The sequence below is a fragment of the Ammospiza nelsoni genome, chromosome 32, assembly GCF_027579445.1.
Source record: "Ammospiza nelsoni isolate bAmmNel1 chromosome 32, bAmmNel1.pri, whole genome shotgun sequence".
Taxonomy (NCBI): domain Eukaryota; kingdom Metazoa; phylum Chordata; class Aves; order Passeriformes; family Passerellidae; genus Ammospiza; species Ammospiza nelsoni.
The window spans coordinates 215,128-287,216 of record NC_080664.1 but is presented as its reverse complement, the minus strand read 5'-3'; the positions used below and the strand labels follow the sequence as shown (position 1 = coordinate 287,216).

At 47.3% G+C, this 72,089-nt stretch overlaps 4 long non-coding RNA genes across 5 annotated transcripts; all 4 read right to left on the bottom strand.

Annotated features, from left to right (window-relative positions):
• Positions 1 to 5,862: 5,862 nt before the first annotated feature.
• On the bottom strand, positions 5,863 to 7,000 carry LOC132085858 (uncharacterized). The gene is made up of 2 exons (XR_009420291.1): positions 6,823 to 7,000; positions 5,863 to 6,226 (listed from the first exon to the last, which is right to left on the bottom strand). It is a non-coding gene; the product is annotated as an uncharacterized LOC132085858 (long non-coding RNA).
• A 20,708-nt stretch (positions 7,001 to 27,708) lies between these two features.
• LOC132085860 (uncharacterized) lies at positions 27,709 to 31,325 on the bottom strand. Its single transcript, XR_009420292.1, has 5 exons — positions 31,083 to 31,325; positions 30,395 to 30,458; positions 29,622 to 29,697; positions 28,737 to 29,504; positions 27,709 to 28,142 (listed from the first exon to the last, which is right to left on the bottom strand). It is a non-coding gene; the product is annotated as an uncharacterized LOC132085860 (long non-coding RNA).
• Positions 31,326 to 33,660: 2,335 nt separating this feature from the next.
• LOC132085843 (uncharacterized) lies at positions 33,661 to 34,732 on the bottom strand. Its single transcript, XR_009420280.1, has 2 exons — positions 34,377 to 34,732; positions 33,661 to 34,228 (listed from the first exon to the last, which is right to left on the bottom strand). It is a non-coding gene; the product is annotated as an uncharacterized LOC132085843 (long non-coding RNA).
• Positions 34,733 to 47,651: 12,919 nt separating this feature from the next.
• Positions 47,652 to 51,245, bottom strand: LOC132085850 (uncharacterized). 2 transcript variants are annotated; one of them, XR_009420284.1, is made up of 5 exons: positions 51,026 to 51,245; positions 50,338 to 50,401; positions 49,565 to 49,640; positions 48,680 to 49,447; positions 47,652 to 48,085 (listed from the first exon to the last, which is right to left on the bottom strand). It is a non-coding gene; the product is annotated as an uncharacterized LOC132085850 (long non-coding RNA). The 2 variants fall into 2 exon arrangements; XR_009420285.1 differs by having other exon boundaries at positions 48,680 to 48,797.
• Positions 51,246 to 72,089: the final 20,844 nt, after the last annotated feature.

Sequence of the window (72,089 nt, the reverse complement as noted above, 5' to 3'; positions counted from 1 at the left end):
AATTAACAGCCTTTCCTCTCTGTGTGCCCATGGCTGAAACTGCGATTCGGCCTCCAAAACTGCAGAGAACAATTTCTCACAGCCCGCAGCTGCCGACACCAAGAATTCTCGCTGCCCTTGCAGTGCCACGTGCCTCTGACGTGGACACGCAGCAGGTGTGAGTTTGGTTTTACAGGGAAGACGCCGGCACAGGATTTCTCCAGGAGCAAAGATGCCCCCACCGAGAACTCGGGCTGCCCTGGCAGTGGCAAGCACCTCCTAGTGCAAACTGGCATCAGGAAACTCAGGGGGTGAGTTTTTCTGTGCAGAAATTCTCCCGGACCAAACCTGAGACCATCTAACCCTAACCACAACAACTTAACTGGGTCTAAAACTTACAACCTTTGGACTGGCAGGGTGGGACCCGACCCACTGTGCCACCGCTGGCCCCTTTCTAAAGCATTCCACTGCAGTCCTAAAACTCTGCCTTTTCAGAGGGTGTTTCCTCTGACCCTGACCATAATCTTGAAAATATGCTAAAGAATCATAGAATGGGTTGGAAAAAGCCCCAACAATACCCTGAAAAGTCCCTTCCAAAATCTTCTAAATACCTTTAAAAGTCCTAGACAAAAAAACTCAAAAAGACGTGCTCGTCTCCGAATTCCACCTCTTGCTGTCTAGCCCACAGACGTCACCCCTACCTTTTTGCAGTGGGTCTGTTGGTCTCTGAGGGTTCTGTCATTGACCTGGTGTGTGAAGGCTGCTGTCTGGTCTCGCTGTTAGGGTTGCTGTGTTGTGCTGCTGCTCTTGGGGGAAAAGGCTGTTTTTAGGGGGGCTGGTTAGGCTGAGGTTAGGGCTGTCTCGGTCTGGCCGCCTGCCCCGCGGCCGCTCCGCCGGCCGTGCCGGGGGAGGGAGGGGGGGGGGGGGTCCTGCCGTGCGCACCGTGGTCACCGCACGGAGCGGGGTCCCGTCTGTTCTCACTCTGCTCGGCTCCCTCCGCTGCAGCCGGCGTCAGTCCCGGCTTTGTCTCTGCCGGATCAGCCGCCGTGAGCCACGCGGGAGCCATGCACGCTCCAGCTCGGTCTGCACCGGAACGGCCCCTCCGCCGATCCCGGCTGCAGATCCCGCCTCTGGAGGACCGAAACCTGAGCTGTGCCCAGCTCCCCCGTCCCGCCCTGAGCTCCGTTCCCTTGGTAACCACAGCTCCGGCTGCTCAGGGGAACTTTCTAAAGGAATCACCTTCTCAAAACACTACAAGTTCAGTTAAAAGAAAGCCCTCTCCTGCTTCTTCCTAAAAGTACGGGAAGAAAGCTATAGAGGATAAAAATCAAAAAAGAATGGGATAAAGGAATTGGTCTATTTCCATTAAAAGAAGCTCCCATAGGAGGGGGCGGACCAGGTAAGCAACACTCAGCCCCCCATGTTCCTTGCTGCGATTTCTGGAGCCATTTGGGACCCTAAAACCAGACTGACTTTACGGTGGTGGCAGCTTGGGTCAGCGAGGCATCCTGCGCAATGCAGAATTTTAGCAGGCTGATGGCCACAAAGGGCCCCCGGGGCCCTGAACGTGAACACCAGCCCTTTTCTAAGGTAAGCCTGACTCAGCAGCCCAGGTTCCTGATGGGAGATAGCAGGAGACACGTGCCGAGGCCAAAGCAGCTGGAGTTGGGATAGGTGCCAACTGGGTCTGGGAGGCAGATTGGGAAATGCAGAATTTCAGAAGGCAAACAACTGGCCGCTCCGGGCCACAGGCCCCTGAACGCTAGTGCTGACCCTTTTCCCAGGTAAAGAAAACTCAGCAACACCGGTTCCTGATTTCAAATTGCTGGAGGCGCTTGGGAGTCTGAAACCAGCTCAACTCGGCACAGGTGGCAACTTGGATGTGGGAGGCATCCGGCGCAATGGGGAATTTCAGGACCTAGCCGTCCACTAAGAGCCCCTTGCCCCTGAACATGAAGGCCAGCCCTTTTCTCAAGAAAGCGTACCTCGGACACCCTGGTTCCTGATGGCAGGTAGCAGGAGACACGTGGCGAGGCAAAAGCAGCTGGAGTTGGAACTAGTGCCAGCTTGGGTCTGGGAGGCACATTTGGCAATGCAGAAATATCACCAGGCAGCCAGCCAGTCCAGGCGAGGCCTCCTGAACACCAATGCCAGCCCTTTCCCAGAAGAAGAAAACTCAGCAGCCATGGCTCCTGATGGGAGATTGCTGGAGCCATTTGAGACCCTCAAACCTGCCTGACTTGGCGGTGGTGGCAGCTGGGGTCCGGGAGGCATCCTGTGCAATGCAGAATTTCAGGTGGCAGACAGTCGGCCCCTCTGGACCAGAGGCTCCTAAACACTGGTGCCGTCCCTTTTCCCAGGTAAGCAAAACTCAGCAGCCCAGGTTCCTAGTTTCAGATTGCTGGAGGTGCTTGGCAGTCTCAAACAAGATCAACTAGGCACAGGTCGCAGCTTGGGGCTGGGAGGGATCATGAGCAATGCAGAATTTCAGCAGACAGCAGGCCACTACAGGCCACTAAGGGCCCTGGACACCAATGCTGCCCTTTACACAGGTAAGTATAACTCACCAGCTCAGTTTCCTGAGAGCAGAGTGCTACAGCCACTTGAGACTCTCAAACCAGCCTGACTTTACGGTGGTGGCAGCTTGAGTCTGGGAGGCATCCTGCGCAATGTTAAATTTCAGCAGACAGCTGGCCCCAAGCTCCTGAACACTAGTGCTGACCCTTTTACCAGGTAAGCAAAACTCAGCCACCCAGATTCCTTGCTGCAGATTGCTCAACTCAGCTGAGGTGGCAGCTTGGTTCTGGGAGGCATCCTGCACAGTGCAGAATTTCAGATGGCAGACAGCCAGCCCCTCTTGCCCAGAGGCTCCTAAACACTAGTGCTGTCCCTTTTCCCAGGTAAGCAAAACTCAGCTGCCCAAGTTCCTGGTGGCATATTGCTCGAGTCGCGTGGGACTCTCAAACGAGCCCAGCTCGGCTGAGGTGCCAGCTTGGATTCGGGAGGCATCATGTGCAATGGAGAATTTCAGCAGGCGGCCGGCCACGAAGGGCCCCTGGGCTCTGAACAGAAATGCTGCCCTTGACACAGGTAAATGTAACTCACCAGCTCAGGTTCGTGATGGAAGATTGCTGGGGCCATTTGGGACCCAGCCAGACACTGCGGTGGTGGCAGCTTGGGTCGGGGAGGCATCCTGCGCAATGCAGAATTTGAGCAGGCGGCTGGCCAGTAAGGGCCCCTGGGCCCTGGACACCAGTGCTGCCCATTACACAGGGAAGTGTAACTCAGCAGCTGAGGTTCCTGATGGCAGATGGCAGGAGACACGTGCCGAGGCAAAAGCAGCTGGAGTTTTCACTGGTGCCAGCTTGGGTCTGGGAGGCACATTTGGCAATGCAGAAATATCAGCAGGCAGCCAGCCACTCCAGGCGAGGCCTCCTGAACACCAATGCCAGCCCTTTCCCAGAAGAAGAAAACTCAGCACCCCAGGCTCCTGATGGGAGATTGCTGGACACATTTGGGGACCCTCAAACCAGCCTGACTCTGCGGTGCTGGCAGCTTGGGTCTGGGAGGCATCCTGCGCAATGCAGAATTTCAGCAGGCAGATGGCCGGCCCCTCTTGGCCAGAGGCTCCTGAACACTAGTGCTGACGCTTTCTCCAGGTAAGCAAAACTCAGCCCCCCAGATTCCTTGTTGCAGATTGCTTGAGTCGGCTGAGGTGGCAGCTTGGGTCTGGGAGGCATCCTCTAACCCAGTAAGAACCAAAAAAAACCCCAACCCTTTCTTCTAAAAAATATTCAAATATATATATCCTTATGTTTTCATATTTACATTCACAATATGCATTATAAATATAAATGTATATTGCTTACTTATACATTTATCTTTATCAATGTCAATTTATAAATAAATTTTTATTCTATATCTACTCCAAGCACTTATTTATCTATTTTATACCTATTTTTACATATTGATTATATATTCCCCTGTCAAGATTTTTACTTCTGTAACACTTATGTTTTATTTTAAATAACATCTGCCTCTACTTAAATAAAAGCCAAAAAAAATCCTTTCCTTTGGAATATATTTACATAGTTTTATATTTTTATTCCTATTTATAATTTATAGTGCCCTATAATGTTATTTATATTCTATATTACAAATCTGCATTTTACTTACTTATGTTTATATTTAAATTTATATTCATAGTTTAGCAATTTCTCTTTATATAATTATTATACATTTCTAACTTACGATTCACATTTTTATAAGACTTATAGTATTTAAAATAAAACTCCTGCCTCTATAAAAACAGAGGACATCCCTTGATTTAAACAATAGTTAAAATTCTATTCACATCTACCTTTAAAATTTTTATTTATTATATTTATCGATATATATTAGAGAGAATACCTTTTATTATAATAATAGATGTATTATTTTTATATTATGTATTTCTTTTACTTATATTTATTCATATTAGATATTTATAGATATTGGTATATAAATTATATATTTGTATATCTGGATTTCTACTTTTATATTATTTCTATTTATATTATTTATTTAAAAAAACAGCCTACAACCTAAAAAAACCGAAAAAAATCTCCAATTTATTTTAACCTTTTTATATTTACATTCTATGTTTATATATCTTTCTTAATATATATAAATTATACTCCACTCTATATATAATGTTACAATTATATACCATATATTATACTTTTATGTATGTATCTGTTATCTATGTCTACCACTCTAATTTCATATTTATTTTTAAATTTATATTTATTTCTATTTTCATGTATATGTTAGACCATGTAAGTTCATTAACCCGACACATCAGAACCACAACAATACCGTACCTTTGTCAGCACCTGTACGCAGCCCGCGCTCATCCCATTGCAGCACATCAAAACAAAACCTATTTCTATTACTAAAGGAACAAACATCCCACAACATTGAACCCTAATAAAAACTCAAATAAACCTAACTGTAAATAAATTTTAAATCCCACTATAAGCAGCCCAAAGCCTCCACACATTCTCATCATAAACTTCCTCCTAAACCAATATCTCAAACACCCACAAACTCAAATACACCTTGAAAATGACACAACTACTAATAAAAACAAACACCCATTAAAAATTAAATCTAACCAACTCACTAGACTCAAAACTGTACAACTGACCCAAAACAGTACTAAGAAAAAAAAGCTCTACGTTTATGCACAAATAATAACCGATAATCTGGAAAAGTTATTTGAAAAAATTTTACAAATTAACTAAAAGCATAAAAATAAAAAAAAATCTAAACTATTAAAATACTACAAAATATCACTAACTAAATTTAAAAAATATTGCCTATAAAAACCCACCATATAAATGCCCCTCTCCCCAACAATAAAACTAAAAACACCTAACGAACCAGAAAGAAATCGGAACTTAGGAACACTAAAACCATAGCGTTCAAGAAGTCACACCACATCCCTTATCATACACCAACTACAAACAACATAAAACAATACAGTGAATTCTTAAAAACCACCTTAAAACCACTACATTGAAAAACATTTCAAAAATGAAAAACTGCATTTAACAAAAGCCATCTAATAAATTCACACCCAAAACTCCAGCAGCCCAGCTGGCCCTACCAAAGCTGTATGTTTATACATAAATTAAACAAAACCAAAATGCCAGTAATACCTATCAGAAGTCTATGAAAGAAACCTCTTGAAATTAATCCTAGCTCAAATACAAACCAACCCATCCAGAAAGTCAGCTTCACCCAAAAAACAACTTACACAGAGTTAATAATACCAAGAAATAAAACAACACACCATATACCACCAATGAATATAATAGTGTAGGAAAAAAAATACTCCACTTTTTTTTTTTTTTTTTTTTTTTTTTTTATTTAAACTAACTTATTTTATTAGCTAGAACAGAAGCTTTTGCCAAGACTGTAACAACAACTTCTTTTTCTTCTTCTCCTTCTGAAATATCCCTTCTCACTCCCAAATTCCTCACAACTTCTGAGTTTAAATCCAAGCCAAAAGCAAAATTCGTGCACTTGTGCGTTCGATGCTCCTGCCAGATTCTCTGTTTCCCTCCACATCTTCTTACACTTTCAGTCTTCAGGCTGTCCTGCCGTGAAGAATGGGTAAAGAGAGGATTTCCCTGCCTCCCCCCCAGAGCTGGTTTCCTCAGCCATTTCACTCAATCCCAAACCGGCAATGATGCACGCTCACCTGAAGCAGGGGAATAAATCTCTAAATGTCACTAAATACATAAAATGTACACAAAAATACATAAATGTCACTAAATACATAAAAGCGCATCCCCATTGTTCCAACACTCGGCAGCCCATGCGGCCAAGGTCAGAACTCTCTGCCCCCCGAGGACACGGCAACCAGCGGGGCCCTTTGTCCCTCTCTCCAGCACGGACCTATGAAGCCAGAGAGGAGTTTACAGAGACCGGGAGGCAGCGGGACGGGGCGGGCGCCCGGCCCGACCTTCCAAAGCTGGCGGCAGCGAAGGCGGGGAGCGCCACGGCCCCGCTCCGCCGCCTGCCCGCCGCCCCGGGGCCGCCCCGCCGGGATTGTCCGGCCCGCGGTCGCTCCCAGCGCCTGGAGCGGGGCGGGCGCGGGCTCGGGAGCTGCCGCCCTGTTCCGACGCCGCTCGCCCGCCCCCGCCCGCTGCCCCGGCCCGCGGAGCGCTGCGACCGCACCTCCGCCGCCCGCCGAAACCGGCCCCGCCCGGCCGCCCCCGCCGCGGCCGTTCTCCTCGGCCATCGCATCCCTTTGCATGACCGAATGTCCTTCACCCGCCCCCGCCATTTACAGACCCTGGCCCGACCGCCGCTGGCTCCAGCGCCCTTCCCTCGCTCGGCAGCCGCGTCCTTGCCCCGCCCCCGGCACTCAGCGGCGAGGGGCAGGGCGCTGGCTCGGGGGGGTGCGATCCCGCTCTGTGGCCACAGGGGGAGGAGATTTATGGGGGCGTGCGATTTCCCCGCCCATTTCGCCGCCATCTTGAGAAGGTCAAAGAACGCCCGCGACATTTGCGACGCGCCCCTCCCAAAATGGCGGCCGAGGAGGACCCTCGGAAGAAATAGGGTTTTACCCAGATGCCTCTCAGCAACCCGCCTAAATATGTTCGCCCACGGCGCCGCTGACCACATAGGCCGTGTCTTATACACTTAAAATGCCACATAAAAATCCATCGGGGCCGCCGTGGCGTCGGTGTTTCATGCAGGCAGCCGATTCGACCGACGCTGGCCCTCGACTTCCCCGCCCTTCTCGCTGCCATGTTAAGAAGGTCAAGGAAAAGTCCGTGACATCCGCGACTCGCCACTCCCAAGATGGCGGCCTCGCGGCTGCCGGTAGCGACAGAGCTGCAGTACCGCGCTCTGCCCACAAGGCGGCAGCACTGCCGCCCGCCCCAGCCGGGGGCGCAGCGCGCCCCGGGGCTGCGGGCAGGCAAGGTGGCAAAAAAGAACAGGGGCGACCCCCGCCAAAAACTGCTCTGAAATAAATGCCAAAAACCTGCCTCTTACCCCACCAGAATCAAACAAGGCCCCTTGCTTTAAAGCCATGTTTAAATAAATTTTTTATATCCATTTTTCGTATTTATATTCACATGCATAGCTATAGTGGACATTGATGTAGCATGTAATTTATATAACATTATTCTATTTCTATTATTTATATTTACTTATATTTTGTGCTTTTATAAATATCTTTCCACATTGGTTGTATATTTCTATGTCTAAAATTACATTTCTATCATGCTTTCACTATTTAAAATACAAATCCCATCCTAACTAAATAAATACAAAAAAGCTCTATTCTTTTAAACTACATTGAAATATTTTTATATTTATAGCGCTCATGACTACACTCACATTTATATTTGTAGTTTATACTTAAGTATTATATTAATCATTATGTGTAACATGTATCCTATTCAAATAAGAGATAAATTATTTTCCTAATTATGTACCATATCTACTGCTACAACTTATTTTTCCTTACATTTTTAATTTTTATATTAACCTTCAGCTATTTATGATCTATTTCTATTCTTAGATTTCTACCTTTATATTATTTGTATTTATAATGTTTATACTAAAACACCTGCTTTTGCCAAATAAAAAAAAAATCCCCTTTATTTTAAACTACTTAAAAAAACCTAGAGTATATCAATCTGGTATAACATATAACAAATGATAGATATGATAGATGTAAAATTGATATAAATATTGTAGTGTATTATAGGAAATAAATAAAAATCAATATGATCCATAACACAAGTAATACTGTATAAATGTTATATTTATGTTATTTTATATTTCAAATAATTTAACATTTCTTTATATATTTGCATATACTTGACAAACATTTCTATATTTATACTTGGGTTGCGATTTTTTTCTGGGTGTTTTCTGGGTCTTTTCTTGCCCTTCTTCGAATTTTTTTCTGGGTTATTTCTTGTCCATCTTGGGGGTTTTTTCTGGGTTTTTTCTTGCCCATCTTCAGACTTTTTTTCTGGTTTTCTTCTTGCCCATCTCAGAGTTTTTTTTTTGGGTTTTTTTCTGGGTTTTTTTCTTGTCCATCATGTGGTTTTTTTCTGGTTTTTTCCTGCTCATCTTCGTCTGGTTTTCTGGGTTTTAAGCCAAAATCGGTACATATCATGTCAGTTCATGCAATACAACCCGGCTGGGGATTTTTTATTCTAAATTTAACAAGGAGTCGCAAAACCTGGAAAGCAAAAGTCACACACACAAGGTTAAATCCAGTCAGCATGCACTCACACACGCAGAAACGAGCAGACACAGACAGACACAGCCACGTGCTCTCACACACGCTCACACAATCTTTCCACTTAAATGCTCACTGCGGCCCTTACTCGAGATGCTGAAGAACGTGCTGTGACACATCTTCTGGCTGCCGCTCCTTGAGGTAAAATGGCAGATCCTGGGGAAATCAGCAGCCTCGGGGACCTGTGAGACGACAGGAAGGGTCAACGAGTGGCTATCTGACAGCTAGGACTTGTCTCCTCTCTGGACTGATAAATTTTCTACCCAAAATCCAATAGAAGACAGATGTATAGGTACATAGAACATAAGCCACCATAGGCAGATACAATACAAGCCAGGACTTGCAAAAATTCTCTGGAAGATGAATTCTTGCGCCCTATTCCCTTTCAGAAGAAGGAACCTACACAACTACTGCAGTCATCTGAGGAGGTGCATCTGAAAAAAAAGTTAGGACAACAGTCAGACGGTTCAATGAGAACTGAAGAGCTCCAGATATCCTGTGTCCATCTACAAATCCCATCTAGAGTCCAACTACACCCCACACTGCACATTACAAATCCCCGGGCCCTCTCCTATTGCACCAGGCTATGCGGCAGGGCAGAGCAGCTCCGCTACCAATGTGTGCTGACAGCCGTGACACAGGATGGACAGGACAGGACAGACAACGGGGACACAACACAGACAGAAAATTCTAGGCAAGGAAAATGGCTGCAAGGACTGAGAGAATGCAAAAGGAGATGACCGAGTTCAAACTGATGGTGAGCTGATGAGGCTCAGAGAACCCCGAAGGAAGAAGATGATAACTGAATGATTTCTCCTAAGAACTGCAAAGATGGATGCCTAGGAATCCTACGGTCAGAATCCTCTACCTAACCTCATATTACGCCAAATCCTAATCCACCAAAATGGATCCAGGTGGGGGCATAGCTGTCCATACAGCCCAGACCGAGACCTGACAAGACATCAGATGCGATGCTTCCAAAGACAGAAGAGAGTCTGACGCCTGTCTGAGCTCCCCAGTCAAAAGTTCTGTGGCCTGGGTGCCAGGCCAGGGAATGCAGAGATCACAGATGCTAACAATGATGCCAAGATTAATGACAGGCACCCCTAAGGTAAAAGACATGGGATACACAAACAACACACAATTCACAACAGACAAGTGACACGAGACACACCGGGACTGCTCTGCCCTGCTGCACACCTCAGCACTGTGATCAAAAGTGAGACTTGGCTTCTATGGGGCCTAAGGGGCCACTTCATTAACACCCCCCCACCTCCAAACTGGACTCAAAACCCCCTCCCTGTAATCCCCAAACCAGCACCGTGCTTTCAGCCCCTCTGTGGGTCACGGCCCTCTACTTATCTCTCATACAGCTGGGGATGCTGGTCCCTGTCAGGTGCAAAGAAAGGCCACCTCATCAGATGGGAAGGTCCTGCTGGCACCGGGCTGGTGTCTCTCAGACAGCTAGATTAAAGAGAACCAAACATCAGTGCCTGATCTTGGCACCGCATCGGCCAAAACCCCACCACTCTGCTACTCACCGCGCTCCTAAGAAGGCCCGGCACCTCCTGACCCTGACCCTCTGCCACACGTGGAATGCGTCTGCACCTGAAAGAAAGTTAGAACACATGTCAAACATCACCAGGATAACTCACAAGCTGCAAACACCATATGTCAATCTAGGAACAACATCTAGAGCCCAAGTACAGCCCACATTACAAATTTCAACTCCCCAAGGCTCGTCCTATTGCAGCAGGCCATGCGGCAGGGCAGAACAGCTCCGGCAAAAAATGTGTGCACACACCCGTGACACAGAAAGTGACAAACAGGGGGGACATGAAACACGACACATCATGCTTGTGGTGAGGGCCTCGAGGGGAAAAGGCAAAAGGGACCCCAAAGACACACCAGGGAGCACGGCACACCGGACAACAGGACACAGATCGGAGCTGTTCTGCACTGCCCGCCTGAAAGCTGCCATCAAAAGTAGAGCCTCTCCCTTTAGCTGTCCTAAGAGGCCCTTGGAGAAGATTGCTTTCCCCTCTGCTCATTTTTGAATCTGTCCCAAGAACTCCCAATCTGCTACTCCGCCATCACCAGACCGTGGCCCCCGACTTATCTTTTGGATGATCGGTGAGGGGAATCCACGCTGCACCTGAAATGAGTCTGCCTTGGAGGGCTCTGTGACGGCCTGTGAGCCTCTCGGTCAGCTGCAATCAAGAAAACCAAAACCAAAGTATGAGTCCAGAGTTATGTGGGCCAAATCCCTGCAAGTCAGCTACTTGCCCTCTCCTGAGTGTGCCTGGCTCCTTCAGGCTCCAGCTTCATCCTGATTCCAAGGCTGTGGCCTTCATTAGCAGTGGCACCTGGGTTACAGAAAGACAAAGTTAAATGGCATTCCTCTGAGTGCAGTGGATCACCTTGTGTGCTCTAAGACATGGGAATGCCTCTGCTAGGCTTCTGAACAGCCTTGTGTGGGGGGGCCCTCAAATAAACACCCTTTCTCACCCTGCTGCTTGCAAACCCGCTCCCAAGAAATCCTACACTGGATACCTGATCACCCTCCCTCTCCCAGGCACCATCCTCAACTCACCTGAAGCCTCAATCTCAAACATCATCCTTGACACTGGGCAGATCCCTCTTGTGACACGATGAATCTGCTGAAAAATTGTTGTGCTTGAGAGCTGAGCAATAACAGCCAATTCTCTCCACTGCTCACCTTGACTGCTGGCATCCAGATTGACTTCCTGAAAAGAAAGACAAAGAACAGAGCTGTAACACACTCACCATACACACTTCTGCTGCAGAGACAAATGGGGCCTCACCGGCTCGGGGCAATCCCCTCGCCCGGGATGGGGCCCTCTGGCACACATTTAATCCATCTGAATCTGAAAAAAAAGTTAGGACAAGAGTCACACTGTTGCAGGATAACTGATGAGCTCCAGATGCCCTGTGCCCATCCACAGATCCCATCTAGTGTCCAACTACACCCCACATTACACATTCCAAGTCTCCAAGACTTCTCCTATCGCACCAGGCTGTGCAGCACGGCAGAGCAGCCCCATCCCAAATGTGTGCTGACACCCGTGACACAGGACAGACAGGACAGACAACAACAGGGGACACAACAGGAAAAGAAATCTCTTGGCAAGGAAAATGGCTGCAAGGACTGAGAGAATGCAAAAGGAGATGAGTGAGCTGAGACCGATGGTGAGCTGATGAGGCTCAGAAAACCCTGGGGGACGAAGATGATAACTGAATGATTAATTCCAAGAACAGCAAAGATGGATGCCTAGGAATCCTACGGTCAGACTGCTGTACCTAACCTCATATTATTACAAGTCCTAATCCACCACAATGGATCCAGGTGGGGCATAGCTGTCCATACAGCTCAGAACTAGACCTGACAAGAAATCTGACTGGATGCTTCCAAAGAGGTAACTTTTGACTGGGGAGCTCAGACAGGTATCAGAAACTCATATATGGCCTGGGTGCCGGGCCAGGGAATGCAGAGATCAGAGATGCTAACAATGATGCCAGGGGTACTGACAGGGCCCTCCAAAGGTAAAAGACATTGGATACACAAACAACACATAATGCACAACAGACAAGTGACACGAGACACACCGGGACTGCTCTGCCCTGCACACCTCCACACTGTGATCAAAAGTGAGACTTTGCTTTTATGAGGCCTAAGGGGCCACCTCATGAACATCCCCCACCGCCAAAGCTGAATCAAAAACTCCACCCAGTATTTCCCGAAACAGCACCATGACTTCATCCCCACTGTGGGTCGTAGCCCTCTACTTATCTCTCATACAGCTGGGGATGCGGGTCTCGGGTGCAAAGAAAGGCCACCTTGCCAAACGGGAAGGTCCTGCTGGCACCGGGCTGGTGTCTCTGAGACAGCTAGAGTAAAGAGAACCAAACATCAGTGCCTGATCTTGGCACCGCATTGGCCAAAACCCCACCGCTCTGCTACTCACCGCGCTCCTAAGAAGGCCCGGCACCTCCTAACCCTGACCCTCTGCCACACGTGGAATGCATCTGCACCTGAAAGAAAGTTAGAACATATGTCAAACACCACCAGGGTTACTCACAAGCTGCAAACACCTTATGTCAATCTAGGAATAGCATCTAGAGCCCAAGTACAGCCAACATTACAAATTCCCCCTCCCTATGGTTCGTCTTATTGCAGCAGGCCATGCGGCAGGGCAGAACAGCTCCGGCACAAATCTGTGCACACACCCGTGACACAGAAAGTGACAAACAGGGGGGACATGAAACACGACACACCATGCTTGTGGTGAGGGCCTCGAGGGGAAAAGGCAAAAGGGACCCCAAAGACACGCTAGGGAACACAGCACACCGGAAAACACGACAGACCGGAGCTGTTCTGCACTGCCCGCCTGAAAGCTGCCATCAAAAGTAGAGCCTCTCCCTTTAGCTGTCCTAAAAGGCCTTTGGAGAAGATTGCTTTCCTCTCTGCTCATTTTTGAATCTGTCCCAAAAACTCCCAACCTGCTACTCCACCATCTCCAGGCTGTGGCCCCTGACTTATCTTTTGGATGATCGGTGAATGGAATCCACGCTGCACCTGAAATGAGTCTGCCTTGGAGGGCTCTGTGATGGCCTGTGAGCCTCTCGGTCAGCTGCAATCAAGAAAACCAAAATCAAAGAGTGAGTCCAGAGTTATGTGGGCCAAATCCCTGCAAGTCAGCTACTTGCCCTCTCCTGAGTGTGCCTGGCTCCTTCAGGCTCCAGCTTCATCCTGATTCCAAGGCTGTGGCCTTTATTAGCAGTGGCACCTGGGTTACAGAAAGACAAAGTTAAATGGCATTCCTCTGAGTGCAGTGGATCACCTTGTATGCTGTAAGCCATGGGAATGCCTCTGCTAGGCTTCTGAGACACCTTGGGAGGGGCTCTCAAATAAACAAATAAAGACCCTTTCTCACCCTGCTGCCTGCAAACCCCCTCTCAAGAACTCCTAACTGGATGCCTGCTCACCCTCCCTCTCCCAGTAACCATCCTCAACTCACCTGAAGCCTCAATCTCAAACATCATCCTTGACACTGGGCAGATCCCTCTTGTGACACGATGAATCTGCTGAAAAATTGTTGTGCTTGAGAGCTGAGCAATAACAACCAATTCTCTCCACTGCTCACGTTGACTGCTGGCATCCAGATTTACTTCCTAAAAGAAAGACAAAGAACAGCAGTGTAACAGAGTCAGTTGAGAGGTGTAACAGAGTCTGCTGCAGAGGCAAATGGGGCCTCACCTACTCAGGAGAATCCCCACACCTGGCATGGGGCCCTCTGGCACACATTTAATCCATCTGAACCTGAAAAAAAAGTTAGGACAAGAGTCACACTGTGGCAGGATAACTGATGAGCTCCAGATATGATGTGCCCATCTACAAATCCCATCTAGAGTCCAACTACACCCCACATTACAAACTCCAAGTCCCTGGGACTTCTCCTATCGCACCAGGCTGTGCAGCACGGCAGAGCAGCTCGGGCACAAATGTGTGCTGAGAGCCATGACACAGGATAGGACAGACAACGGGGACACAACAGGAACAGAAATCTCTTGGCAAGGAAAACGGCTGCAAGGACTGAGAGAATGCAAAAGGAGATGAGCGAGCTGAGACCGATGGTGAGCTGATGAGGCTCAGAGAACTCTGAAGGAAGAAGATGATTACTGAATGATTTATTCCAAGAACAGCAAAGACGGATGCCTAGGAATCCTACAGTCAAAATCCTCTACCTAACCTCGTAATATTACAAGTCCTAATCCACCATAATGGATCCAGGTGGGGCACAGCTGTCCATACAGCTCAGAACAAGACCTGAAAAGACATCTGACTGGATGCTTCCAAAGAGAGAAGAGAGTCTGATGCCTGTCTGAGCTCGCGAGTCAAAAGCTCTGTGGCCCGGGTGCCAGACCAGGGAATGCAGAGATTACAGACGCTAACAATGATGCCAGGGGTACTGACAGGGCCCTCAAAGGCCTAAGGTAGAAGACAGGAGATACACAAAACAACACACAATGCACAACAGACAAGTGACACGATGCACACGGGGACTGCTCTGCCCTGCACACCTCAGCACTGTGATCAAAAGTGAGACTTGGCTTTCATGGGGCCTAACGAGCCGTTTAATGAACACCCCCCGCTCAAACTGGACTCAAAAACCCCTCCCAGGAATTCCCAAACAAGCACCATGCCTTCATCCCCACTGTGGGTCGCAGCCCTCTACTTATCTCTCAGACATCTGGGGATGCCAGTCTGTGTCAGGTGCAAAGAAAGGCCACCTCGTCAGCTGGGAAGGTCCTGCTGGCACCGGGCTGGTGTCTCTCAGACAGCTAGATTAAAGAGAACCAAACATCAGGGCCTGATCTTGGCACCGCATTGGCCAAAACCCCACCGCTCTGCTACTCACCGCGCTCCTAAGAAGGCCCGGCACCTCCTAACCCTGACCCTCTGCCACACGTGGAATGCATCTGCACCTGAAAGAAAGTTAGAACATATGTCAAACACCACCAGGGTAACTCACAAGCTGCAAACATCTTATGTCAATCTAGGAACAACATCTAGAGCCCAAGTACAGCCCACATTACAAATTCCCCCTCCCTATGGTTCGTCCTACTGCAGGAGGCCATGCGGCAGGGCAGAACAGCTCCGGCAAAAAATGTGTGCACACACCCGTGACACAGAAAGTGACAAACAGGGGGGACATGAAACACGACACACCATGCTTGTGGTGAGGGCCTCGAGGGGAAAAGGCAAAAGGGACCCCAAAGACACGCTAGGGAACACAGCACACCGGAAAACACGACAGACCGGAGCTGTTCTGCACTGCCCGCCTGAAAGCTGCCATCAAAAGTAGAGCCTCTCCCTTTAGCTGTCCTAAAAGGCCTTTGGAGAAGATTGCTTTCCTCTCTGCTCATTTTTGAATCTGTCCCAAAAACTCCCAACCTGCTACTCCACCATCTCCAGGCTGTGGCCCCTGACTTATCTTTTGGATGATCGGTGAATGGAATCCACGCTGCACCTGAAATGAGTCTGCCTTGGAGGGCTCTGTGATGGCCTGTGAGCCTCTCGGTCAGCTGCAATCAAGAAAACCAAAATCAAAGAGTGAGTCCAGAGTTATGTGGGCCAAATCCCTGCAAGTCAGCTACTTGCCCTCTCCTGAGTGTGCCTGGCTCCTTCAGGCTCCAGCTTCATCCTGATTCCAAGGCTGTGGCCTTTATTAGCAGTGGCACCTGGGTTACAGAAAGACAAAGTTAAATGGCATTCCTCTGAGTGCAGTGGATCACCTTGTATGCTGTAAGCCATGGGAATGCCTCTGCTAGGCTTCTGAGACACCTTGGGAGGGGCTCTCAAATAAACAAATAAAGACCCTTTCTCACCCTGCTGCCTGCAAACCCCCTCTCAAGAACTCCTAACTGGATGCCTGCTCACCCTCCCTCTCCCAGTAACCATCCTCAACTCACCTGAAGCCTCAATCTCAAACATCATCCTTGACACTGGGCAGATCCCTCTTGTGACACGATGAATCTGCTGAAAAATTGTTGTGCTTGAGAGCTGAGCAATAACAACCAATTCTCTCCACTGCTCACGTTGACTGCTGGCATCCAGATTTACTTCCTAAAAGAAAGACAAAGAACAGCAGTGTAACAGAGTCAGTTGAGAGGTGTAACAGAGTCTGCTGCAGAGGCAAATGGGGCCTCACCTACTCAGGAGAATCCCCACACCTGGCATGGGGCCCTCTGGCACACATTTAATCCATCTGAACCTGAAAAAAAAGTTAGGACAAGAGTCACACTGTGGCAGGATAACTGATGAGCTCCAGATATGATGTGCCCATCTACAAATCCCATCTAGAGTCCAACTACACCCCACATTACAAACTCCAAGTCCCTGGGACTTCTCCTATCGCACCAGGCTGTGCAGCACGGCAGAGCAGCTCGGGCACAAATGTGTGCTGAGAGCCATGACACAGGATAGGACAGACAACGGGGACACAACAGGAACAGAAATCTCTTGGCAAGGAAAACGGCTGCAAGGACTGAGAGAATGCAAAAGGAGATGAGCGAGCTGAGACCGATGGTGAGCTGATGAGGCTCAGAGAACTCTGAAGGAAGAAGATGATTACTGAATGATTTATTCCAAGAACAGCAAAGACGGATGCCTAGGAATCCTACAGTCAAAATCCTCTACCTAACCTCGTAATATTACAAGTCCTAATCCACCATAATGGATCCAGGTGGGGCACAGCTGTCCATACAGCTCAGAACAAGACCTGAAAAGACATCTGACTGGATGCTTCCAAAGAGAGAAGAGAGTCTGATGCCTGTCTGAGCTCGCGAGTCAAAAGCTCTGTGGCCCGGGTGCCAGACCAGGGAATGCAGAGATTACAGACGCTAACAATGATGCCAGGGGTACTGACAGGGCCCTCAAAGGCCTAAGGTAGAAGACAGGAGATACACAAAACAACACACAATGCACAACAGACAAGTGACACGATGCACACGGGGACTGCTCTGCCCTGCACACCTCAGCACTGTGATCAAAAGTGAGACTTGGCTTTCATGGGGCCTAACGAGCCGTTTAATGAACACCCCCCGCTCAAACTGGACTCAAAAACCCCTCCCAGGAATTCCCAAACAAGCACCATGCCTTCATCCCCACTGTGGGTCGCAGCCCTCTACTTATCTCTCAGACATCTGGGGATGCCAGTCTGTGTCAGGTGCAAAGAAAGGCCACCTCGTCAGCTGGGAAGGTCCTGCTGGCACCGGGCTGGTGTCTCTCAGACAGCTAGATTAAAGAGAACCAAACATCAGGGCCTGATCTTGGCACCGCATTGGCCAAAACCCCACCGCTCTGCTACTCACCGCGCTCCTAAGAAGGCCCGGCACCTCCTAACCCTGACCCTCTGCCACACGTGGAATGCATCTGCACCTGAAAGAAAGTTAGAACATATGTCAAACACCACCAGGGTAACTCACAAGCTGCAAACATCTTATGTCAATCTAGGAACAACATCTAGAGCCCAAGTACAGCCCACATTACAAATTCCCCCTCCCTATGGTTCGTCCTACTGCAGGAGGCCATGCGGCAGGGCAGAACAGCTCCGGCAAAAAATGTGTGCACACACCCGTGACACAGAAAGTGACAAACAGGGGGGACATGAAACACGACACACCATGCTTGTGGTGAGGGCCTCGAGGGGAAAAGGCAAAAGGGACCCCAAAGACACGCTAGGGAACACAGCACACCGGAAAACACGACAGACCGGAGCTGTTCTGCACTGCCCGCCTGAAAGCTGCCATCAAAAGTAGAGCCTCTCCCTTTAGCTGTCCTAAAAGGCCTTTGGAGAAGATTGCTTTCCTCTCTGCTCATTTTTGAATCTGTCCCAAAAACTCCCAACCTGCTACTCCACCATCTCCAGGCTGTGGCCCCTGACTTATCTTTTGGATGATCGGTGAATGGAATCCACGCTGCACCTGAAATGAGTCTGCCTTGGAGGGCTCTGTGATGGCCTGTGAGCCTCTCGGTCAGCTGCAATCAAGAAAACCAAAATCAAAGAGTGAGTCCAGAGTTATGTGGGCCAAATCCCTGCAAGTCAGCTACTTGCCCTCTCCTGAGTGTGCCTGGCTCCTTCAGGCTCCAGCTTCATCCTGATTCCAAGGCTGTGGCCTTTATTAGCAGTGGCACCTGGGTTACAGAAAGACAAAGTTAAATGGCGTTCCTCTGAGTGCAGTGGATCACCTTGTATGCTGTAAGCCATGGGAATGCCTCTGCTAGGCTTCTGAGACACCTTGGGAGGGGCTCTCAAATAAACAAATAAAGACCCTTTCTCACCCTGCTGCCTGCAAACCCCCTCTCAAGAACTCCTAACTGGATGCCTGCTCACCCTCCCTCTCCCAGTAACCATCCTCAACTCACCTGAAGCCTCAATCTCAAACATCATCCTTGACACTGGGCAGATCCCTCTTGTGACACGATGAATCTGCTGAAAAATTGTTGTGCTTGAGAGCTGAGCAATAACAACCAATTCTCTCCACTGCTCACGTTGACTGCTGGCATCCAGATTTACTTCCTAAAAGAAAGACAAAGAACAGCAGTGTAACAGAGTCAGTTGAGAGGTGTAACAGAGTCTGCTGCAGAGGCAAATGGGGCCTCACCTACTCAGGAGAATCCCCACACCTGGCATGGGGCCCTCTGGCACACATTTAATCCATCTGAACCTGAAAAAAAAGTTAGGACAAGAGTCACACTGTGGCAGGATAACTGATGAGCTCCAGATATGATGTGCCCATCTACAAATCCCATCTAGAGTCCAACTACACCCCACATTACAAACTCCAAGTCCCTGGGACTTCTCCTATCGCACCAGGCTGTGCAGCACGGCAGAGCAGCTCGGGCACAAATGTGTGCTGAGAGCCATGACACAGGATAGGACAGACAACGGGGACACAACAGGAACAGAAATCTCTTGGCAAGGAAAACGGCTGCAAGGACTGAGAGAATGCAAAAGGAGATGAGCGAGCTGAGACCGATGGTGAGCTGATGAGGCTCAGAGAACCCTGGAGGAAGAAGATGATTACTGAATGATTTATTCCAAGAACAGCAAAGACGGATGCCTAGGAATCCTACAGTCAAAATCCTCTACCTAACCTCGTAATATTACAAGTCCTAATCCACCATAATGGATCCAGGTGGGGCACAGCTGTCCATACAGCTCAGAACAAGACCTGAAAAGACATCTGACTGGATGCTTCCAAAGAGAGAAGAGAGTCTGATGCCTGTCTGAGCTCGCGAGTCAAAAGCTCTGTGGCCCGGGTGCCAGACCAGGGAATGCAGAGATTACAGACGCTAACAATGATGCCAGGGGTACTGACAGGGCCCTCAAAGGCCTAAGGTAGAAGACAGGAGATACACAAAACAACACACAATGCACAACAGACAAGTGACACGATGCACACGGGGACTGCTCTGCCCTGCACACCTCAGCACTGTGATCAAAAGTGAGACTTGGCTTTCATGGGGCCTAACGAGCCGTTTAATGAACACCCCCCGCTCAAACTGGACTCAAAAACCCCTCCCAGGAATTCCCAAACAAGCACCATGCCTTCATCCCCACTGTGGGTCGCAGCCCTCTACTTATCTCTCAGACATCTGGGGATGCCAGTCTGTGTCAGGTGCAAAGAAAGGCCACCTCGTCAGCTGGGAAGGTCCTGCTGGCACCGGGCTGGTGTCTCTCAGACAGCTAGATTAAAGAGAACCAAACATCAGGGCCTGATCTTGGCACCGCATTGGCCAAAACCCCACCGCTCTGCTACTCACCGCGCTCCTAAGAAGGCCCGGCACCTCCTAACCCTGACCCTCTGCCACACGTGGAATGCATCTGCACCTGAAAGAAAGTTAGAACATATGTCAAACACCACCAGGGTAACTCACAAGCTGCAAACATCTTATGTCAATCTAGGAACAACATCTAGAGCCCAAGTACAGCCCACATTACAAATTCCCCCTCCCTATGGTTCGTCCTACTGCAGGAGGCCATGCAGCAGGGCAGAACAGCTCCGGCAAAAAATGTGTGCACACACCCGTGACACAGAAAGTGACAAACAGGGGGGACATGAAACACGACACACCATGCTTGTGGTGAGGGCCTCGAGGGGAAAAGGCAAAAGGGACCCCAAAGACACGCTAGGGAACACAGCACACCGGAAAACACGACAGACCGGAGCTGTTCTGCACTGCCCGCCTGAAAGCTGCCATCAAAAGTAGAGCCTCTCCCTTTAGCTGTCCTAAAAGGCCTTTGGAGAAGATTGCTTTCCTCTCTGCTCATTTTTGAATCTGTCCCAAAAACTCCCAACCTGCTACTCCACCATCTCCAGGCTGTGGCCCCTGACTTATCTTTTGGATGATCGGTGAATGGAATCCACGCTGCACCTGAAATGAGTCTGCCTTGGAGGGCTCTGTGATGGCCTGTGAGCCTCTCGGTCAGCTGCAATCAAGAAAACCAAAATCAAAGAGTGAGTCCAGAGTTATGTGGGCCAAATCCCTGCAAGTCAGCTACTTGCCCTCTCCTGAGTGTGCCTGGCTCCTTCAGGCTCCAGCTTCATCCTGATTCCAAGGCTGTGGCCTTTATTAGCAGTGGCACCTGGGTTACAGAAAGACAAAGTTAAATGGCATTCCTCTGAGTGCAGTGGATCACCTTGTATGCTGTAAGCCATGGGAATGCCTCTGCTAGGCTTCTGAGACACCTTGGGAGGGGCTCTCAAATAAACAAATAAAGACCCTTTCTCACCCTGCTGCCTGCAAACCCCCTCTCAAGAACTCCTAACTGGATGCCTGCTCACCCTCCCTCTCCCAGTAACCATCCTCAACTCACCTGAAGCCTCAATCTCAAACATCATCCTTGACACTGGGCAGATCCCTCTTGTGACACGATGAATCTGCTGAAAAATTGTTGTGCTTGAGAGCTGAGCAATAACAACCAATTCTCTCCACTGCTCACGTTGACTGCTGGCATCCAGATTTACTTCCTAAAAGAAAGACAAAGAACAGCAGTGTAACAGAGTCAGTTGAGAGGTGTAACAGAGTCTGCTGCAGAGGCAAATGGGGCCTCACCTACTCAGGAGAATCCCCACACCTGGCATGGGGCCCTCTGGCACACATTTAATCCATCTGAACCTGAAAAAAAAGTTAGGACAAGAGTCACACTGTGGCAGGATAACTGATGAGCTCCAGATATGATGTGCCCATCTACAAATCCCATCTAGAGTCCAACTACACCCCACATTACAAACTCCAAGTCCCTGGGACTTCTCCTATCGCACCAGGCTGTGCAGCACGGCAGAGCAGCTCGGGCACAAATGTGTGCTGAGAGCCATGACACAGGATAGGACAGACAACGGGGACACAACAGGAACAGAAATCTCTTGGCAAGGAAAACGGCTGCAAGGACTGAGAGAATGCAAAAGGAGATGAGCGAGCTGAGACCGATGGTGAGCTGATGAGGCTCAGAGAACCCTGGAGGAAGAAGATGATTACTGAATGATTTATTCCAAGAACAGCAAAGACTGATGCCTAGGAATCCTACAGTCAAAATCCTCTACCTAACCTCGTAATATTACAAGTCCTAATCCACCATAATGGATCCAGGTGGGGCACAGCTGTCCATACAGCTCAGAACAAGACCTGAAAAGACGTCTGACTGGATGCTTCCAAAGAGAGAAGAGAGTCTGATGCTTGTCTGAGCTCCCTAGTCAAAAGTTCTGTGGCCTGGGCGCCAGGCCAAGGAGTGCAGAGATCACAGAGGCTAACAATGATGCCAGGGTTTCTCACAGGCCCCCCTAAGTGAAAGATATGGCATACACAAACAACACATAATGCACAATAGACAAGTGACACGATGCACACCGGGACTGCTCTGCCCTGCTGCACACCTCAGCACTGCAATCAAAAGTGAGACTTGGCTTTTATGGGGCCTAAGGGGCCACTTCATGAACACACCACACCCCCCCCCCCCAAAACTGGACTCAAAACCCCCTCCCAGGAATTCCCAAACCAGCACCCTGCTTTCATCCCCTCTGTGGGTCACAGCCCTCTACTTATCTCTCAGACATCTGGGGATGCTGGTCCCTGTCAGGTGCAAAGAAAGGCCACCTCGTCAGCTGGGAAGGTCCTGCTGGCACCAGGCTGGTGTCTCTCAGACAGCTGTATTAAAGAGAACCAAACATCAGTCCCTGATCTTGGCACCGCATTGGCCAAAACCCCACCACTCAGCTACTCACCGCACTCCTAAGAAGGCCCGACACCTCCTAACTCTGACCCCCTGCCACACATGGAATGCGTCTGCACCTGAAAGAAAGTTACAACATATGCCAAACACCACCAGGATAACTCAAAAGGTGCAAACACCTTATGTCAATCTAGGAATAGCATCTAGAGCCCAAGTACAGCCAGCATTACAAATTCCAACGCCCCACGGTTTCTCCTACTGCAGCAGGCCATGCAGCAGGGCAGAACAGCTCCGGCAAAAAATGTGTGCACACACCCGTGACACAGAACGTGGCAAACAGGGGGGACATGAAACACGACACATCATGCTTGTGGTGAGGGTCTCGAGGGGAGAAGGCAAAAGGGACCCCAAAGACACACTAGGGAACACAGAACACTGGACAACACAACACAGACCGGAGCTGTTCTGCATTGCCCGCCTGAAAGCTGCCATCAAAAGGAGAGCCTCTCCCTTTAGCTGTCCTAAGAGGCCCTTGGAGAAGATTGCTTTTCCGGCTGCCAATTTTCAAATCTGCCCCAAGAACTCCCAACCCACTATTCTCTCATCTCCAGGCCAAGGCCCTCGACTTATCTTTTGGATGATCGGTGATGGGAATCCACGCTGCACCTGAAATGAGTCTGCCTCGGAGGGCCTCGTGATGGCCTGTGAGCCTCTCGGTGAGCTACAATAAAGAAAACCAAAACCAAAGTATGAGTCCAGAGTTATGTGGGCCAAATCCCACCAAGGCAGCTACTTGCCCTCTCCTGAGTGTGCCTGGCTCCTTCAGGCTCCAGCTTCATCATGATTCCAAGGCCTTCATTAGGAGTGGCACCTGGGTTAGAGAAAGGCAAAGTTAAATGGCATTCCCCTGAGTGCAGTGGATGACCTTGTGTGCTGTAAGACATGGGAATGCCTCTGCTAGGCTTCTGAGAAGCCTTGTGTGGGGGAGGCCTCAAATAAACAAATAAAGACCCTTTCTCACCCTGCTGCCTGCAAACTCCCTCCCAAGAACTCCTAACTGCTCACCCTCCCTCTCCCAATCACAATCCTCAACTCACCTGAAGCCTCAATCTCAAACATCATCTTGGACCTTGGGCGGATCCCTCTTGTGACATGATCAATCTGCTGAATAAAATGTTGTGCTTGACACAGCTTGGAATTTCAGGGAGTTGCACTCCTCAATTAAAAAAAAACAAAACAAAACAAAAAAAAACCAACAAAACCAATCCCAAAAACAAACAAAGAAAAAACCCAAACAAACAAAACCCACACAAACAATAAATCCCAAAACACCTAACTCCCCACAGAAACAAAAAAACCACAGAAAACATCAAAAAATCCAAAACCCCCACAAAAACCAACTAAAAACCCCAAAATGAAAACCAAAAAAAACCAAAAATTCCACCAAAAGAAATCCAACCAAAAAAACAACCAGAGCAAAACTAAAAATTACAAAAGCACCTTACCACTCCTAAACACAAAACCCAAAATCACAAACCTAAATACTCCCTGTATTCCATGCTGTTTTCTTCACAGAATCTTCCAAGCCTCTGTGCTTTAGATGCCCAGAAACACCTGCTGAAAAGATGCTGAGACGGGCTGAAAAAGCCTCTTCACTGAAATGAGGAGAGCTCTTAACCCAGCACATCCCAGAGAGGGAATGAAGCCCCTCAGCCACGGCTGGGGTTAATATACCCCTGATTGTGCCCGCCTCTCGTTCCCATGGCACCCAGGAAAAGGGAGGGGGCGAATCCCACCAAGCCCTCAGAGCAGCTGCAGCTGTTTGGCTCCTCTGACTCACATTCAAGGGCAGTAAAGGGCTTGTTATAGAAGAAAACTTTTCAGAAAAGTAACAGTGCTTTCTTTTTTTGCAACAACTACTTGGAGCAGAAGAACAGAAAACTGGCAAGATATAAAACTTTGTGGTAAGGTTACATAGCTAGATCAATTGGGTAATTGGGTAATTTGCTGTTACCTTACATAATTATTCTGTGTTTAACAAAAGCCATCTAATAAATTCACACCCAAAACTCCAGCAGCCCAGCTGGCCCTACCAAATCTCTATGTTTATGCATACAGTAAACAAAACCAAAATCCCAGTAATACCTATCAGAAGTCTGTGAAAGAAACCTCTTGAAATTGATCCTACCTCAAATACAAAACAACCCAAGCAAAGTTAGCTTGACTCAATAAACAATTTACACAGAGCTAATAACACCAAGAAATAAAACAGCACACCATATACCACCAAAGAATATAATAGTGAAGAAAAAAGAAACCACTTTTTTTTTTTTTTTTTAAAGCTTTTGCCAGGACTCCAACAACAACTTCTTCTCCTTCTGAAATGTCCCTTCTCCTTCCCAAATTCCTTACAACTTCTGAGTTTACATCCAAGCAAAAAGCAAAATTCGTGCACTTGTGCGTTCGATGCTCCTGCCAGATTCTCTGTTTCCCTCCACATCTTCTTACACTTTCAGTCTTCACTCTGTCCTGCCGTGATGAGTTTGACGGACGAATTGGTAAACGTTAAGAGAGGATTTCCCTGCCTCCCTCCCCAGAGCTGGTTTCCTTAGTGCATTTCACTCAATCCCAGGCCGGCAACGATGCACGCTCACCTCAAGCGTGCAAGGCTCACAGCTGCTCGGCTAAACTCGGCTCTAATCGGCTAAACTCGGCCATTGTCATCTGCATTCGGCTGGACTCGACCCTTCGGCACGGATCGCCTCGCTTCGGCCGAACTCGGAGCCACTCTCTGCGCTCGGCGCGCCTCGGCTCGCTTCGGCCGAACTCGGAGCCGCTCTCTGCGCCCGGCGCGGCTCGGCTCGCTTCGGCCGAACTCGGAGCCTCTCTGTGCGCCCGGCGCGGCTCGGCTCGCTTCGGCCGAACTCGGAGCCTCTCTGTGCGCCCGGCGCGGCTCGGCTCGCTTCGGCCGAACTCGGAGCCGCTCTGTGCGCCCGGCGCGCCTCGGCTCGCTTCGGCCGAACTCGGAGCCGCTCTCTGCGCTCGGCGCGGCTCGGCTCGCTTCGGCCGAACTCGGAGCCGCTCTCTGCGCTCGGCGCGCCTCGGCTCGCTTCGGCCGAACTCGGAGCCGCTCTCTGTGCGCCCGGCGCGGCTCGGCTCGCTTCGGCCGAACTCGGAGCGGCTCTCTGCGCCCGGCGCGGCTCGGCTCGCTTCGGCCGAACTCGGAGCCGATCAGTGCGCCCGGCGCGGCTCGGCTCGCTTCGGCCGAACTCGGAGCCTCTCTGTGCGCCCGGCGCGGCTCGGCTCGCTTCGGCCGAACTCGGAGCCGCTCTCTGCGCTCGGCGCGGCTCGGCTCGCTTCGGCCGAACTCGGAGCCGATCAGTGCGCCCGGCGCGGCTCGGCTCGCTTCGGCCGAACTCGGAGCCGCTCTCTGCGCTCGGCGCGGCTCGGCTCGCTTCGGTCGAACTCGGAGCCACTCTCTGCGCGGCCCGGCTCGCCTCGGCCGAACTCGGAGCCGATCAGTGCGCTCGGCGCGCCTCGGCTCTCTTCGGCCGAACTCGGAGCCGCTCTCTGCCCTCGGCGCGGCTCGGCTCGCTTCGGCCCAACTCGGAGCCGCTCTCTCCGCGTTCGGCTGAGCTCGCCTCGGCTCGGCTCCCTGACGGCGGGCAAGCGGCGCCGCCTCACGTTAAACTCGCCCGGCTCGGGGCTCTCCTGCTGCCGCGTCCCGCGGGCGGCCCGGCCATCGCACGGACACGATCGGGAGCGCGGCGTGGCACAGGAGCTCATTGGGCAGTGACCGCACTCGCGCTAATTAGCGCGCACGAGAGCAGCGGGCTCGGTTCGGCTGAGCTCGGCTCCGTTCAGGCAGCCTCGCAAGCCTGGCCTCGGTTCGCTCGAGGCCGTCAGGTTCCGCCGGTCTCGCCTTGGTTCGGCCGAAAGAGGCGTCGTTCGCTCGTGTTTTTACAAATATCTTTCTATATTGACTGTATATTTCTATATTTAATTTTATACTTCTATAATACTTCCATTATTCCAAATAAAAACCCCGTCTCTAACCAAATAAATAAAAAAACCCTTCTTTTAAAGGATACTGAAATATTTTTTATTTATACTTTGTATAATTATACATTCATATTTTAATTTATCGTTTCTTTGGATGTATTACATTAATAATGATATATTATATATAATTTTAAAATAGATTTAAATCATTATTTAAATTATGTATAATATCTACTGCTACAACTAATTTTTTCTGATATTTTAAATTTTTATATTTATCTGTATGTATTTATTATATATTTCTAAACTTAGATTTCTACCTTTATATTATTTGCATTTATAATTTTTACAATCAAAACACTGCCTATTGACCAATAAAGAAAACCCGCTTTATTTAAGTATTTTAAAAATATTTTCATGTTTATAATTTTCATATTTATATTTATAATTTGTTCAATATTACATGAGAACACACCTGCTCCTGCACCGCAGTGGGGCCCCCTCTCCTGGGGACCTTGGGGTGCCCCAACGGCATCAGAGCCCCGAGTCTTCACCCCCTTCTCCTCTATTTAGAAACTACACTGGAACTTTTTTCTGAAAATAAAGACATTACCTAAATCCTCTCCCCGTGTCCTAGACAGATGGATATTCAGTTATTAGTTGGCTGGGCAGCAGTTTCTTAAATAGAATGATAAACAAGATGTGAACATTTCAGCTACAAGCAAATAGGCAAATCTGAACAAGGTACTGGTGGGCGACCACTGAAGTTATTTTGAAGGAATTTTTTAAACAATAAAATATTGATACCACAAAAATAAAGCAAAAAGCTAACTACTGGCTAAGAAAAAATTAACTTTTGACAGCAACAACATTCCAACCACACAGGCTTTTTCCCGATGTCATACCTTATAACTACCTCTCTTGGGAATTCTCATCATGTATCCCAAAAGGAATAAATACCTCAGAGCGTCCTAAAGCAAAAAGTAGCACACATGAGCTCCTCACACTCCCGGGAGGCCTGCACAGCGTGCACTGAGTCTGCAACAAATTCTGCTCAGTGAGAGTCTGCAAACAAAGGTTCAATTGATGAATTGAACTGATTGTAAAGGGAGGTTTTCTAAGCACAGAAGCACAACAAAGAACAAGCAAAAACAATTCTTAAAAAAAACCTGCAAGTTTTATTTAGCATATATGCGACTGATTTCCACCCTGTGGCTTCTCACTTTGATTCGCGTCTGTAGGTTCAGGAAGATGACAATGCACACTCTGCCCTCCCTGAGCCCCCCACAGCAGCTGAGCGCTGCTCCGTGCGCTCAGATCGTCAGGAACTGGATTGCCCGCATGGACTGGAACTGCTCTGCTGCAGATTCAGGAGAGAGAGGCTGGCTGAGGCGTCGTCCCAATTCCATTTCTGTGTGACGAGAAGCGGTTTGTTCCCAACGGGTGCAACAATCCCCAGCTCGCTTCCATGGTGAGTACCGATGGCACACAAATGGCAGCCTGAGGAAATCGTGTTCTGGGCTCTAAGTGGTCGGGACAGGGTCTGATTTTTTGTTTTGCATCTGTATGATGATTAGTACGACAGGGCCCTGATCGATGACATGGCAGCACAGAATTAAAAACTCCTCAATAGGATTACATCGACTTCTAGGAAAAGACAAAAGCCTAGGACCCTTCTGAAATCTATTTTTAATGCGAAGCACACGGATTGTCACTATGCTGTGCCTTCCAGCTTTTCAAAGCAGCTTACCTCTGAAGACCAGAAAACATTTATTTCTACAGAAACAATGGGCAACCCCCAGCCTAATCTCAGCGCTACTGTTTAATAGGGGATCTGCCAGCGTGCCAGTCCAGCTTCAAGTGTGCTTTATTTCAGTCTAACATCCCCTCAAAATTCTTCTCACATCTCCCAACCCTGACATCTTATTTTTCCCTAAAGCTTCTCATCATTAGCAATTTCCAAGTAACATGGTATTTTTACAACATTCAAAAATGTCATGCTGGACTGTGCTAGAGAGTAATTTGCAAATATAAGCTTAGCAAAGTTTGAATTGACTTGTCCAGAGAAAAAACCTACAAGTGAACACCTACACCTGCCTACAAAGAGCTAACAAGCCCCTGGCAGCTGCCAGCATCAAAGCACAGCGAATGTTTCTAATACAGGGTAAGGATAACAATATCACCTTTTGTTCTCTCCAGCTTGTTTTCCCTGCAGTCATATTTTGCTTCTTATGATTTTTTTAGTCTCTGCATCTTCTTGGACAGCACCGAGCCCGACGACAAGGATACGAGAGTCTTTCCCTGCCGTAGGGAGAGAACCAGGAAAACAGTTAAAATAAGAACAGGGTAGTTTGAAATTCATACTTCCAATGAGAAGCAGCGCCTAACAAACAGAACAAAAGTAAACAAAGCATGGTACCTCCCTGGGGACAGAAGACTTACAAACTCTCCAGGATTTACAATTCTAGCGACCGACCCCTTCAGGACGGCAGCCAAGTGTCCCATGAGGTGGTGCTGCACCAAAGAACGATCTGAGAGGTTCCAAAGAGTGAAATGCACAATATTTTGCAAAGCCGTAAAATCTTGCAAAATAACAAAAATACAATAGATGTAAACTACAGGGTAAGAGTACAAGTGTTCACTTTAAGAGCTGGAACCATCCAGGTGAGCACCTGATAACTGGATCCTCACCAGAGTTTGAACCCTTCAGGACACAGAAGGGTTTTCCCCAGAAATTTCACAGACTGAGTTTTGATACAAGTATACTTGCCAGACCCTCAGAAACATCACCCATTCTCCAGGTGTCTGGAGAGAACTGCAAATGGCTCTCACGTAGTTTGAGCTAGCTCTGTAAGGTCTCAGGGTGAATTTCACCAGATGCAACCAAACTGGGCAACTCCCAGTGGGACAGAAGGAACCCAAAGCTTGGGTTCGCAGAGCTGCAGCAAATACTGAGGAAACAAACATAACAGCGTAAAAAATAATAAACCATCCTTTTTTTTTCTCTTGCTTTTGTTTTTTTCTTATTCAGATCAGCATAGCAATTAAAGAGAAGGTGAAAAACTCACCATTACTGAACATTTCATCATCTGTAGGCTGAGCATCCTTAGCACAGAGGACTCCAAAGTTAAAATTCACCGATCCCTGGGAAATAAAACCAAATATTGTATGATAAACAATCAAACAGCAGACGTAAAAATTTGTTTCCTCTAAGGACTTTCGGGTACGTATGTACCTTTGCATACATCCAACACATTGGAACATACACTTTATACCATCTCCTAATAAGTAAAAATTTACCTTTAAACTTTGATAGTACAGCATAAAATTATGAACTTAAATTGGTGATCTGTTATTATTAAGTTGGTGCCTAAAGTTATTTCTGCTGTCAGGTTCAAAAAAACATTAATTTTTTTTACTGGAATGAGCAATTGATTTCAAAGTCATCACAAGCCCACCAAAACACAAAGCAGTATTCACTGGATGGGTCTGTGAGCTAGAAGTAGTTAGGCTTGTACTTCCCTCTTGCTATTCCAGAACCAATAAATCCTGTCAACAAAACCAGGATCTATAGCCCACTGCTGTGAAAGATTCTACGAGGATGATGGTTTGATTTGTGTTTAGAAGTTTTGATTTGAAATGGCCAGTTCAATGGATAAAGACAGTTTAGGTAGTATTACATTGCTATTATTATTATTTCTATTATTATTTTTACTGTTACTACTGCTATTGTTATCATCTGCTACTGGAAGAAACAAACCAGTAGTACCTATACTTAATTACTTTTATTTCCAGGAAATAATAAAGAAAAAGAACCAAACCAAAAAAAGTCACTTCCTACCTTTTATATCAAGGGATGAAAAATTTCTCTTGGGCTCTTCTCCAATTTATCAAGACTCATAGCACTGAAAGGCAAACAAAACAGTGCTTTATAGAAGGGCAAGTGCACATTTCAAGGCTGAACCACCAACTGATTGCAGTGACAGCAGTTACAACATGAATCGTTCCCAGAGCCTCTGTTAAATGGAATGTTCTGTGGAACTGCCGTTTCTTTCCCAAAACACTAACTTCCAACACTTCCTAATAATATTTTGTATTTTAAAACAAAAGAAGTTAGTGAGACTCTGTGCGGAGGTCAGGTTTAAATTTATTTCCTTCTAAAGCACAGAGCTCTGTTCCATCACCCTTCACTTCGGCTCTACACTGAATCGTGGTGAGCATTTGAGGAGTGCTCCATAATCAATTCCATTTCTCTCTTTTTCTAGCTCTCTCTATTCCTAAATCATTCCAGACAAGTCAAATGAAAAATGAAAAAAACAAGTTCAGCATCAAAGTCACACTTTTTCCCGTTGTCTGGTCAAGAACAGGCTCTAAATCCACTTACTGCTGCCTTCAACGATTCAGACTTGCAAAAGCATTCTTACATATTTTACAGGTTTATCATAAAACCCACAGAACGCAAGCTCTGAATTACAGGAAAAGGTACACAGGCAAATATCTAAAGGGATCACTTATTAGTAAATACATACCTTGGTAGAGATCGCACTGAGAACCTTTCTGAGGGACTCTAAGGGACGCATGTTTTCTGAGCACCCTATAAACAAGAAAAGCTAGGATATAGTACAGGACATCCCCACTTTTTCTACATATTCAAATAGTATTTTTAATAAAAACAATTCAGTTAAAAAAGAAGGAAGAAAACCAAGCTAATTTTACTCAGCTGTATTTACTGCCGATTTAGAGAAAAATCCCGGGCAGCGTCGGCCGTTGCGGCACACGTCGCGCCGGCAGCAGGGCCTGCCGGGAGTTGGAGTCTCGGGCTGGTAGCCACTCATGTGCCGCGATAGCCGTTGCGTCACACGCCGCGCCGGCAGCAGGGCCTGCCGGGAGTTGGAGTCTCGGGCTGACAGCCACGGCTCCGTCCCCCGCCACCGGGAGCTGCAGTCCCTCCCGGGCATCAAACGGGTCCTTCGCCCCAGGGCGGGGAAGGACCTGAGGCAGGACCGCTCCTCCCGAATGCCCTCTCTTTTCCCCTCCAACTCTTTTTCTTTTTTTAACGCTGTTTTTCACCCCTTTCCCTTCCCTTCCCTTCTGCTCTCCTGCTTTCTTTCCTTTCCTTTCCTTTTTTTCCCCTTCCCTTTCCCTTTCCCTTTCTTTTTCTTGTATTTGTAATCTTGGTTTTCCTTCCTAGCTTTAGAATCAAAAAGCAGCAGTAGTAACTTTCAGGCTACCTGGGAGTAAAAAAAAAACCCAAAACTATAATGATTGAAAGAAAACTATTTATTCCCTGGGAGCCTGAAATTTTCTACTGCTGCACATGACACAGAGCTTTTTATTCCTTCTTATATACAGTTGATATTTTATACTCGCTTTATACACCGCCCCCTGCCGTCTGCACCGGCGCTCTGCAGGCAGAGTGCTGCGGCGTCGTTCGGTTCTGTTTAAATAAACTCGGCTAAATTAGGCTTGGTTCGGCTTAGGTGTAAAATCGTTTCGGTTCGGCTTTTCGTCTAAATTCGGCTTTTCCGGCTCTTCGGCTGAACTCGGCCCGGTTGGGCTAAAGTCGGTCATATTCGGCTCTTTGTCTAAATGCGGCCAATGTCGGCTACAGTCGGCTATCGGTTACACTCGGCTATCATCGGCTCTTCGTCTCAAGTCGGCTGTGTTCGGCTACACTCGGCTCTTCGTCTCAAGTCGGCTGTGTTCGGCCACACTCGGCTCTTCGGTGAAACTCGGCTATTTTCGGCCACACTCGGCTCTTCGGTGAAACTCGGCTGTTTTCGGCTACACTCGGCTCTTCGGGGAAACTCGGCTGTTTTCGCCCACACTCGGCTCTTCGGCTCTTCGGAACAATTCGGCCCGGCTCGGCTCCCTCAGGGCGGGAAAGCGGCTGTCAGAGGACCCCGGCACAGCGAGGCGTTTCCCCACATGCCTGTCACAAACCCGCCGAAATACGCCCGCCCGCGGCGCCGCTGAGACCACAGCATGTGTCGGGTACACTTGAAACGTCACAGAAAATACCACCGGGGCCGCGCCGGGGTCGGTATTCCATGCAGGCAGTCCAGTGACACCCACCCCGGTCCTCCACTTCCCCGCCCTTTTCGCCGCCCTGTTGAGAAGGTCAACCAAAAGTCCGCGACATCCGCGACGCGCCACTCCCAAGGTGGCGGCCTCTCGGCGCAGGGCTGCAGTACCGCGCTCTGCCCACAAGGCGGCAGCACTGCCGCCCGCCCCAGCCGGGGGCGCAGCGCGCCTCGGGGCTGCGGGCAGGCAAGGTGGCAAAAAAGAACAGGGGCGACCCCCGCCAAAAACTGCTCTGAAATAAATGCCAAAAACCTGCCTCTTACCCCACCAGAATCAAACAAGGCCCCTTGCTTTAAAGCCATGTTTAAATAAATTTTTTATTTCCATTTTTCGTATTTATATTCACATGCATAGCTATAGTGGACATTGATGTAGCATGTAATTTATATAACATTATTCTATTTCTATTATTTATATTTACTTATATTTTGTGCTTTTATAAATATCTTTCCACATTGATTGCATATTTCTATGTCTAAAATTACATTTCTATCATGCTTTCACTATTTAAAATACAAATCCCATCCTAACTAAATAAATACAAAAAAGCTCTATTCTTTTAAACTACATTGAAATATTTTTATATTTATAGCGCTCATGACTACATTCACATTTATATTTGCAGTTTATACTTAAGTATTATATTAATCATTATGTGTAACATGTATCCTATTCAAATAAGAGATAAATTATTTTCCTAATTATGTACCATATCTACTGCTACAACTTATTTTTTCTTACATTTTTAATTTTTATATTAACCTTCAGCTATTTATGATCTATTTCTATTCTTAGATTTCTACCTTTATATTATTTGTATTTATAATGTTTATACTAAAACACCTGCTTTTGCCAAATAAAAAAAAAATCCCCTTTATTTTAAACTACTTAAAAAAACCTAGAGTATATCAATCTGGTATAACATATATCAATTTTACATCTATCATATCTATCATTTGTTATAAATATTGTAGTGTATTATAGGAAATAAATAAAAATCAATATGATCCATAACACAAGTAATACTGTATAAATGTTATATTTATGTTATTTTATATTTCAAATAATTTAACATTTCTTTATATATTTGCATATACTTGACAAACATTTCTATATTTATACTTGGGTTGCGATTTTTTTCTGGGTGTTTTCTGGGTCTTTTCTTGCCCTTCTTCGAATTTTTTTCTGGGTTATTTCTTGTCCATCTTGGGGGTTTTTTCTGGGTTTTTTCTTGCCCATCTTCAGACTTTTTTCTGGTTTTCTTCTTGCCCATCTCAGAGTTTTTTTTTTTGGGTTTTTTTCTGGGTTTTTTTCTTGCCCATCTTGGGTGATTTTCTGGGGTTTTTCTACGTTTTTTTCTTGCCCATCTGGGATTATTTTCTGGGGTTTTTTTCTCGTTGCTTTCTTGCCCATCCTGGGCTTTTTCTGGGTTTTTTTCTTGTCCATCATGTGGTTTTTTTCTGGTTTTTTCCTGCTCATCTTCGTCTGGTTTTCTGGGTTTTAAGCCAAAATCGGTACATATCATGTCAGTTCATGCAATACAACCCGGCTGGGGATTTTTTATTCTAAATTTAACAAGGAGTCGCAAAACCTGGAAAGCAAAAGTCACACACACAAGGTTAAATCCAGTCAGCATGCACTCACACACGCAGAAACGAGCAGACACAGACAGACACAGCCACGTGCTCTCACACACGCTCACACAATCTTTCCACTTAAATGCTCACTGCGGCCCTTACTCGAGATGCTGAAGAACGTGCTGTGACACATCTTCTGGCTGCCGCTCCTTGAGGTAAAATGGCAGATCCTGGGGAAATCAGCAGCCTCGGGGACCTGTGAGACGACAGGAAGGGTCAACGAGTGGCTATCTGACAGCTAGGACTTGTCTCCTCTCTGGACTGATAAATTTTCTACCCAAAATCCAATAGAAGACAGATGTATAGGTACATAGAACATAAGCCACCATAGGCAGATACAATACAAGCCAGGACTTGCAAAAATTCTCTGGAAGATGAATTCTTGCGCCCTATTCCCTTTCAGAAGAAGGAACCTACACAACTACTGCAGTCATCTGAGGAGGTGCATCTGAAAAAAAAGTTAGGACAACAGTCAGACGGTTCAATGAGAACTGAAGAGCTCCAGATATCCTGTGTCCATCTACAAATCCCATCTAGAGTCCAACTACACCCCACACTGCACATTACAAATCCCCGGGCCCTCTCCTATTGCACCAGGCTATGCGGCAGGGCAGAGCAGCTTGGGCACAAATGTGTGCTGACAGCCGTGACACAGGATGGACAGGACAGGACAGACAACGGGGACACAACACAGACAGAAAATTCTAGGCAAGGAAAATGGCTGCAAGGACTGAGAGAATGCAAAAGGAGATGACCGAGTTCAAACTGATGGTGAGCTGATGAGGCTCAGAGAACCCCGAAGGAAGAAGATGATAACTGAATGATTTCTTCTAAGAACTGCAAAGATGGATGCCTAGGAATCCTACGGTCAGAATCCTCTACCTAACCTCATATTACGCCAAGTCCTAATCCACCAAAATGGATCCAGGTGGGGGCATAGCTGTCCATACAGCCCAGACCGAGACCTGACAAGACATCAGATGCGATGCTTCCAAAGACAGAAGAGAGTCTGACGCCTGTCTGAGCTCCCCAGTCAAAAGTTCTGTGGCCTGGGTGCCAGGCCAGGGAATGCAGAGATCACAGATGCTAACAATGATGCCAAGATTAATGACAGGCACCCCTAAGGTAAAAGACATGGGATACACAAACAACACACAATTCACAACAGACAAGTGACACGAGACACACCGGGACTGCTCTGCCCTGCTGCACACCTCAGCACTGTGATCAAAAGTGAGACTTGGCTTCTATGGGGCCTAAGGGGCCACTTCATTAACACCCCCCCACCTCCAAACTGGACTCAAAACCCCCTCCCTGTAATCCCCAAACCAGCACCGTGCTTTCAGCCCCTCTGTGGGTCACGGCCCTCTACTTATCTCTCATACAGCTGGGGATGCTGGTCCCTGTCAGGTGCAAAGAAAGGCCACCTCATCAGATGGGAAGGTCCTGCTGGCACCGGGCTGGTGTCTCTCAGACAGCTAGATTAAAGAGAACCAAACATCAGTGCCTGAACTTGGCACCGCATCGGCCAAAACCCCATCACTCTGCTACTCACCGCGCTCCTAAGAAGGCCCGACACCTCCTAACTCTGACCCCCTGCCACACGTGGAATGCGTCTGCACCTGAAAGAAAGTTACAACATATGCCAAACACCACCAGGATAACTCAAAAGCTGCAAACACCTTATGTCAATCTAGGAACAACATCTAGAGCCCAAGTACAGCCCACATTACAAATTTCAACTCCCCAAGGCTTGTCCTATTGCAGCAGGCCATGCGGCAGGGCAGAACAGCTCCGGCAAAAAATGTGTGCACACACCCGTGACACAGAAAGTGACAAACAGGGGGGACATGAAACACGACACATCATGCTTGTGGTGAGGGCCTCGAGGGGAAAAGGCAAAAGGGACCCCAAAGACACACTAGGGAGCACGGCACACCGGACAACACGACACAGACCGGAGCTGTTCTGCATTGCCCGCCTGAAAGCTGCCATCAAAAGTAGAGCCTCTCCCTTTAGCTGTCCTAAGAGGCCTTTGGAGAAGATTGCTTTCCCCTCTGCTCATTTTTGAATCTGTCCCAAGAACTCCCAATCTGCTACTCCACCATCTCCAGACCGTGGCCCCCGACTTATCTTTTGGATGATCGGTGAGGGGAATCCACGCTGCACCTGAAATGAGTCTGCCTTGGAGGGCTCTGTGACGGCCTGTGAGCCTCTCGGTCAGCTGCAATCAAGAAAACCAAAACCAAAGTATGAGTCCAGAGTTATGTGGGCCAAATCCCTGCAAGTCAGCTACTTGCCCTCTCCTGAGTGTGCCTGGCTCCTTCAGGCTCCAGCTTCATCCTGATTCCAAGGCTGTGGCCTTTATTAGCAGTGGCACCTGGGTTACAGAAAGACAAAGTTAAATGGCATTCCTCTGAGTGCAGTGGATCACCTTGTATGCTGTAAGCCATGGGAATGCCTCTGCTAGGCTTCTGAACAGCTTTGTGTGGGGGGGCCCTCAAATAAACACCCTTTCTCACCCTGCTGCTTGCAAACCCGCTCCCAAGAAATCCTAAACTGGATACCTGATCACCCTCCCTCGCCCAGGCACCATCCTCAACTCACCTGAAGCCTCAATCTCAAACATCATCCTTGACACAGGGCAAATCCCTCTTGTGACACGATGAATCTGCTGAAAAATTGTTGTGCTTGAGAGCTGAGCAATAACAGCCAATTCTCTCCACTGCTCACCTTGACTGCTGGCATCCAGATTGACTTTCTGAAAAGAAAGACAAAGAACAGAGCTGTAACACACTCACCATACACACTTCTGCTGCAGAGACAAATGGGGCCTCACCGGCTCGGGGCAATCCCCTCACCCGGGATGGGGCCCTCTGGCACACATTTAATCCATCTGAATCTGAAAAAAAAGTTAGGACAAGAGTCACACTCTTGTAGGATAACTGATGAGCTCCAGATGCCCTGTGCCCATCCACAGATCCCATCTAGTGTCCAACTACACCCCACATTACACATTCCAAGTCTCCAAGACTTCTCCTATCGCACCAGGCTGTGCAGCACGGCAGAGCAGCCCCATCCCAAATGTGTGCAGACACCCGTGACACAGGACAGACAGGACAGACAACAACAGGGGACACAACAGGAAAAGAAATCTCTTGGCAAGGAAAATGGCTGCAAGGACTGAGAGAATGCAAAAGGAGATGAGTGAGCTGAGACCGATGGTGAGCTGATGAGGCTCAGAAAACCCTGGGGGACGAAGATGATAACTGAATGATTAATTCCAAGAACAGCAAAGATGGATGCCTAGGAATCCTACGGTCAGAATGCTGTACCTAACCTCATATTATTACAAGTCCTAATCCACCACAATGGATCCAGGTGGGGCATAGCTGTCCATACAGCTCAGAACTAGACCTGACAAGAAATCTGACTGGATGCTTCCAAAGAGGTAACTTTTGACTGGGGAGCTCAGACAGGTATCAGAAACTCATATATGGCCTGGGTGCCGGGCCAGGGAATGCAGAGATCAGAGATGCTAACAATGATGCCAGGGGTACTGACAGGGCCCTCCAAAGGTAAAAGACATGGGATACACAAACAACACATAATGCACAACAGACAAGTGACACGAGACACACCGGGACTGCTCTGCCCTGCACACCTCCACACTGTGATCAAAAGTGAGACTTTGCTTTTATGAGGCCTAAGGGGCCACCTCATGAACATCCCCCACCTCCAAAGCTGAATCAAAAACTCCACCCAGTATTTCCCGAAACAGCACCATGACTTCATCCCCACTGTGGGTCGTAGCCCTCTACTTATCTCTCATACAGCTGGGGATGCGGGTCTCGGGTACAAAGAAAGCTCACCTTGTCAAACGGGAAGGTCCTGCTGGCACCGGGCTGGTGTCTCTGAGACAGCTAGAGTAAAGAGAACCAAACATCAGTGCCTGATCTTGGCACCGCATTGGCCAAAACCCCACCGCTCTGCTACTCACCGCGCTCCTAAGAAGGCCCGGCACCTCCTAACCCTGACCCTCTGCCACACGTGGAATGCATCTGCACCTGAAAGAAAGTTAGAACATATGTCAAACACCACCAGGGTTACTCACAAGCTGCAAACACCTTATGTCAATCTAGGAATAGCATCTAGAGCCCAAGTACAGCCAACATTACAAATTCCCCCTCCCTATGGTTCGTCTTATTGCAGCAGGCCATGCGGCAGGGCAGAACAGCTCCGGCACAAATCTGTGCACACACCCGTGACACAGAAAGTGACAAACAGGGGGACATGAAACACAACACATCATGCTTGTGGTGAGGGTCTCGAGGGGAGAAGGCAAAAGGGACCCCAAAGACACACTAGGGAACACAGCACACCGGACAACAGGATACAGACTGGAGCTGTTCTGCACTGCCCGCCTGAAAGCTGCCATCAAAAGTAGAGCCTCTCCCTTTAGCTGTCCTAAGAGGCCTTTGGAGAAGATTGCTTTCCCCACTGCCAATTTTTAAATCTGGCCAAAGAACTGCCAACCTGATACTCTCCCATCGTCTCATCTCCAGACCGCGGCCCCCGACTTATCTTTTAGATGATCGGTGAGGGGAATCCACGCTGCACCTGAAATGAGTCTGCCTTGGAGGGCTCTGTGATGGCCTGTGAGCCTCTCGGTCAGCTGCAATAAAGAAAACCAAAACCAAAGTATGAGTCCAGAGTTATGTGGGCCAAATCCCACCAAGGCAGCTACTTGCCCTCTCCTGAGTGTGCCTGGCTCCTTCAGGCTCCAGCTTCATCCTGATTCCAAGGCTGTGGCCTTCATTAGGAGTGGCACCTGGGTTACAGAAAGACAAAGTTAAATGGCATTCCTCTGAGTGCAGTGGATCACCTTGTGTGCCCTAAGACATGGCAATGCCTCTGCTAGGCTTCTCAGCCTTGTGTGGGGTGCCCTCAAATAAACACCCTTTCTCACCCTGCTGCTTGCAAACCCCCTCCTAAGAACTCCTAAACTGGATACCTGATCACCCTCCCTCTCCCAGGCACCATCCTCAACTCACCTGAAGCCTCAATCTCAAACATCATCCTTGACACTGGGAAGATCCCTCTTGTGACACGATGAATCTGCTGAAAAATTGTTGTGCTTGAGAGCTGAGCAATAACAGCCAGTTCTGTCCACTGCTCACCTTGACTGCTGGCATCCAGATTGACATCCTGAAAAGAAAGACAAAGAACAGAGCTGTAACACACTCACCATACACACTTCTGCTGCAGAGACAAATGGGGCCTCACCGGCTCGGGGCAATCCCCTCACCCGGGATGGGGCCCTCTGGCACACATTTAATCCATCTGAATCTGAAAAAAAAGTTAGGACAAGAGTCACACTGTGGCAGGATAACTGATGAGCTCCAGATGTCCTGTGTCCATCTACAAATCCCATCTAGAGTCCAACTACACCCCACATTACAAACTCCAAGTCTCCAAGACTTCTCCTATCGCACCAGGCTGTGCAGCACGGCAGAGCAGCCCCATCCCAAAAGTGTGCAGACACTCGTGACACAGGACAGGACGTGACAAACAATAGGCACAAGACACAGACAGAAATTTCTTGGCAAGGAAAATGGCTGCAAGGACTGAGAGAATGCAAAAGGAGATGAGCGAGCTGAGACCGATGGTGAGCTGATGAGGCTCAGAGAACCCTGGAGGAAGAAGATGATTACTGAATGATTTATTCCAAGAACAGCAAAGACGGATGCCTAGGAATCCTACAGTCAAAATCCTCTACCTAACCTCGTAATATTACAAGTCCTAATCCACCATAATGGATCCAGGTGGGGCACAGCTGTCCATACAGCTCAGAACAAGACCTGAAAAGACATCTGACTGGATGCTTCCAAAGAGAGAAGAGAGTCTGATGCCTGTCTGAGCTCGCGAGTCAAAAGCTCTGTGGCCCGGGTGCCAGACCAGGGAATGCAGAGATTACAGACGCTAACAATGATGCCAGGGGTACTGACAGGGCCCTCAAAGGCCTAAGGTAGAAGATAGGAGATACACAAACAACACACAATGCACAACAGACAAGTGACACGATGCACACGGGGACTGCTCTGCCCTGCACACCTCAGCACTGTGATCAAAAGTGAGACTTGGCTTTCATGGGGCCTAACGAGCCGTTTAATGAATACCCCCCGCTCAAACTGGACTCAAAAACCCCTCCCAGGAATTCCCAAACAAGCACCATGCCTTCATCCCCACTGTGGGTCGCAGCCCTCTACTTATCTCTCAGACATCTGGGGATGCCAGTCTGTGTCAGGTGCAAAGAAAGGCCACCTCGTCAGCTGGGAAGGTCCTGCTGGCACCGGGCTGGTGTCTCTCAGACAGCTAGATTAAAGAGAACCAAACATCAGGGCCTGATCTTGGCACCGCATTGGCCAAAACCCCACCGCTCTGCTACTCACCGCGCTCCTAAGAAGGCCCGGCACCTCCTAACCCTGACCCTCTGCCACACGTGGAATGCATCTGCACCTGAAAGAAAGTTAGAACATATGTCAAACACCACCAGGGTTACTCACAAGCTGCAAACATCTTATGTCAATCTAGGAACAACATCTAGAGCCCAAGTACAGCCCACATTACAAATTCCCCCTCCCTATGGTTCGTCCTACTGCAGGAGGCCATGCGGCAGGGCAGAACAGCTCCGGCAAAAAATGTGTGCACACACCCGTGACACAGAAAGTGACAAACAGGGGGGACATGAAACACGACACATCATGCTTGTGGTGAGGGCCTCGAGGGGAAAAGGCAAAAGGGACCCCAAAGACACGCTAGGGAACACAGCACACCGGAAAACACGACAGACCGGAGCTGTTCTGCACTGCCCGCCTGAAAGCTGCCATCAAAAGTAGAGCCTCTCCCTTTAGCTGTCCTAAAAGGCCTTTGGAGAAGATTGCTTTCCTCTCTGCTCATTTTTGAATCTGTCCCAAAAACTCCCAACCTGCTACTCCACCATCTCCAGGCTGTGGCCCCCGACTTATCTTTTGGATGATCGGTGAATGGAATCCACATTGCACCTGAAATGAGTCTGCCTTGGAGGGCTCTGTGACGGCCTGTGAGCCTCTCGGTCAGCTGCAATCAAGAAAACCAAAATCAAAGAGTGAGTCCAGAGTTATGTGGGCCAAATCCCTGCAAGTCAGCTACTTGCCCTCTCCTGAGTGTGCCTGGCTCCTTCAGGCTCCAGCTTCATCCTGATTCCAAGGCTGTGGCCTTTATTAGCAGTGGCACCTGGGTTACAGAAAGACAAAGTTAAATGGCATTCCTCTGAGTGCAGTGGATCACCTTGTATGCTGTAAGCCATGGGAATGCCTCTGCTAGGCTTCTGAGACACCTTGGGAGGGGCTCTCAAATAAACAAATAAAGACCCTTTCTCACCCTGCTGCCTGCAAACCCCCTCTCAAGAACTCCTAACTGGATGCCTGCTCACCCTCCCTCTCCCAGTAACCATCCTCAACTCACCTGAAGCCTCAATCTCAAACATCATCCTTGACACTGGGCAGATCCCTCTTGTGACACGATGAATCTGCTGAAAAATTGTTGTGCTTGAGAGCTGAGCAATAACAACCAATTCTCTCCACTGCTCACGTTGACTGCTGGCATCCAGATTTACTTCCTAAAAGAAAGACAAAGAACAGCAGTGTAACAGAGTCAGTTGAGAGGTGTAACAGAGTCTGCTGCAGAGGCAAATGGGGCCTCACCTACTCAGGAGAATCCCCACACCTGGCATGGGGCCCTCTGGCACACATTTAATCCATCTGAACCTGAAAAAAAAGTTAGGACAAGAGTCACACTGTGGCAGGATAACTGATGAGCTCCAGATATGATGTGCCCATCTACAAATCCCATCTAGAGTCCAACTACACCCCACATTACAAACTCCAAGTCCCTGGGACTTCTCCTATCGCACCAGGCTGTGCAGCAGGGCAGAGCAGCTCCGGCACAAATGTGTGCTGAGAGCCATGACACAGGATAGGACAGACAACGGGGACACAACAGGAACAGAAATCTCTTGGCAAGGAAAACGGCTGCAAGGACTGAGAGAATGCAAAAGGAGATGAGCGAGCTGAGACCGATGGTGAGCTGATGAGGCTCAGAGAACCCTGGAGGAAGAAGATGATTACTGAATGATTTATTCCAAGAACAGCAAAGACTGATGCCTAGGAATCCTACAGTCAAAATCCTCTACCTAACCTTGTAATATTACAAGTCCTAATCCACCATAATGGATCCAGGTGGGGCACAGCTGTCCATACAGCTCAGAACAAGACCTGAAAAGACGTCTGACTGGATGCTTCCAAAGAGAGAAGAGAGTCTGATGCTTGTCTGAGCTCCCTAGTCAAAAGTTCTGTGGCCTGGGCGCCAGGCCAAGGAGTGCAGAGATCACAGAGGCTAACAATGATGCCAGGGTTTCTCACAGGCCCCCCTAAGTGAAAGATATGGCATACACAAACAACACATAATGCACAATAGAGAAGTGACACGAGACACACCGGGACTGCTCTGCCCTGCTGCACACCTCAGCACTGCAATCAAACGTGAGACTTGGCTTTTATGGGGCCTAAGGGGCCACTTCATGAACACACCACACCCCCCCCCCCCAAAACTGGACTCAAAACCCCCTCCCAGGAATTCCCAAACCAGCACCCTGCTTTCATCCCCTCTGTGGGTCACAGCCCTCTACTTATCTCTCAGACATCTGGGGATGCTGGTCCCTGTCAGGTGCAAAGAAAGGCCACCTCGTCAGCTGGGAAGGTCCTGCTGGCACCAGGCTGGTGTCTCTCAGACAGCTGTATTAAAGAGAACCAAACATCAGTCCCTGATCTTGGCACCGCATTGGCCAAAACCCCACCACTCAGCTACTCACCGCACTCCTAAGAAGGCCCGACACCTCCTAACTCTGACCCCCTGCCACACATGGAATGCGTCTGCACCTGAAAGAAAGTTACAACATATGCCAAACACCACCAGGATAACTCAAAAGGTGCAAACACCTTATGTCAATCTAGGAATAGCATCTAGAGCCCAAGTACAGCCAGCATTACAAATTCCAACGCCCCACGGTTTGTCCTACTGCAGCAGGCCATGCGGCAGGGCAGAACAGCTCCGGCAAAAAATGTGTGCACACACCCGTGACACAGAACGTGGCAAACAGGGGGGACATGAAACACGACACATCATGCTTGTGGTGAGGGTCTCGAGGGGAGAAGGCAAAAGGGACCCCAAAGACACACTAGGGAACACAGAACACTGGACAACACAACACAGACCGGAGCTGTTCTGCACTGCCCGCCTGAAAGCTGCCATCAAAAGGAGAGCCTCTCCCTTTAGCTGTCCTAAGAGGCCCTTGGAGAAGATTGCTTTTCCGGCTGCCAATTTTCAAATCTGCCCCAAGAACTCCCAACCCACTATTCTCTCATCTCCAGGCCAAGGCCCTCAACTTATCTTTTGGATGATCGGTGATGGGAATCCACGTTGCACCTGAAATGAGTCTGCCTCGGAGGGCCTCGTGATGGCCTGTGAGCCTCTCGGTGAGCTACAATAAAGAAAACCAAAACCAAAGTATGAGTCCAGAGTTATGTGGGCCAAATCCCACCAAGGCAGCTACTTGCCCTCTCCTGATTGTGCCTGGCTCCTTCAGGCTCCAGCTTCATCATGATTCCAAGGCCTTCATTAGGAGTGGCACCTGGGTTAGAGAAAGGCAAAGTTAAATGGCATTCCTCTGAGTGCAGTGGATGACCTTGTGTGCTGTAAGACATGGGAATGCCTCTGCTAGGCTTCTGAGAAGCCTTGTGTGGGGGAGGCCTCAAATAAACAAATAAAGACCCTTTCTCACCCTGCTGCCTGCAAACTCCCTCCCAAGAACTCCTAACTGCTCACCCTCCCTCTCCCAATCACAATCCTCAACTCACCTGAAGCCTCAATCTCAAACATCATCTTGGACCTTGGGCGGATCCCTCTTGTGACATGATCAATCTGCTGAATAAAATGTTGTGCTTGACACAGCTTGGAATTTCAGGGAGTTGCACTCCTCAATTAAAAAAAAAAAAAACAAAACAAAAAAAACCCAACAAAACCAATCCCAAAAACAAACAAAGAAAAAAAACCAAACAAACAAAACCCACACAAACAATAAATCCCAAAACACCTAACTCCCCACAGAAACAAAAAAACCACAGAAAACATCAAAAAATCCAAAACCCCCACAAAAACCAACTAAAAACCCCAAAATGAAAACCAAAAAAAACCAAAAATTCCACCAAAAGAAATCCAACCAAAAAAACAACCAGAGCAAAACTAAAAATTACAAAAGCACCTTACCACTCCTAAACACAAAACCCAAAATCACAAACCTAAATACTCCCTGTATTCCATGCTGTTTTCTTCACAGAATCTTCCAAGCCTCTGTGCTTTAGATGCCCAGAAACACCTGCTGAAAAGATGCTGAGACGGGCTGAAAAAGCCTCTTCACTGAAATGAGGAGAGCTCTTAACCCAGCACATCCCAGAGAGGGAATGAAGCCCCTCAGCCACGGCTGGGGTTAATATACCCCTGATTGTGCCCGCCTCTCGTTCCCATGGCACCCAGGAAAAGGGAGGGGGCGAATCCCACCAAGCCCTCAGAGCAGCTGCAGCTGTTTGGCTCCTCTGACTCACATTCAAGGGCAGTAAAGGGCTTGTTATAGAAGAAAACTTTTCAGAAAAGTAACAGTGCTTTCTTTTTTTGCAACAACTACTTGGAGCAGAAGAACAGAAAACTGGCAAGATATAAAACTTTGTGGTAAGGTTATATAGCTAGATCAATTGGGTAATTGGGTAATTTGCTGTTACCTTACATAATTATTCTGTGTTTAACAAAAGCCATCTAATAAATTCACACCCAAAACTCCAGCAGCCCAGCTGGCCCTACCAAATCTCTATGCATACAGTAAACAAAACCAAAATCCCAGTAATACCTATCAGAAGTCTGTGAAAGAAACCTCTTGAAATTGATCCTACCTCAAATACAAAACAACCCAAGCAAAGTTAGCTTGACTCAATAAACAATTTACACAGAGCTAATAACACCAAGAAATAAAACAGCACACCATATACCACCAAAGAATATAATAGTGAAGAAAAAAGAAACCACTTTTTTTTTTTTTTTAAAGCTTTTGCCAGGACTCCAACAACAACTTCTTCTCCTTCTGAAATGTCCCTTCTCCTTCCCAAATTCCTTACAACTTCTGAGTTTACATCCAAGCAAAAAGCAAAATTCGTGCACTTGTGCGTTCGATGCTCCTGCCAGATTCTCTGTTTCCCTCCACATCTTCTTACACTTTCAGTCTTCACTCTGTCCTGCCGTGATGAGTTTGACGGACGAATTGGTAAACGTTAAGAGAGGATTTCCCTGCCTCCCTCCCCAGAGCTGGTTTCCTTAGTGCATTTCACTCAATCCCAGGCCGGCAACGATGCACGCTCACCTCAAGCGTGCAAGGCTCACAGCTGCTCGGCTAAACTCGGCTCTAATCGGCTAAACTCGGCCATTGTCATCTGCATTCGGCTGGACTCGACCCTTCGGCACGGCTCGGCTCGCTTCGGCCGAACTCGGAGCCGCTCTCTGCGCTCGGCGCGCCTCGGCTCGCTTCGGCCGAACTCGGAGCCGCTCTGTGCGCCCGGCGCGGCTCGGCTCGCTTCGGCCGAACTCGGAGCCGCTCTCTGCGCCCGGCGCGGCTCGGCTCGCTTCGGTCGAACTCGGAGCCGCTCTCTGCCCTCGGCGCGGCTCGGCTCGCTTCGGCCCAACTCGGAGCCGCTCTCTCCGCGTTCGGCTGAGCTCGCCTCGGCTCGGCTCCCTGACGGCGGGCAAGCGGCGCCGCCTCACGTTAAACTCGCCCGGCTCGGGGCTCTCCTGCTGCCGCGTCCCGCGGGCGGCCCGGCCATCGCACGGACACGATCGGGAGCGCGGCGTGGCACAGGAGCTCATTGGGCAGTGACCGCACTCGCGCTAATTAGCGCGCACGAGAGCAGCGGGCTCGGTTCGGCTGAGCTCGGCTCCGTTCAGGCAGCCTCGCAAGCCTGGCCTCGGTTCGCTCGAGGCCGTCAGGTTCCGCCGGTCTCGCCTTGGTTCGGCCGAAAGAGGCGTCGTTCGCTCGTGTTTTTACAAATATCTTTCTATATTGACTGTATATTTCTATATTTAATTTTATACTTCTATAATACTTCCATTATTCCAAATAAAAACCCCGTCTCTAACCAAATAAATAAAAAAACCCTTCTTTTAAAGGATACTGAAATATTTTTTATTTATACTTTGTATAATTATACATTCATATTTTAATTTATCGTTTCTTTGGATGTATTACATTAATAATGATATATTATATATAATTTTAAAATAGATTTAAATCATTATTTAAATTATGTATAATATCTACTGCTACAACTAATTTTTTCTGATATTTTAAATTTTTATATTTATCTGTATGTATTTATTATATAATTCTAAACTTAGATTTCTACCTTTATATTATTTGCATTTATAATTTTTACAATCAAAACCCTGCCTATTGACCAATAAAGAAAACCCGCTTTATTTAAGTATTTTAAAAATATTTTCATGTTTATAATTTTCATATTTATATTTATAATTTGTTCAATATTACATGAGAACACACCTGCTCCTGCACCGCAGTGGGGCCCCCTCTCCTGGGGACCTTGGGGTGCCCCAACGGCATCAGAGCCCCGAGTCTTCACCCCCTTCTCCTCTATTTAGAAACTACACTGGAACTTTTTTCTGAAAATAAAGACATTACCTAAATCCTCTCCCCGTGTCCTAGACAGATGGATATTCAGTTATTAGTTGGCTGGGCAGCAGTTTCTTAAATAGAATGATAAACAAGATGTGAACATTTCAGCTACAAGCAAATAGGCAAATCTGAACAAGGTACTGGTGGGCGACCACTGAAGTTATTTTGAAGGAATTTTTTAAACAATAAAATATTGATACCACAAAAATAAAGCAAAAAGCTAACTACTGGCTAAGAAAAAATTAACTTTTGACAGCAACAACATTCCAACCACACAGGCTTTTTCCCGATGTCATACCTTATAACTACCTCTCTTGGGAATTCTCATCATGTATCCCAAAAGGAATAAATACCTCAGAGCGTCCTAAAGCAAAAAGTAGCACACATGAGCTCCTCACACTCCCGGGAGGCCTGCACAGCGTGCACTGAGTCTGCAACAAATTCTGCTCAGTGAGAGTCTGCAAACAAAGGTTCAATTGATGAATTGAACTGATTGTAAAGGGAGGTTTTCTAAGCACAGAAGCACAACAAAGAACAAGCAAAAACAATTCTTAAAAAAAACCTGCAAGTTTTATTTAGCATATATGCGACTGATTTCCACCCTGTGGCTTCTCACTTTGATTCGCGTCTGTAGGTTCAGGAAGATGACAATGCACACTCTGCCCTCCCTGAGCCCCCCACAGCAGCTGAGCGCTGCTCCGTGCGCTCAGATCGTCAGGAACTGGATTGCCCGCATGGACTGGAACTGCTCTGCTGCAGATTCAGGAGAGAGAGGCTGGCTGAGGCGTCGTCCCAATTCCATTTCTGTGTGACGAGAAGCGGTTTGTTCCCAACGGGTGCAACAATCCCCAGCTCGCTTCCATGGTGAGTACCGATGGCACACAAATGGCAGCCTGAGGAAATCGTGTTCTGGGCTCTAAGTGGTCGGGACAGGGTCTGATTTTTTGTTTTGCATCTGTATGATGATTAGTACGACAGGGCCCTGATCGATGACATGGCAGCACAGAATTAAAAACTCCTCAATAGGATTACATCGACTTCTAGGAAAAGACAAAAGCCTAGGACCCTTCTGAAATCTATTTTTAATGCGAAGCACACGGATTGTCACTATGCTGTGCCTTCCAGCTTTTCAAAGCAGCTTACCTCTGAAGACCAGAAAACATTTATTTCTACAGAAACAATGGGCAACCCCCAGCCTAATCTCAGCGCTACTGTTTAATAGGGGATCTGCCAGCGTGCCAGTCCAGCTTCAAGTGTGCTTTATTTCAGTCTAACATCCCCTCAAAATTCTTCTCACATCTCCCAACCCTGACATCTTATTTTTCCCTAAAGCTTCTCATCATTAGCAATTTCCAAGTAACATGGTATTTTTACAACATTCAAAAATGTCATGCTGGACTGTGCTAGAGAGTAATTTGCAAATATAAGCTTAGCAAAGTTTGAATTGACTTGTCCAGAGAAAAAACCTACAAGTGAACACCTACACCTGCCTACAAAGAGCTAACAAGCCCCTGGCAGCTGCCAGCATCAAAGCACAGCGAATGTTTCTAATACAGGGTAAGGATAACAATATCACCTTTTGTTCTCTCCAGCTTGTTTTCCCTGCAGTCATATTTTGCTTCTTATGATTTTTTTAGTCTCTGCATCTTCTTGGACAGCACCGAGCCCGACGACAAGGATACGAGAGTCTTTCCCTGCCGTAGGGAGAGAACCAGGAAAACAGTTAAAATAAGAACAGGGTAGTTTGAAATTCATACTTCCAATGAGAAGCAGCGCCTAACAAACAGAACAAAAGTAAACAAAGCATGGTACCTCCCTGGGGACAGAAGACTTACAAACTCTCCAGGATTTACAATTCTAGCGACCGACCCCTTCAGGACGGCAGCCAAGTGTCCCATGAGGTGGTGCTGCACCAAAGAACGATCTGAGAGGTTCCAAAGAGTGAAATGCACAATATTTTGCAAAGCCGTAAAATCTTGCAAAATAACAAAAATACAATAGATGTAAACTACAGGGTAAGAGTACAAGTGTTCACTTTAAGAGCTGGAACCATCCAGGTGAGCACCTGATAACTGGATCCTCACCAGAGTTTGAACCCTTCAGGACACAGAAGGGTTTTCCCCAGAAATTTCACAGACTGAGTTTTGATACAAGTATACTTGCCAGACCCTCAGAAACATCACCCATTCTCCAGGTGTCTGGAGAGAACTGCAAATGGCTCTCACGTAGTTTGAGCTAGCTCTGTAAGGTCTCAGGGTGAATTTCACCAGATGCAACCAAACTGGGCAACTCCCAGTGGGACAGAAGGAACCCAAAGCTTGGGTTCGCAGAGCTGCAGCAAATACTGAGGAAACAAACATAACAGCGTAAAAAATAATAAACCATCCTTTTTTTTTCTCTTGCTTTTGTTTTTTTCTTATTCAGATCAGCATAGCAATTAAAGAGAAGGTGAAAAACTCACCATTACTGAACATTTCATCATCTGTAGGCTGAGCATCCTTAGCACAGAGGACTCCAAAGTTAAAATTCACCGATCCCTGGGAAATAAAACCAAATATTGTATGATAAACAATCAAACAGCAGACGTAAAAATTTGTTTCCTCTAAGGACTTTCGGGTACGTATGTACCTTTGCATACATCCAACACATTGGAACATACACTTTATACCATCTCCTAATAAGTAAAAATTTACCTTTAAACTTTGATAGTACAGCATAAAATTATGAACTTAAATTGGTGATCTGTTATTATTAAGTTGGTGCCTAAAGTTATTTCTGCTGTCAGGTTCAAAAAAACATTAATTTTTTTTACTGGAATGAGCAATTGATTTCAAAGTCATCACAAGCCCACCAAAACACAAAGCAGTATTCACTGGATGGGTCTGTGAGCTAGAAGTAGTTAGGCTTGTACTTCCCTCTTGCTATTCCAGAACCAATAAATCCTGTCAACAAAACCAGGATCTATAGCCCACTGCTGTGAAAGATTCTACGAGGATGATGGTTTGATTTGTGTTTAGAAGTTTTGATTTGAAATGGCCAGTTCAATGGATAAAGACAGTTTAGGTAGTATTACATTGCTATTATTATTATTTCTATTATTATTTTTACTGTTACTACTGCTATTGTTATCATCTGCTACTGGAAGAAACAAACCAGTAGTACCTATACTTAATTACTTTTATTTCCAGGAAATAATAAAGAAAAAGAACCAAACCAAAAAAAGTCACTTCCTACCTTTTATATCAAGGGATGAAAAATTTCTCTTGGGCTCTTCTCCAATTTATCAAGACTCATAGCACTGAAAGGCAAACAAAACAGTGCTTTATAGAAGGGCAAGTGCACATTTCAAGGCTGAACCACCAACTGATTGCAGTGACAGCAGTTACAACATGAATCGTTCCCAGAGCCTCTGTTAAATGGAATGTTCTGTGGAACTGCCGTTTCTTTCCCAAAACACTAACTTCCAACACTTCCTAATAATATTTTGTATTTTAAAACAAAAGAAGTTAGTGAGACTCTGTGCGGAGGTCAGGTTTAAATTTATTTCCTTCTAAAGCACAGAGCTCTGTTCCATCACCCTTCACTTCGGCTCTACACTGAATCGTGGTGAGCATTTGAGGAGTGCTCCATAATCAATTCCATTTCTCTCTTTTTCTAGCTCTCTCTATTCCTAAATCATTCCAGACAAGTCAAATGAAAAATGAAAAAAACAAGTTCAGCATCAAAGTCACACTTTTTCCCGTTGTCTGGTCAAGAACAGGCTCTAAATCCACTTACTGCTGCCTTCAACGATTCAGACTTGCAAAAGCATTCTTACATATTTTACAGGTTTATCATAAAACCCACAGAACGCAAGCTCTGAATTACAGGAAAAGGTACACAGGCAAATATCTAAAGGGATCACTTATTAGTAAATACATACCTTGGTAGAGATCGCACTGAGAACCTTTCTGAGGGACTCTAAGGGACGCATGTTTTCTGAGCACCCTATAAACAAGAAAAGCTAGGATATAGTACAGGACATCCCCACTTTTTCTACATATTCAAATAGTATTTTTAATAAAAACAATTCAGTTAAAAAAGAAGGAAGAAAACCAAGCTAATTTTACTCAGCTGTATTTACTGCCGATTTAGAGAACAATCCCGGGCAGCGTCGGCCGTTGCGGCACACGTCGCGCCGGCAGCAGGGCCTGCCGGGAGTTGGAGTCTCGGGCTGGTAGCCACTCATGTGCCGCGATAGCCGTTGCGTCACACGCCGCGCCGGCAGCAGGGCCTGCCGGGAGTTGGAGTCTCGGGCTGACAGCCACGGCTCCGTCCCCCGCCACCGGGAGCTGCAGTCCCTCCCGGGCATCAAACGGGTCCTTCGCCCCAGGGCGGGGAAGGACCTGAGGCAGGACCGCTCCTCCCGAATGCCCTCTCTTTTCCCCTCCAACTCTTTTTCTTTTTTTAACGCTGTTTTTCACCCCTTTCCCTTCCCTTCCCTTCTGCTCTCCTGCTTTCTTTCCTTTCCTTTCCTTTTTTTCCCCTTCCCTTTCCCTTTCCCTTTCTTTTTCTTGTATTTGTAATCTTGGTTTTCCTTCCTAGCTTTAGAATCAAAAAGCAGCAGTAGTAACTTTCAGGCTACCTGGGAGTAAAAAAAAAACCCAAAACTATAATGATTGAAAGAAAACTATTTATTCCCTGGGAGCCTGAAATTTTCTACTGCTGCACATGACACAGAGCTTTTTATTCCTTCTTATATACAGTTGATATTTTATACTCGCTTTATACACCGCCCCCTGCCGTCTGCACCGGCGCTCTGCAGGCAGAGTGCTGCGGCGTCGTTCGGTTCTGTTTAAATAAACTCGGCTAAATTAGGCTTGGTTCGGCTTAGGTGTAAAATCGTTTCGGTTCGGCTTTTCGTCTAAATTCGGCTTTTCCGGCTCTTCGGCTGAACTCGGCCCGGTTGGGCTAAAGTCGGTCATATTCGGCTCTTTGTCTAAATGCGGCCAATGTCGGCTACAGTCGGCTATCGGTTACACTCGGCTATCATCGGCTCTTCGTCTCAAGTCGGCTGTGTTCGGCTACACTCGGCTCTTCGTCTCAAGTCGGCTGTGTTCGGCCACACTCGGCTCTTCGGTGAAACTCGGCTATTTTCGGCCACACTCGGCTCTTCGGTGAAACTCGGCTGTTTTCGGCTACACTCGGCTCTTCGGGGAAACTCGGCTGTTTTCGCCCACACTCGGCTCTTCGGCTCTTCGGAACAATTCGGCCCGGCTCGGCTCCCTCAGGGCGGGAAAGCGGCTGTCAGAGGACCCCGGCACAGCGAGGCGTTTCCCCACATGCCTGTCACAAACCCGCCGAAATACGCCCGCCCGCGGCGCCGCTGAGACCACAGCATGTGTCGGGTACACTTGAAACGTCACAGAAAATACCACCGGGGCCGCGCCGGGGTCGGTATTCCATGCAGGCAGTCCAGTGACACCCACCCCGGTCCTCCACTTCCCCGCCCTTTTCGCCGCCCTGTTGAGAAGGTCAACCAAAAGTCCGCGACATCCGCGACGCGCCACTCCCAAGGTGGCGGCCTCTCGGCGCAGGGCTGCAGTACCGCGCTCTGCCCACAAGGCGGCAGCACTGCCGCCCGCCCCAGCCGGGGGCGCAGCGCGCCTCGGGGCTGCGGGCAGCGAAGACGGCAAAAAAGAACAGGGGCGATCCCCGCCGAAAACTGCTCTGAAATAAATGCCCCAAAACAACCGGGAAGAGGAAAAAAAAAACTTCTGCCTCTAATCTAATAGAACAAAACAAAACAAAACCTCAACAATTTCTTTAAAAAAAAAATTAAATATTTAAAAAAATATTTTTTTCATATTAATATTCACATTTCTATTTACAATGTATATTGATGTACACTGTCCATTTATACATTTGTTTTTATGAATACATTTCTATTCCATATTGCATATATCCCTAAAACTTAAATTTATTTTTATATGTTTATACATATTTTTACATAGTAAGTATATATTTCTGTTAGGATTTTTACTTCTGTAACACTCACAGTACTCAAAATAAAACCCCTGCCTCTACCCCATACATGGCAAATAAAACCCCCTTTCATCTCAACTGTATTTAATTTTTTAAAAAAAACATTTTTCAAATTTATATTTAAAATGTTTACTGATGTATGATCGATTTTGCATTTATATTTAGCGATTTATTTATAAATTTATATTCTATGTTACATGTGTTCCTATTACTTATATTTTTATATACTTTTATTCATATCTTTATATATTTATTATATCTTTCTGTGTTAGGATTTTTACATCTGTAACACTTACATTATTTAAAATAAAACCCCTGCCTCTACCCACATTAAAGCCAAAAAGAACCTCAGTCTTCTCAACTGTATTTAAATATTTTTTAAAATTCTGTTTTTCAGGTTCATATTCACTTTTACATTTAAAATGTATACTAATGTATACTCTTATTTGTATTCTCCATTACATCTCTTCCTATTATTTATATTTACTTAAATTTTGTGTTTATATATATATATTTATATCTTGATTTTATATCTCAATATTTAGAAATATATAACAATAATATCTACATTCATATTATTTAAAATAAAAACCCTGCCTCTAACCCAATAATAAAAAAGACCCCAACCCTTTCTTTTAAAAAATATTTAAATATGTTTTATCCTTATGTCTGATTTTTATATTCATATTTGTATTTATAATGTATATTAATGTCTATTGCTTACTAATACATTTATCTTTACCAATGTCAAGTTATAAATAAATTTATATTCTATATTACATCTGATGCGAGTAGATATTTATATATTTTTATACATATTTTTATGCATTGATTAAATATTTCTGCGTCAAGATTTTTACTTCTCTAACACTTATAATATTCAAAATAAAACCCCTGCCTCTACTTAAATAAAAGCCAAAACATTCCCTTTCTTTTAAACTATATTTACATATTTTTATATTTATATTCCCATATAATGTTATTTATATTCTATACTACAACTCTTCCTATTACTTACATATATTTATATATAAATTTATATTCATACTTTAGCAATTTCTCTTTATATATTTATTATATATTTCTATCTTAAGATCCACATTTCTATATTACTTATATTATTTAAAATAAAACTCCTGCCTCTAACCAAATAAAAACCAAGGACACCCCTTTATTTGAACCAGATTTAAAATTTAGAAAGTAAATTTATTTTTCAAAATTTAATGATATTTATATGGATATTTTTATTTATTTTATTCATAGATATTATATATATTAGAGAGAATACCTTCTAATATAATAATAGATATATATTTTCTGTATCATATTTTTTTACTTATATTTATTTAAATTAAATAAATATATACAAATATATATATACAAAAAAAACCTGATAAGAGACTAAGAACTTTTTCAACAGATAACCACAGTACTAATTTCAGACTTAGAACAATATTTAGGCATAATCACTACCACAAAATTAACCCAAATTAGAAAAATTACCAGAAAACCAACAAAACAAGCTAAACTCATTTCTGAGCACCATAGTCCTTCCTCACTCACAATATGCAATTAATTCTCTCCTGCCATTTACATCCCCAGCATCATCCCATACTGAGCATTCCTGGCACCAGAAGTCACTCGGAGCCAATTAACATCCAACTTTCCCTTCCTCAGGACTGTGTGCTTTCTGTGTCTTTATGCACACAAGGAGCAGCTGTCAGACCCACCTCTCAGCAGCCTAACAAGCACTCAGATGTTCTCTCCAGGTTCAGGGGTTGCTCACAGTGAGGCAGCTTTCAATCCAGTCAGGATTGCCTCGCTTCTTCCCTGGCAGTAGCCTTGCACAATTACCTCAGCTGGAAGTCAGACCCCACTCCCTGAATTCTCATCTCTGCCTTTAAGTAATGCGTTGTGTGGAAGACTGTGCAGCAGTTTCTGAAAGAAAGTGATTTCAGGAGAAATGGGAAATTCATGGTGTCCAGTTTCTCAGTTAGTTGGTGAGTGTCAGGGGTCATCTAATAACAGCACCATCAACAGTTTCAGCACTACCTCTGTGCAACCAACACTTGTTAGAACATGAAGTGCAGTGCTGTCATGGCTAAAGTGAAGAGAAGTGCTGTCATGGCTAAACGCTTTCAGGGATCAGGGAAATTGGGAGGAAGCAGGAAGGCAGGAGATCAGGAGTTTCACAGTGCCTCTCACCATAGCTCTGTGCCAAGTACTTGACACTGGCAGGGGTCTGTGCACAAATCACAAACAGGGCAGGGCTGCTGGGAACTGCCTTGAGCCGTTTGATTTTCCAGCATCAGCCTCATTCCATGGTTACGGCAATGGGAAGATGCCACCAGCTCACATCCCAGGCAGCAGACCGAGAACTCAATGTCACAACTCACTTTATCAGTTTTTTGCCCAATCACACAAAGCAAAAGCACATTGACAGTAGCTCTATCCAACCACTGTAAGCACAGGTACCTTTGGTTAAACAATGCTTGCTTATTTCAAATACAATACCTGCTTGTGAGCCTTAAACACAATGCACAGAGCTCCAGTATTAAGCCTAGAACTTCCTAATATCTTGCTAGATAAACTTTCTGTAGCTTAGGGAGTCATTCTAGGCAAGTGTTAATACACAGACCATTGTTCTATTTGTCCTTGCTTTTCCACAGTTTAAATAGTTTTTCTGCTGACCAATCTCATGGCTGCTGCTCAGCTCTGATCACAGTTCTGCTGTCTCTGAGGCCTGCCTTTTGCAGCTTTCCCAAACCCCTCTGATTTTACACATTCCCACAGTACTCAGTGCTGGATGAACCCTAGTGCAGAAACAGAGGAAGCAGGATTTAGTGAGTCTACTCACCCAAAGTACTGGGAAAGAAACTCCCTATCAGATGAGTTCTGCAGATCACAGACAGGAGGAAATGTAGTTACAATGGGTTACGCCTGAGAACTGTGCTCACATGCAGTTTCCCGGGGGGTTTTTGGCCCTGCTAGCAAACGTCACCCTTGGAAGCACATGAGCAGAAACAGATGGGTCCCCCAGTGAGCGCCTTGCTAAGATAACCCTCACAAAAAAACCATTCCATCCCCTGTGGTAAATTATAACTGCTGAACTGCCAGCTGATGGCATTGCTGCCCCAGGGCTCTGTGTTTGTAACTCTGCACACGTTGGGAGCGACAGCAGCTGAGCTGACACCTTTCTATGGGGAAGAGCCTTCAGTTTGCACGTCCTTTTCAACCATTTCAAGCAAAGACACCGGCCCAGGGTTACAAGGAATAACAGCTGTGGAACTTCTCCTTGAAAATGCTACAGCTGAAATAAAGCTGCCAAGGTGTGCTGATATGGGCCATTCTTGTTTCTCACACAGAACCTGTCACAAAACTAAATGCTGCAACAGGAGCAGACAGCATGCCAAGCAGGCACTGCTGATCTGAAATGCATCCAAAATAACTAAACCTCCTGAGCCTGGAAATCCTGGCTTGAAATTCCATTACAATAAACTTTCCAGCACTGGCACTCTGGGATTTGGAAAGTAGAGTCTGTTCTCTCGGTCTTGTTAATTCCTTGATTTATCCTCACTTTTGTGTTCAGCCCCAAATAAGTCAGATTCTACTCAATTACAGTCTGAACTGGACAATATTTCCCTACTCAGCTGAGTGGTGTTCCATCACAGTGAAATAAAAAAAAGGCTACAAAGATGCAGCACAGGTCTTTTCTTTCTTTAGCTTGCTATGCCTACTTTTTTATTACTACTCCATTTTCCTAGAAACCTACTTAGACTGGGAGAATACTACCAGTTACCTGCCTATCTGTGAAAGTTATCACAAAAACCAGAAGAAATAATCCAGATTAGGACCAAAAACAGCCCCCCCAAAAATTGCCACATCTGCAGAAAAGAATTCCACCAATAAGCCTGTTCTGGTGCAGATATAGCAGGCAGAATTTTTTTCCAAGCAAAATACAGCTGGACCTTGACTAATCCTTCACATTGAAATGAAGTTGTATTTTTGTACCTGGGAAAATCACTGCCAGTCTCAGTCACAGGTGCATTGACAGAATCCTAAAAGTTGCTGAGGACCAGTCCTAAATTCATTTATGAGTTCAGTTCTGTTATCAGAAGGATAGCATCAGTTTTCTTTGTCCCTATCTAGTTTTCTTCCTCGATTTTCAATTTCCCAGAAGGAAAGCCCCAGACTCCCGCATTTGTCCTTTCCTTACTGGAAGCCTCCTCAGGGAAGATGAGGCATTATCAGATGTCATTTCTTCCCTTGTCCTGGGGACCCTCAAACACCACCACAGTCTGATTACTTGTTTAGAGACAAAACCATTTGAATTAGTGCTAGGAACCTTGTCCCACCTCTATTGGACCTCTATTTCTGCTTCTCTTGTATTTTTATTTCACCAGACTGCAACTTGTTCAGATTTGTTTGTCAGCAAACCTGGCATGTCAAAAAATTGTTCAACTGAGAAGCTCCATCTCAAAGTGCTTAGGCTATCAGATAACCCAGGCAATGTTTTACTCACACCCTGATAGTTAAAACTATTAAACTTGCATCCCACCTAGCATGTTGACACAGCATTACCAGGAAACAAAGTTCATTTTGTCTACACATGCAAAAATCATGAGGTGGCAGAGCATTTTGACTGATACAGCAAAGTTCTTACAACATAAAGTAGTGTGTGTGGTTTTCCTGGTTGGGTTTTTTTTTTGTTTTTGTTGTTGCTGTATCTTTATTTTTTTTAATAATACACAAAGTTCAGTCATTTGAGAAAATCATCAAAGAGTAATTGCCACACCAGCGCTATTTAGCATGTTCCTTTTTCCTTTTTTCCCTGACTGAAACCCACATCAAGTAATTACATGCAATTAAACATATTCTTTCCAATGCTTTTGCCTGTTTTCTTTTTTCATTTCACTACAATTACTGTGAATTCTCTTTTACTCATCAACTTGCACTTTTCAAGCAAATTTTCATGCATTTTATGCATCAAAAGGGCCAATACCTCAAAGAGGAGGATCTTTGTAGCCTGCCCTGATGGAGGGCCATTTCATCCAAATCTCATCATTTTCATCCAAATCTGTTCTGCGCCTCATCAAGGCTCTGATAATGGGCTCTACACATCAGAAATAGTCAAATTGCAGTTTGAACCAGAGAAATTTTTTTTATTTGCTGCAAAGTAGCAATTACACGAATCCTCAGCTACACAAGGGAACCTCTCAAACAACAGTGCTGTAAATCAAGCAGTTTGTTCACTTGAGATAGGAACCTAATAAGAGAAAAATAGTCTCCAAAAGAATTCATCCCATCATTGAATTTTTAGGCTGTTTGAGATACAGACTGTGTCTGGATGCCTAAGGGGGTCTTAAGAGCTACACAGGCAGTGGTATGGTGCAAATAACAAACATGTGTGAGTCAGCACTGACAGACAGAAAGGGTAGGATCCCTGTCCTTTATCAAATCACTATGGACAGGATCTTCCTTGTCTCAAATATTTTAGGAGCACAAACACTCTTCAGCCTCCATTAAATAACATGGTATTGACTCCTCTCTATGCCAAGGATTGAAGAAACATGCTACAGCCTCACCTAGAGGAGTTATAACAACTCCCAGTCCTATGCACAGGTGACCTGTCCAATTACTAACTAAAACAGATTAATAACAGAAATATAGTCAGAGACCAACAGAACTAATAAACCTTCTTCTACAGAACATCATACTTGTTTCTCATCCTCTCCATGAACCAGTCGCCACCAAAAACATATTGGGAAACCAGAGAGCCTGAAGGAAACCATTCCTCCATGCACTCCATGTTCTTAGCACTCAAAGCTCCAGGGAATTTTCCTTGAGCAGGTAAGGATATGGTGACAATGCACTTTGAGACTATTACTGCATGATGCTCCCAGGCAATCCATTCAAACAGACTGATTCACCTCAGCCCAGCTGAGCACACCACAGGAGCAGAATAACTCTGCTAGAGCTGGTTTCTGTATGGAACAGGCTGATGAGCTCCAGCCACTGTGCTGTGCCCAGTGACTCCAGCTCACCTCTCTGAATTTCTGCTGAAATGGGAGGGCAGGTTGCCAACACAGGCTGGGATTAGACAGAAGGCAGCACTGGAATCAGCTGGGGGCTCAGGACTCTGGAGCTCCCCACCTGAGAGCTCACACGTGTTTTGTTCTGCTGAAAATCCAATTTTGTCACTGGTCTGGAAAGAGGAGTGTTCTTGAATCATTTTCATCTGAGAAGCAGTTGAAAATATGTATATAAATATATAGTATTCATAGAAATATATCTTATATAGAATATATACTTTATAGATAATATTATATCTATTGTTATATATAATTATATATTTTATATATTATATATTATTATTATATATTATATCTAATTCTATATATCTAGAGCTATATCTAGAGCTATATCTAGAGCTATGTGTTAAACCATCCATTTTTGCCTGAACATCAGTTCCCTGTCTGAAGTTAAAATTATGAACAGTGAACATGTTATGGACAGTGGAAGCTGAAAGCCAAACTAATTTACAGATGGATCCTGGAAACTCAGCAGAGTTAGACTACTGAAGTCAAAAGGCTCCAATATTTTATTTTCTATTTTAACCTAAAAAGGATAGTCTGGTGACATTTCAGGTTCAAATTGAGGTTGGGACAACAATTACAATTGAAGAAGTAAAATCCCACAAGTTCTGTACATGACTGGAATCAACTTAGTCCACACAGCTATGAAGGGGGTGATACCAGCAGTAATCAATTCCTAATGTTATTTCCTGTGAGTACAATGAATTGTATAAACATAAATGCTCAAGAGTTAAGTTTATGTTTGGATTCTTCTAAAGAACAAACTTTTAGGGATTATAAAAACGCCTGGCTTTTCCTTCTTCCTCAGAGAATTCTCACCTGGTATTTTGCTTTGACAATTTATGCTTCTATTCTGAATCTGAAAATAATCAACAGTAACTGAAACGGGCATAGGAAAATACATTATTTTTTCCCAGTCAACCCATGATACCACTGCACAATTTTGTGAGGGAAAGTTTCATTTGCCTTCCAGCCATCAGGCACTGGCCAGCATTCAAGCAAGCACATCCATTCAGATGAAGGACCAGCTTGTTGCATGACTGAGCAGCCAAATTCAATTCATACTTGGAGTGAAACCAATTAATATTTGTAAATAGAATATATACTTTATATATTGTATTATATAGATTATATAGAATTATATATTGTATGTATTATAGATTATTAATATATATTATACATAATTCTATATAACATAGAGCCATACCTAGAACCATATCCGGAAGCATACTTAATACATATCTAGTACATATACAGAACATAACATTCTGGAACGTACCTAGAACTGTACCTAGAACGGAACCCAGAACATACCTAGAACACAATCTACAACGATTCGTAGAGTCTAGAACATGTCTAGAATGCACCTAGAACGCAAATCTAGAGGCCAATACAAAGCAATCTAGAACGCAATTTAGAGTCTAGAACGTGCCTAGAACGCAATCTAGCGCTCACCTAGAACGCAATCTAGCGCTCACCTAGACCGCAATCTAGAACACACCTAGAACGCAATCTAGAACATGCCTAGAACGCAATCTAGAACACACCTAGAACGTACCTAGAACGCGCTCTAGGACAAACTTAGAGCGTAACCTAGAACGCAGTCTAGAACGCAGTCTAGAACGCAGTCTAGAACGCAGTCTAGAATGCACCTATAACGTAATCTAGACCACACCCAGACCATATTCAGTGTACGGAACTACATCTAGAACATACATAGAACGCACCTAGAACTAGACCTAGAACTGTATCTAGAACCTACCTAGGGCCTTTTACGACAGTCGCGCTTTACGGCCGGTTTTACGACAGTCGCGCTTTACGGCCGGTTTTACGACAGTCGCGCTTTACGGCACCTTTTACGACAGTCGCGCTTTACGACACCTTTTACGACAGTCGCGCTTTACGGCACCTTTTACGACAGTCGCGCTTTACGGCACCTTTTACGACAGTCGCGCTTTACGACACCTTTTACGACAGTCGCGCTTTACGACACCTTTTACGACAGTCGCGCTTTACGGCACCTTTTACGACAGTCGCGCTTTACGGCACCTTTTACGACAGTCGCGCTTTACGGCACCTTTTACGACAGTCGCGCTTTACGGCACCTTTTACGACAGTCGCGCTTTACGGCCGGTTTTACGACAGTCGCGCTTTACGGCACCTTTTACGACAGTCGCGCTTTACGGCACCTTTTACGACAGTCGCGCTTTACGGCACCTTTTACGACAGTCGCGCTTTACGGCCGGTTTTACGACAGTCGCGCTTTACGGCACCTTTTACGACAGTCGCGCTTTACGGCACCTTTTACGACAGTCGCGCTTTACGGCACCTTTTACGACAGTCGCGCTTTACGGCCGGTTTTACGACAGTCGCGCTTTACGGCACCTTTTACGACAGTCGCGCTTTACGGCCGGTTTTACGACAGTCGCGCTTTACGGCCGGTTTTACGACAGTCGCGCTTTACGGCACCTTTTACGACAGTCGCGCTTTACGACACCTTTTACGACAGTCGCGCTTTACGGCCGGTTTTACGACAGTCGCGCTTTACGGCCGGTTTTACGACAGTCGCGCTTTACGGCACCTTTTACGACAGTCGCGCTTTACGGCACCTTTTACGACAGTCGCGCTTTACGGCACCTTTTACGACAGTCGCGCTTTACGGCCGGTTTTACGACAGTCGCGCTTTACGGCACCTTTTACGACAGTCGCGCTTTACGGCCGGTTTTACGACAGTCGCGCTTTACGGCCGGTTTTACGACAGTCGCGCTTTACGGCACCTTTTACGACAGTCGCGCTTTACGACACCTTTTACGACAGTCGCGCTTTACGGCCGGTTTTACGACAGTCGCGCTTTACGGCCGGTTTTACGACAGTCGCGCTTTACGGCACCTTTTACGACAGTCGCGCTTTACGGCACCTTTTACGACAGTCGCGCTTTACGGCACCTTTTACGACAGTCGCGCTTTACGGCCGGTTTTACGACAGTCGCGCTTTACGGCACCTTTTACGACAGTCGCGCTTTACGGCACCTTTTACGACAGTCGCGCTTTACGGCCGGTTTTACGACAGTCGCGCTTTACGGCACCTTTTACGACAGTCGCGCTTTACGGCACCTTTTACGACAGTCGCGCTTTACGGCACCTTTTACGACAGTCGCGCTTTACGGCCGGTTTTACGACAGTCGCGCTTTACGGCACCTTTTACGACAGTCGCGCTTTACGGCACCTTTTACGACAGTCGCGCTTTACGGCCGGTTTTACGACAGTCGCGCTTTACGGCACCTTTTACGACAGTCGCGCTTTACGGCACCTTTTACGACAGTCGCGCTTTACGGCACCTTTTACGACAGTCGCGCTTTACGGCACCTTTTACGACAGTCGCGCTTTACGGCCGGTTTTACGACAGTCGCGCTTTACGGCACCTTTTACGACAGTCGCGCTTTACGGCCGGTTTTACGACAGTCGCGCTTTACGGCACCTTTTACGACAGTCGCGCTTTACGACACCTTTTACGACAGTCGCGCTTTACGGCCGGTTTTACGACAGTCGCGCTTTACGGCACCTTTTACGACAGTCGCGCTTTACGGCACCTTTTACGACAGTCGCGCTTTACGGCCGGTTTTACGACAGTCGCGCTTTACGGCACCTTTTACGACAGTCGCGCTTTACGGCCGGTTTTACGACAGTCGCGCTTTACGGCACCTTTTACGACAGTCGCGCTTTACGGCACCTTTTACGACAGTCGCGCTTTACGGCACCTTTTACGACAGTCGCGCTTTACGGCCGGTTTTACGACAGTCGCGCTTTACGGCACCTTTTACGACAGTCGCGCTTTACGGCCGGTTTTACGACAGTCGCGCTTTACGGCACCTTTTACGACAGTCGCGCTTTACGGCACCTTTTACGACAGTCGCGCTTTACGGCCGGTTTTACGACAGTCGCGCTTTACGGCACCTTTTACGACAGTCGCGCTTTACGGCACCTTTTACGACAGTCGCGCTTTACGGCACCTTTTACGACAGTCGCGCTTTACGGCCGGTTTTACGACAGTCGCGCTTTACGGCACCTTTTACGACAGTCGCGCTTTACGGCACCTTTTACGACAGTCGCGCTTTACGGCACCTTTTACGACAGTCGCGCTTTACGGCCGGTTTTACGACAGTCGCGCTTTACGGCACCTTTTACGACAGTCGCGCTTTACGGCCGGTTTTACGACAGTCGCGCTTTACGGCACCTTTTACGACAGTCGCGCTTTACGGCACCTTTTACGACAGTCGCGCTTTACGGCACCTTTTACGACAGTCGCGCTTTACGGCCGGTTTTACGACAGTCGCGCTTTACGGCACCTTTTACGACAGTCGCGCTTTACGGCACCTTTTACGACAGTCGCGCTTTACGGCACCTTTTACGACAGTCGCGCTTTACGGCCGGTTTTACGACAGTCGCGCTTTACGGCACCTTTTACGACAGTCGCGCTTTACGGCCGGTTTTACGACAGTCGCGCTTTACGGCACCTTTTACGACAGTCGCGCTTTACGGCACCTTTTACGACAGTCGCGCTTTACGGCCGGTTTTACGACAGTCGCGCTTTACGGCCGGTTTTACGACAGTCGCGCTTTACGGCACCTTTTACGACAGTCGCGCTTTACGGCCGGTTTTACGACAGTCGCGCTTTACGGCACCTTTTACGACAGTCGCGCTTTACGACACCTTTTACGACAGTCGCGCTTTACGGCCGGTTTTACGACAGTCGCGCTTTACGGCACCTTTTACGACAGTCGCGCTTTACGGCACCTTTTACGACAGTCGCGCTTTACGGCCGGTTTTACGACAGTCGCGCTTTACGGCCGGTTTTACGACAGTCGCGCTTTACGGCACCTTTTACGACAGTCGCGCTTTACGGCACCTTTTACGACAGTCGCGCTTTACGGCACCTTTTACGACAGTCGCGCTTTACGGCACCTTTTACGACAGTCGCGCTTTACGGCCGGTTTTACGACAGTCGCGCTTTACGGCACCTTTTACGACAGTCGCGCTTTACGGCCGGTTTTACGACAGTCGCGCTTTACGGCACCTTTTACGACAGTCGCGCTTTACGGCACCTTTTACGACAGTCGCGCTTTACGGCACCTTTTACGACAGTCGCGCTTTACGGCACCTTTTACGACAGTCGCGCTTTACGGCCGGTTTTACGACAGTCGCGCTTTACGGCCGGTTTTACGACAGTCGCGCTTTACGGCACCTTTTACGACAGTCGCGCTTTACGGCACCTTTTACGACAGTCGCGCTTTACGGCACCTTTTACGACAGTCGCGCTTTACGGCACCTTTTACGACAGTCGCGCTTTACGGCCGGTTTTACGACAGTCGCGCTTTACGGCCGGTTTTACGACAGTCGCGCTTTACGGCACCTTTTACGACAGTCGCGCTTTACGGCACCTTTTACGACAGTCGCGCTTTACGGCACCTTTTACGACAGTCGCGCTTTACGGCCGGTTTTACGACAGTCGCGCTTTACGGCACCTTTTACGACAGTCGCGCTTTACGGCCGGTTTTACGACAGTCGCGCTTTACGACACCTTTTACGACAGTCGCGCTTTACGGCACCTTTTACGACAGTCGCGCTTTACGGCACCTTTTACGACAGTCGCGCTTTACGGCCGGTTTTACGACAGTCGCGCTTTACGGCCGGTTTTACGACAGTCGCGCTTTACGGCACCTTTTACGACAGTCGCGCTTTACGACACCTTTTACGACAGTCGCGCTTTACGGCCGGTTTTACGACAGTCGCGCTTTACGACACCTTTTACGACAGTCGCGCTTTACGGCACCTTTTACGACAGTCGCGCTTTACGGCACCTTTTACGACAGTCGCGCTTTACGGCCGGTTTTACGACAGTCGCGCTTTACGGCCGGTTTTACGACAGTCGCGCTTTACGGCACCTTTTACGACAGTCGCGCTTTACGACACCTTTTACGACAGTCGCGCTTTACGGCCGGTTTTACGACAGTCGCGCTTTACGGCACCTTTTACGACAGTCGCGCTTTACGGCACCTTTTACGACAGTCGCGCTTTACGGCCGGTTTTACGACAGTCGCGCTTTACGGCCGGTTTTACGACAGTCGCGCTTTACGGCACCTTTTACGACAGTCGCGCTTTACGGCACCTTTTACGACAGTCGCGCTTTACGGCACCTTTTACGACAGTCGCGCTTTACGGCCGGTTTTACGACAGTCGCGCTTTACGGCCGGTTTTACGACAGTCGCGCTTTACGGCACCTTTTACGACAGTCGCGCTTTACGACACCTTTTACGACAGTCGCGCTTTACGGCCGGTTTTACGACAGTCGCGCTTTACGGCACCTTTTACGACAGTCGCGCTTTACGGCACCTTTTACGACAGTCGCGCTTTACGGCACCTTTTACGACAGTCGCGCTTTACGGCCGGTTTTACGACAGTCGCGCTTTACGGCACCTTTTACGACAGTCGCGCTTTACGGCACCTTTTACGACAGTCGCGCTTTACGGCCGGTTTTACGACAGTCGCGCTTTACGGCACCTTTTACGACAGTCGCGCTTTACGGCACCTTTTACGACAGTCGCGCTTTACGGCACCTTTTACGACAGTCGCGCTTTACGGCCGGTTTTACGACAGTCGCGCTTTACGGCACCTTTTACGACAGTCGCGCTTTACGGCACCTTTTACGACAGTCGCGCTTTACGGCACCTTTTACGACAGTCGCGCTTTACGGCCGGTTTTACGACAGTCGCGCTTTACGGCACCTTTTACGACAGTCGCGCTTTACGGCCGGTTTTACGACAGTCGCGCTTTACGGCACCTTTTACGACAGTCGCGCTTTACGGCACCTTTTACGACAGTCGCGCTTTACGGCCGGTTTTACGACAGTCGCGCTTTACGGCCGGTTTTACGACAGTCGCGCTTTACGGCACCTTTTACGACAGTCGCGCTTTACGGCCGGTTTTACGACAGTCGCGCTTTACGGCACCTTTTACGACAGTCGCGCTTTACGACACCTTTTACGACAGTCGCGCTTTACGGCCGGTTTTACGACAGTCGCGCTTTACGGCACCTTTTACGACAGTCGCGCTTTACGGCACCTTTTACGACAGTCGCGCTTTACGGCCGGTTTTACGACAGTCGCGCTTTACGGCCGGTTTTACGACAGTCGCGCTTTACGGCACCTTTTACGACAGTCGCGCTTTACGGCACCTTTTACGACAGTCGCGCTTTACGGCACCTTTTACGACAGTCGCGCTTTACGGCACCTTTTACGACAGTCGCGCTTTACGGCCGGTTTTACGACAGTCGCGCTTTACGGCACCTTTTACGACAGTCGCGCTTTACGGCCGGTTTTACGACAGTCGCGCTTTACGGCACCTTTTACGACAGTCGCGCTTTACGGCACCTTTTACGACAGTCGCGCTTTACGGCACCTTTTACGACAGTCGCGCTTTACGGCACCTTTTACGACAGTCGCGCTTTACGGCCGGTTTTACGACAGTCGCGCTTTACGGCCGGTTTTACGACAGTCGCGCTTTACGGCACCTTTTACGACAGTCGCGCTTTACGGCACCTTTTACGACAGTCGCGCTTTACGGCACCTTTTACGACAGTCGCGCTTTACGGCACCTTTTACGACAGTCGCGCTTTACGGCCGGTTTTACGACAGTCGCGCTTTACGGCCGGTTTTACGACAGTCGCGCTTTACGGCACCTTTTACGACAGTCGCGCTTTACGGCACCTTTTACGACAGTCGCGCTTTACGGCACCTTTTACGACAGTCGCGCTTTACGGCCGGTTTTACGACAGTCGCGCTTTACGGCACCTTTTACGACAGTCGCGCTTTACGGCCGGTTTTACGACAGTCGCGCTTTACGACACCTTTTACGACAGTCGCGCTTTACGGCACCTTTTACGACAGTCGCGCTTTACGGCACCTTTTACGACAGTCGCGCTTTACGGCCGGTTTTACGACAGTCGCGCTTTACGGCCGGTTTTACGACAGTCGCGCTTTACGGCACCTTTTACGACAGTCGCGCTTTACGACACCTTTTACGACAGTCGCGCTTTACGGCCGGTTTTACGACAGTCGCGCTTTACGACACCTTTTACGACAGTCGCGCTTTACGGCACCTTTTACGACAGTCGCGCTTTACGGCACCTTTTACGACAGTCGCGCTTTACGGCCGGTTTTACGACAGTCGCGCTTTACGGCCGGTTTTACGACAGTCGCGCTTTACGGCACCTTTTACGACAGTCGCGCTTTACGACACCTTTTACGACAGTCGCGCTTTACGGCCGGTTTTACGACAGTCGCGCTTTACGGCACCTTTTACGACAGTCGCGCTTTACGGCACCTTTTACGACAGTCGCGCTTTACGGCCGGTTTTACGACAGTCGCGCTTTACGGCCGGTTTTACGACAGTCGCGCTTTACGGCACCTTTTACGACAGTCGCGCTTTACGGCACCTTTTACGACAGTCGCGCTTTACGGCACCTTTTACGACAGTCGCGCTTTACGGCCGGTTTTACGACAGTCGCGCTTTACGGCCGGTTTTACGACAGTCGCGCTTTACGGCACCTTTTACGACAGTCGCGCTTTACGACACCTTTTACGACAGTCGCGCTTTACGGCCGGTTTTACGACAGTCGCGCTTTACGGCACCTTTTACGACAGTCGCGCTTTACGGCACCTTTTACGACAGTCGCGCTTTACGGCCGGTTTTACGACAGTCGCGCTTTACGGCCGGTTTTACGACAGTCGCGCTTTACGGCACCTTTTACGACAGTCGCGCTTTACGGCACCTTTTACGACAGTCGCGCTTTACGGCACCTTTTACGACAGTCGCGCTTTACGGCCGGTTTTACGACAGTCGCGCTTTACGACACCTTTTACGACAGTCGCGCTTTACGGCACCTTTTACGACAGTCGCGCTTTACGGCACCTTTTACGACAGTCGCGCTTTACGGCCGGTTTTACGACAGTCGCGCTTTACGGCCGGTTTTACGACAGTCGCGCTTTACGGCACCTTTTACGACAGTCGCGCTTTACGACACCTTTTACGACAGTCGCGCTTTACGGCCGGTTTTACGACAGTCGCGCTTTACGGCACCTTTTACGACAGTCGCGCTTTACGGCACCTTTTACGACAGTCGCGCTTTACGGCCGGTTTTACGACAGTCGCGCTTTACGGCCGGCTTTACGACAGTCGCGCTTTACGGCCGGTTTTACGACAGTCGCGCTTTACGGCACCTTTTACGACAGTCGCGCTTTACGGCACTTTTTACGACAGTCGCGCTTTGCGGCCGGTTTTACGTCAGTTTTTTCTTGCCCATCTTGGCGTTTTTTCTTGCCAGTCTTGGGGTGTTTGTTCCAGATTTCTTCTTGCCCATCTTGGGGGTTTTTTTTGTGTTTTTTTCTGGGTTTTTTCTTGCCCATCTTGCGGATTTTTTCTGAGGTTTTTTCTGGAGTATTCTTGCCTATCCTTGGGGTTTTTTCCGTTTTTTTTTTTTTTTTTTTTCCTTGGTTTTTTAAGGGTTTTTTCTGGTCCATCTTGGTTTTTTTTCCTGGGAGTTTTCTCACCCATCTTGGGGTTTTTTCCTTGGTTTTCTGTGGGTGTTTTCTGGGTTTTTTCTTGCCCTTCTTGGGGGTTTTTCTGTGATTTTTCTGGGTTTTTTGTGGATCTTCTCCTTGCCCATCTTGTGGTTTTTTTGGGGTTTTTTTTTTTCCTTGCCCATCTTGGGATTTTTTTCCCTTTTTTTTCCGGTTTTTTTTCTGGTTTTTCCTGGGTTTTTTCTTGTCCATGTAGCATTGTTTTTCTGGGATTCTTCTTGCCCATCCTGGGGTTTTTTTCTTGGTTTTCTGTAGGTGTTTTCTGCATTTTTTTCTTGCCCATCTTGGGGTTTTTTTTTCTCGGTATTCTCACCCATATTGGGTTTTTTTTCTTGGTTTTTTGGTTCTTTTCTAGCCTATCTTGTGGTATTTTTCTGGGTTTTTACTTGGCCGGGACCAAAAAAAAAAATCAGCCAGGGTGGAAGGCAGCTGGGGATTTTTTATTCTAAATTTAACAAGGAGTTGCAAAACCTAGAAAGCAAAAGTCACACACACAAGGTTAAATCCAGTCAGCATGCGCTCACACACACAGAGATGAGCAGACAGACACAGCCACGTGCTCTCACACATACTCCTTCCACTTACATGCTCACTGTGGCCCTTACCTGAGATGCTGAAGAAGGTGCTTTGACACATCTTCTGGCTGCCGCTCCTTGAGGTAAATGGCAGATCCTGGGGAAAACAGCAGCCACGAGGACCTGTGAGACAACAGGAAGGGTCAACAGGTGGCTGACAGCTAGGACTTGTCCCCACTCTGGACAGATAAATTTTCTACCCAAAATCCCACGAAAGACAGATGAACAGTAAAGTTGTTATAACTGTTCTACGTGCCAGGGCAGGGCAGCTGCGATCATAAGTGGTACAGTGTAAGTACACACAATATAAGCTGATGCATACAGTGCAAGTTCACATAGAGTGTAAGTACACACAATATAAGGCGACATGCTTACATACATGCCAATTTTTAAATCTGTCCCAGGGATTCCCAACCTGCTACTCTCCCATCTCCAGGCCATGGCCCCCGACTTATCTTTTGGATGATAGGTGATGGGAATCCATGTTGCACCTGCAATGAGTCTGCCTCGGAGGGCCCCATGATCACCTGTTAGCCTCTGGTCAGCTACAATAAAGAAAACGAAAACCAAAGTATGAGTCCAGAGTTATGTGGGCCAAATCCCCTGCAAGTCAGCTACTTGCCCTCTCCTGAGTGTGCCTGGCTCCTTCAGGCTCCAGCTTCATCCTGATTCCAAGGCTGTGGCCTTCATTAGGAGTGGCACCTGGGTTAGAGAAAGGCAAAGTTAAATGGCATTCCTGTGAGTGCAGTGGATCACCTTGTGTGCTCTAAGAGATGGGAATGCCTCTGCTAGGCTTCTGAACAGCCTTGTGTGGGGGGACCCTCAAATAAACACCCTTTCTCACCCTGCTGCCTGCAAACCCCCTCCCAAGAACTCCTAAACGGGATACCCGATCACCCTCCCTCTCCCAGTCACAATCCTCAACTCACCTGAAGCCTCAATCTCAAACATCATCCTTGACACTGGGCAGACCCCTCTTGTGACACGATGAATATGCTGAAAAATTGTTGTTCTTGAGAGCTGAGCAATAACAACCACTTCTCTCCGCTGCTCACCTTGACCGCTGGCATCCAGATTGACTTCCTAAAAAGAAAGACAAAGAACAGAGCTGTTACACACTCACCATACACACTTCTGCTCCAGAGACAAGTGGGGCCTCACCTCCTTGGGGGAATCGCCTCACCCGGGATGGGGCCCTCTGGCACAGATTTAATCCATCTCAATCTAAAAAAAAAGTTAGGACAAGAGTCACACTGTTGCAGGATAACTGAAGAGCTCCAGATATGATGTGTCCATCTACAAATCCCATCTAGAGTCCAACTACACCCCACATTACACATTCCAAGGCTCCAAGACTTCTCCTATCGCACCAGGCTATGCGGCAGGGCAGAGCAGCCCCGTCCCAAATGTGTGCTGACACCCGTGACACAGGACAGGACGTGACAAACAATGGGCACAAGACACAGACAGAAATCTCTTGGCAAGGAAAATGGCTGCAAGGACTGAGAGAATGCAAAAGGAGATGACCGAGCTGAGACCGATGGTCAGCTGATGAGGCACAGAGAACCCTGGAGGAAGAAGATGATAACTGAATGATTTATTCCAAGGACAGCAAAGAGGGATGCCTAGGAATCCTACAGTCAGAATGCTGCACCTAACCTCATATTATTGCAAGTCCTAATCCACCATAATGGATCCAGGTGGGGCACAGCTGTCCATACAGCTCAGAAGAAGACCTGACAAGACACCTGACTGGATGCTTCCAAAGAGAGAAGAGAGTCTGATGCCTGTCTGAGCTCCCGAGTCAAAAGTTCTGTGGCCCGGGTGCCAGACCAGGGAATGCAGAGATCACAGATGCTAACAATGATGCCAGGGGTACTGACACGGCCCTCAAAGGCCTAAGGTAAAGGACAGGAGATACACAAACAACACACAAGGGACAACAGACAAGTGACACGAGACACACCGGGACTGCTCTGCCCTGCACACCTAAGCACTGTGATCAAAAGTGAGACTTGGCTTTTACGGGGCCTAATGAGCCATTTAATGAACACCCCCCCCTCCAAACTGGACTCAAAAACCCCTCCCAGTAATTCCCAAACCAGCACCATGCCTTCATCCCCACTGTGGGTCACAGCCCTCTACTTATCTCTCAGACATCTGGGGATGCCAGTCTGTGTCAGGTGCAAAGAAAGGCCACCTCGTCAGCTGGGAAGGTCCTGCTGGCACCGGGCTGGTGTCTCTCAGACAGCTAGATTAAAGAGAACCAAACATCAGTGCCTGATCTTGGCACCGCATCGGCCAAAACCCCACCACTCTGCTACTCACCACGCTCCTAAGAAGGCCCGGCACCTCCTAACCCTGACCCCCTGCAACACATGGAATGCATCTGCACCTGAAAGAAAGTTAGAACATATGTCAAACACCACCAGGGTAACTCACAAGCTGCAAACACCTTATGTCAATCTAGGAACAGCATCTAGAGCCCAAGTACAGCCCTCATTACAAACTCCCACTCCCCATGGTTTGTCCTACTGCAGCAGGCCATGCGGCAGGGCAGAACAGCTCCGGCACAAATACCTGCAGACACCCGTGACACAGAACGTGACAAACAGGGGGACATGAAACACGACACATCATGCTTGTGGTGAGGGCCTCG